This window comes from Lissotriton vulgaris, unplaced genomic scaffold (genome assembly GCF_964263255.1).
Source record: "Lissotriton vulgaris unplaced genomic scaffold, aLisVul1.2 SCAFFOLD_2573, whole genome shotgun sequence".
Taxonomy (NCBI): Eukaryota; Metazoa; Chordata; class Amphibia; order Caudata; family Salamandridae; genus Lissotriton; species Lissotriton vulgaris.
The window spans coordinates 250,680-319,132 of NW_028254733.1; the positions used below are offsets into that span (position 1 = coordinate 250,680).

Sequence of the window (68,453 nt, forward strand, 5' to 3'; positions counted from 1 at the left end):
TGCAAGTGACAGTTTCCCATATTATGATTGGTCAGGAGAGGTGGTGCGGTCATTACCACCTCCTAGAGTTCGGCTTTCTCATCATCAATATTCAGTTTTGTACACCCGCCCCTTGGGTTCACGTTCCCAGGCATAGGAATACACAATACAATACAAGTGTACAGCATATAGCAACAGTGTATGGTAGTTCAAGGTGCAAGACTGCATCTTCGGGACGGGTTCCCAGGCGCATCGGGCTTCGGGAGCCAGCTGGCTGGTTTCAGCTTCTGCGCAGTTAGGAATTTTCCCAGTCACGTGACGGGGTTCTGAGGAGCCTCAGCATGGCGTTGCTCATGTATGCCCCAGCCCACAAAGACGCGGTACATGAAAAGTAAGCGAAAACAAATTAATATCACATCCAGAATGATCACACTGTATACCATGATGAAATTCTAAACATCCCTTATTTTATAATGACTATAGTGTTACTGTTTTAGTGCGAAAAGACAGATAGGCTGAAGCAGCAGCCATAGCAGAGAGCGTGGTGAGAGTCAAGCGGCCATATTAGCAACAATGCGCATGTGCACAGAACTCCCTCCAGAATGCGAGTGCGTCACATCACATGGGTATGACCGACGCATGCGCAGACTGAATTTCAGCGAAGCAGCCATTTTCCTTAGCGCAAGCTTCGTTAATATGGAAAAGACATACAGGCAAGCATCCGGGGACACCCGCGTGTTTGGAAAAACGTGTAATAATCGACAATAATGAATTTTAGTAATGTTATACATTTGGCGAGGTTCTTGCACGGGGCAAGGCATTTCGCGTGCAAATCCTTGCTCCATCACCCCAACGTGAAAAGCCCAGGCTGCGGCTTTGCTAGCTCTCCGGCTGGCACCTGAAGGGAGGTCGGAGCCAGTGTGTGATTGGAAAAGAAGCGAGTGCAAGGCTGGAGGAAGATTTGGCTATCTGTAGCAAGCTTGCCAAGGGTTGTTGGAGTGAAGCGTGCAAGTGAGGTGCAGTGCAGCAGGTTCCAGAGTGGAGGGGGTTGCCAGCACAAGAGACCTGAAGCGGCAGCCTCTCATGCCTACGGCCATACCTGTAGGTATGTTGCCACTCGCTGACACCAAGCTCGGCCCTTGCACAATCACACCTAATCTAACTCGCTAAGAGCACTTTTAAAAAAAAAAAGAAAAAACATATTCTGCTCTCCTCCTCTCCTCTCCGCTTTTTTTTCCTTCTTTTTTTTTTCATGTATTTTATACAAAATCCGGCATGGAGTTTACAATATGCCTGGCCCTTAACTGTAAACTCGAAAACTGAAAGAAAAGGAAGAAAAGCTTTGCCCTAGGACAGAGGGCTCCCAGTGGGGAGCTGCTGCAAGCTGCTGCTGCTGATGATGGGCAGCGCCGGCCCCGGTTCCGGGCCCCCCTCTCTCGGCTGGGAGCGAGCAGGGGGCTGCTGAGGCAGAGAGCCAGGCGGGTGACCTGAAGGGCCCTGGACTACTCGGGCCCTCACCTCACTCGCTCAGTGCAAAGCAAGAAGTGCCTGGAGGCCAGTGCGAAGCAAGGCTAGGCGCTTGTTAAATGAAAAGGCCAGGCTGCTGGTGTGCTGGTGCTGCTGCTGCTGCTAGTGCCGGCCCCTTTCTTTAGAAGGGCGGTCCCAGCTTCAGCAAGCGCGAGAGATGGCCGTGCTTGGCCGTGTGCAGGAACTTTGAAAGGGAGGGCAGGTGTTTAAAGGGACTGGAAGTGTTTAAATGCACTGGAAGGGAGCCTGGTGACGTGACAGGGGCTGGCTCAGCACAAGAGGCCTGCACCGGCAGGCTCTCGTGCCTACGGCCATACCACCCTGAATGCGCCCGATCTCGTCCGATCTCGGAAGCTAAGCAGGGTCGGGCCTGGTTAGTACTTGGATGGGAGACCGCCTGGGAATACCAGGTGCTGTAGGCATTTTGCTTCTCGCTAGAGGCACTTCTGGTTTTTTCTTCTTCTGTTTTTTGGGGGTGGGGGCATTTCTTCTATTCTTTTATTGTATCTTTCTTCAAAAAGAAAACGCCATCAAGTCCACAACACGCAGGGTCCATAACTTTCCATTCGGAAATTGAAAATTCGGCTGAACTTTACACTGGGTCAAAAAAGATGAAACCCTTTGCCCCAAGATAGGACAGGGGACAGGGGACAGGGGACCCACCCCCCAGCGCAGGGTTTTCTTCTGCTGCTGCTGGGCTGCTCCGGGTGCAGGATCGGTTCCTGGTCGCCCTCTTTTGGCCTTCCCCAGTAGCCCGGGAGCAGGGGGAGGGCTGAGGCAGAGAGGCAGGCAGCGAGTGCCGTTCAGTACAACCGAGAAGGGGCGCACACGCATACACACTCACTTACACTCATGCATTCACATGCAGACACTCGTACCCCCCCCCCCCCCCCTTTCGGGAGACTCACTCACAAATACACATACACTCATACATACTAACACGCACGAACCAAACAGTCAATAAACAAGCATTTACAACGCAATAGGGGGCGCAGCATTAAAGTTTGAGTTACTGGCATTGTAAATGACAATGCTTTGCATTAACCTTTTTTTATTTTTATTTGCAATTGGTATATAAACATTGTTTGTGAATGGTTAGCTGATGTGGTGGTGTCCCCGAGTGATGTGGTGGTGTCCCTGAGTGACGTGGTGGTACCCTTGAGTGGTGTCTCTGAGTGATGTGGTGGTGTCCCTGAGTGATGCGGTGGTGTTCCTGAGTGAAATGGTGTTTGAGGGTGAGGGTGTGAGGGTGAGAGGGTTGTGAGGGTGAGGGGTGTGAGGCTGTAAGGGCGAGTGAGGGTGTGTGAGGGTGAGTGAGCGTGTGTGAGGGTGAGGGTGTGTGAGGGTGAGGGTGTGTGAGGGTGAGTGATGGTGGGTGAGGGTGAGTGAGGGTGTGTGAGGGTCAGAGGGTGCTGCTTTGGAGGAGGGCGTGAAAACATATGTCAGTGCCCGTGGTCAAAGCAATTAAGATGTAATCCACCATTCTCCCCCTCTCCTGGACCCCATTCATATTCGAATCCCAGTTTTCCCTTTCCCTAAAAAACGCCAACTACTTTATAAGCCGGCCCACATTCCCCTCCCCAACACCCAGCTCTGCAGGTTGAAAGGGAGGGAGGGAGGGATGGATGGATGGATGGACACACACACACACACACACACACGTTACAACTTTACTTTCTTAATAAATCATTGTCACTAGATCGTATTTATTAATCAAGTATATATTCACTCACTGCTCTATCTCACACGCTGAGGAGCAGTCACACTCGGTCCCCGTGTTCTCTCTTCACGCACTCGCCAATCTCTCTCAAACAGACGCATGTATTTCTCTCCCACGCACATGCATTTCACCCTCGCTCTCTCTCACACTCCAAGCTGATTCCCCTTCTACATCTCCATCACACACGCCTGCCCACTACGGTTGCCCTTCTTTTCGCACATTCGCCACTCTCTCCTTCACACTTTGAGGCAAAACTCACTCACACCCAGCCCTCTTGCTCCCGCCTAGAAACACACACACACTCCGTCACACATACATATAGTATTCTACAAGCAGGGCAAGTAACTTTGGTCACGGCGAGCGTTCACTGACGTCACCTTCATCATGGGGCTGTGGCGCGCGGCGGAGACGTCACCGTGAGCGTGCACGTCGGCAGCTCCGCGACTTACTCACGCGCGCGACGAAATCCCATGCGCGAGTGGCCAGTTCTTGTCTCTCCTTCTCCCATTGACGATGCTGGGCGCTTGGCCAGCTCTTGTCTCCACTCGTTGTCAGCTGAGCCGACGACTATAGTTCTCGCAGCGAGAGCGCGCTTTCACGTGCTTTTCGCAGACGAGACCTAAAAAGCGACACTCAACTGCTGCTGCAGGGCTCGGGGAGCTGCCAGGAGGGTTGGGACTGCTACCTTGGTCAGCCAATGAGGGGAGGCAGCAGTCCCTCACTGGTCACAGAGCAGGATGGGGGACAGAGTCAGCGACAGACACTCGGCCGTTGGCACTTCAGGGCTTAAAAACGAAGCGCCCCGCTACGAGGCTATCACGGACGCTCTCCCTTGTCACGAGGGGGAGGGCCTCCAGGACATTTGCTGAGCTGAGGAGGTCAGGCCCACCGGAGCTGTGCCGTCCTCAGCCCAGCAAACTTCAGCTTAGGCAGCCGGGAGCCTGTGCATTTAGCGCATGTTCAGCTCCTGGCTGCCTGGCCTGAACATAAAGAGTGTTTGTCTAGCTGTCCTTTCTTCAGCCTGACGTGCAATCTTTTTCTCCAAAAAGGGCGGGGCAGGGCCTCACTGCCCTTAAGGAGGGGCGGCTGCTGAAGTCAGGCCGCTTACAAGGAGGACCCTTCACCCAGGCAGCACTCAGTCCCTCCTCTGAGTCTCTCTTCTCTATGCACACTGGGGCGGGCCCTGGACATGGATGTGATGTGCATATCAGGCCTCTGTCCCGGATAAATAGGAAAAGGAAACTTGCAGCCAGAGCTGCACAGAAAAAAAAGTGTCACTCCAATGTTTCTGCGGGCGAGCCAGAGTTGAAGAGCGGTAGCCCGGCAGGCGCTGCCACATAGAGCAGTGGCCTGATAGAGTGCCTTAGAGGCCAGTGCAAAGCAAGGCTAGGCACTTGGGGGCAGTTTTACAAGCCCCTTGCGCCTCTTTTACACCGCCGTTGCGACGCAGTGGCGGCGCAAAGCCAGCGCCACTCTGCGGGGTATTTACAACGTGACGCATCTGGGAGATGCATCACGTTGTAAAGCCCTGCACCACATGTAGGCGTTACGGCGCAAGAACGCCTCCCAAAAGTGGCTGAGTGAAATCGACAAGATTTCAGTCAGCTACTTTTAAGGCCATGCTGCGTCAAAACCCTGCGCCTGCTTGAAGCAGGCGTAAGGTTTGACGCAGCATTTCAAGGATAGGGCACCCCCGAGCCTTGCTGGAGCTGCGTCGCGCCTGCGACGCAACTCCAGCAATGCGCCGCCTTTACGGCAGCAGATGCGTCACGCATCTGTCCATTTTTGCCCCATGGTGCGGCGCATCCATGGTGGCGCAGCCGTGACGCACAATAACTGGCGCATCCCTGCTGCCGATATGCAGGGATGCGCCAGTTATTGTAAATGTGCCCCAACGTGAAAAGCCCAGGCTGCGGCTTTGCTAGCTCTCCGGCTGGCACCTGAAGGGAGGTCGGAGCCAGTGTGTGATTGGAAAAGAAGCGAGTGCAAGGCTGGAGGAAGATTTGGCTATCTGTAGCAAGCTTGCCAAGGGTTGTTGGAGTGAAGCGTGCAAGTGAGGTGCAGTGCAGCAGGTTCCAGAGTGGAGGGGGTTGCCAGCACAAGAGACCTGAAGCGGCAGCCTCTCATGCCTACGGCCATACCTGTAGGTATGTTGCCACTCGCTGACACCAAGCTCGGCCCTTGCACAATCACACCTAATCTAACTCGCTAAGAGCACTTTTAAAAAAAAAAAGAAAAAACATATTCTGCTCTCCTCCTCTCCTCTCCGCTTTTTTTTCCTTCTTTTTTTTTTCATGTATTTTATACAAAATCCGGCATGGAGTTTACAATATGCCTGGCCCTTAACTGTAAACTCGAAAACTGAAAGAAAAGGAAGAAAAGCTTTGCCCTAGGACAGAGGGCTCCCAGTGGGGAGCTGCTGCAAGCTGCTGCTGCTGATGATGGGCAGCGCCGGCCCCGGTTCCGGGCCCCCCTCTCTCGGCTGGGAGCGAGCAGGGGGCTGCTGAGGCAGAGAGCCAGGCGGGTGACCTGAAGGGCCCTGGACTACTCGGGCCCTCACCTCACTCGCTCAGTGCAAAGCAAGAAGTGCCTGGAGGCCAGTGCGAAGCAAGGCTAGGCGCTTGTTAAATGAAAAGGCCAGGCTGCTGGTGTGCTGGTGCTGCTGCTGCTGCTAGTGCCGGCCCCTTTCTTTAGAAGGGCGGTCCCAGCTTCAGCAAGCGCGAGAGATGGCCGTGCTTGGCCGTGTGCAGGAACTTTGAAAGGGAGGGCAGGTGTTTAAAGGGACTGGAAGTGTTTAAATGCACTGGAAGGGAGCCTGGTGACGTGACAGGGGCTGGCTCAGCACAAGAGGCCTGCACCGGCAGGCTCTCGTGCCTACGGCCATACCACCCTGAATGCGCCCGATCTCGTCCGATCTCGGAAGCTAAGCAGGGTCGGGCCTGGTTAGTACTTGGATGGGAGACCGCCTGGGAATACCAGGTGCTGTAGGCATTTTGCTTCTCGCTAGAGGCACTTCTGGTTTTTTCTTCTTCTGTTTTTTGGGGGTGGGGGCATTTCTTCTATTCTTTTATTGTATCTTTCTTCAAAAAGAAAACGCCATCAAGTCCACAACACGCAGGGTCCATAACTTTCCATTCGGAAATTGAAAATTCGGCTGAACTTTACACTGGGTCAAAAAAGATGAAACCCTTTGCCCCAAGATAGGACAGGGGACAGGGGACAGGGGACCCACCCCCCAGCGCAGGGTTTTCTTCTGCTGCTGCTGGGCTGCTCCGGGTGCAGGATCGGTTCCTGGTCGCCCTCTTTTGGCCTTCCCCAGTAGCCCGGGAGCAGGGGGAGGGCTGAGGCAGAGAGGCAGGCAGCGAGTGCCGTTCAGTACAACCGAGAAGGGGCGCACACGCATACACACTCACACTCATGCATTCACATGCAGACACTCGTACCCCCCCCCCCCCTTTCGGGAGACTCACTCACAAATACACATACACTCATACATACTAACACGCACGAACCAAACAGTCAATAAACAAGCATTTACAACGCAATAGGGGGCGCAGCATTAAAGTTTGAGTTACTGGCATTGTAAATGACAATGCTTTGCATTAACCTTTTTTTATTTTTATTTGCAATTGGTATATAAACATTGTTTGTGAATGGTTAGCTGATGTGGTGGTGTCCCCGAGTGATGTGGTGGTGTCCCTGAGTGACGTGGTGGTACCCTTGAGTGGTGTCTCTGAGTGATGTGGTGGTGTCCCTGAGTGATGCGGTGGTGTTCCTGAGTGAAATGGTGTTTGAGGGTGAGGGTGTGAGGGTGAGAGGGTTGTGAGGGTGAGGGGTGTGAGGCTGTAAGGGCGAGTGAGGGTGTGTGAGGGTGAGTGAGCGTGTGTGAGGGTGAGGGTGTGTGAGGGTGAGGGTGTGTGAGGGTGAGTGATGGTGGGTGAGGGTGAGTGAGGGTGTGTGAGGGTCAGAGGGTGCTGCTTTGGAGGAGGGCGTGAAAACATATGTCAGTGCCCGTGGTCAAAGCAATTAAGATGTAATCCACCATTCTCCCCCTCTCCTGGACCCCATTCATATTCGAATCCCAGTTTTCCCTTTCCCTAAAAAACGCCAACTACTTTATAAGCCGGCCCACATTCCCCTCCCCAACACCCAGCTCTGCAGGTTGAAAGGGAGGGAGGGAGGGATGGATGGATGGATGGACACACACACACACACACACACACGTTACAACTTTACTTTCTTAATAAATCATTGTCACTAGATCGTATTTATTAATCAAGTATATATTCACTCACTGCTCTATCTCACACGCTGAGGAGCAGTCACACTCGGTCCCCGTGTTCTCTCTTCACGCACTCGCCAATCTCTCTCAAACAGACGCATGTATTTCTCTCCCACGCACATGCATTTCACCCTCGCTCTCTCTCACACTCCAAGCTGATTCCCCTTCTACATCTCCATCACACACGCCTGCCCACTACGGTTGCCCTTCTTTTCGCACATTCGCCACTCTCTCCTTCACACTTTGAGGCAAAACTCACTCACACCCAGCCCTCTTGCTCCCGCCTAGAAACACACACACACTCCGTCACACATACATATAGTATTCTACAAGCAGGGCAAGTAACTTTGGTCACGGCGAGCGTTCACTGACGTCACCTTCATCATGGGGCTGTGGCGCGCGGCGGAGACGTCACCGTGAGCGTGCACGTCGGCAGCTCCGCGACTTACTCACGCGCGCGACGAAATCCCATGCGCGAGTGGCCAGTTCTTGTCTCTCCTTCTCCCATTGACGATGCTGGGCGCTTGGCCAGCTCTTGTCTCCACTCGTTGTCAGCTGAGCCGACGACTATAGTTCTCGCAGCGAGAGCGCGCTTTCACGTGCTTTTCGCAGACGAGACCTAAAAAGCGACACTCAACTGCTGCTGCAGGGCTCGGGGAGCTGCCAGGAGGGTTGGGACTGCTACCTTGGTCAGCCAATGAGGGGAGGCAGCAGTCCCTCACTGGTCACAGAGCAGGATGGGGGACAGAGTCAGCGACAGACACTCGGCCGTTGGCACTTCAGGGCTTAAAAACGAAGCGCCCCGCTACGAGGCTATCACGGACGCTCTCCCTTGTCACGAGGGGGAGGGCCTCCAGGACATTTGCTGAGCTGAGGAGGTCAGGCCCACCGGAGCTGTGCCGTCCTCAGCCCAGCAAACTTCAGCTTAGGCAGCCGGGAGCCTGTGCATTTAGCGCATGTTCAGCTCCTGGCTGCCTGGCCTGAACATAAAGAGTGTTTGTCTAGCTGTCCTTTCTTCAGCCTGACGTGCAATCTTTTTCTCCAAAAAGGGCGGGGCAGGGCCTCACTGCCCTTAAGGAGGGGCGGCTGCTGAAGTCAGGCCGCTTACAAGGAGGACCCTTCACCCAGGCAGCACTCAGTCCCTCCTCTGAGTCTCTCTTCTCTATGCACACTGGGGCGGGCCCTGGACATGGATGTGATGTGCATATCAGGCCTCTGTCCCGGATAAATAGGAAAAGGAAACTTGCAGCCAGAGCTGCACAGAAAAAAAAGTGTCACTCCAATGTTTCTGCGGGCGAGCCAGAGTTGAAGAGCGGTAGCCCGGCAGGCGCTGCCACATAGAGCAGTGGCCTGATAGAGTGCCTTAGAGGCCAGTGCAAAGCAAGGCTAGGCACTTGGGGGCAGTTTTACAAGCCCCTTGCGCCTCTTTTACACCGCCGTTGCGACGCAGTGGCGGCGCAAAGCCAGCGCCACTCTGCGGGGTATTTACAACGTGACGCATCTGGGAGATGCATCACGTTGTAAAGCCCTGCACCACATGTAGGCGTTACGGCGCAAGAACGCCTCCCAAAAGTGGCTGAGTGAAATCGACAAGATTTCAGTCAGCTACTTTTAAGGCCATGCTGCGTCAAAACCCTGCGCCTGCTTGAAGCAGGCGTAAGGTTTGACGCAGCATTTCAAGGATAGGGCACCCCCGAGCCTTGCTGGAGCTGCGTCGCGCCTGCGACGCAACTCCAGCAATGCGCCGCCTTTACGGCAGCAGATGCGTCACGCATCTGTCCATTTTTGCCCCATGGTGCGGCGCATCCATGGTGGCGCAGCCGTGACGCACAATAACTGGCGCATCCCTGCTGCCGATATGCAGGGATGCGCCAGTTATTGTAAATGTGCCCCAACGTGAAAAGCCCAGGCTGCGGCTTTGCTAGCTCTCCGGCTGGCACCTGAAGGGAGGTCGGAGCCAGTGTGTGATTGGAAAAGAAGCGAGTGCAAGGCTGGAGGAAGATTTGGCTATCTGTAGCAAGCTTGCCAAGGGTTGTTGGAGTGAAGCGTGCAAGTGAGGTGCAGTGCAGCAGGTTCCAGAGTGGAGGGGGTTGCCAGCACAAGAGACCTGAAGCGGCAGCCTCTCATGCCTACGGCCATACCTGTAGGTATGTTGCCACTCGCTGACACCAAGCTCGGCCCTTGCACAATCACACCTAATCTAACTCGCTAAGAGCACTTTTAAAAAAAAAAAGAAAAAACATATTCTGCTCTCCTCCTCTCCTCTCCGCTTTTTTTTCCTTCTTTTTTTTTTCATGTATTTTATACAAAATCCGGCATGGAGTTTACAATATGCCTGGCCCTTAACTGTAAACTCGAAAACTGAAAGAAAAGGAAGAAAAGCTTTGCCCTAGGACAGAGGGCTCCCAGTGGGGAGCTGCTGCAAGCTGCTGCTGCTGATGATGGGCAGCGCCGGCCCCGGTTCCGGGCCCCCCTCTCTCGGCTGGGAGCGAGCAGGGGGCTGCTGAGGCAGAGAGCCAGGCGGGTGACCTGAAGGGCCCTGGACTACTCGGGCCCTCACCTCACTCGCTCAGTGCAAAGCAAGAAGTGCCTGGAGGCCAGTGCGAAGCAAGGCTAGGCGCTTGTTAAATGAAAAGGCCAGGCTGCTGGTGTGCTGGTGCTGCTGCTGCTGCTAGTGCCGGCCCCTTTCTTTAGAAGGGCGGTCCCAGCTTCAGCAAGCGCGAGAGATGGCCGTGCTTGGCCGTGTGCAGGAACTTTGAAAGGGAGGGCAGGTGTTTAAAGGGACTGGAAGTGTTTAAATGCACTGGAAGGGAGCCTGGTGACGTGACAGGGGCTGGCTCAGCACAAGAGGCCTGCACCGGCAGGCTCTCGTGCCTACGGCCATACCACCCTGAATGCGCCCGATCTCGTCCGATCTCGGAAGCTAAGCAGGGTCGGGCCTGGTTAGTACTTGGATGGGAGACCGCCTGGGAATACCAGGTGCTGTAGGCATTTTGCTTCTCGCTAGAGGCACTTCTGGTTTTTTCTTCTTCTGTTTTTTGGGGGTGGGGGCATTTCTTCTATTCTTTTATTGTATCTTTCTTCAAAAAGAAAACGCCATCAAGTCCACAACACGCAGGGTCCATAACTTTCCATTCGGAAATTGAAAATTCGGCTGAACTTTACACTGGGTCAAAAAAGATGAAACCCTTTGCCCCAAGATAGGACAGGGGACAGGGGACAGGGGACCCACCCCCCAGCGCAGGGTTTTCTTCTGCTGCTGCTGGGCTGCTCCGGGTGCAGGATCGGTTCCTGGTCGCCCTCTTTTGGCCTTCCCCAGTAGCCCGGGAGCAGGGGGAGGGCTGAGGCAGAGAGGCAGGCAGCGAGTGCCGTTCAGTACAACCGAGAAGGGGCGCACACGCATACACACTCACTTACACTCATGCATTCACATGCAGACACTCGTACCCCCCCCCCCCCCCCTTTCGGGAGACTCACTCACAAATACACATACACTCATACATACTAACACGCACGAACCAAACAGTCAATAAACAAGCATTTACAACGCAATAGGGGGCGCAGCATTAAAGTTTGAGTTACTGGCATTGTAAATGACAATGCTTTGCATTAACCTTTTTTTATTTTTATTTGCAATTGGTATATAAACATTGTTTGTGAATGGTTAGCTGATGTGGTGGTGTCCCCGAGTGATGTGGTGGTGTCCCTGAGTGACGTGGTGGTACCCTTGAGTGGTGTCTCTGAGTGATGTGGTGGTGTCCCTGAGTGATGCGGTGGTGTTCCTGAGTGAAATGGTGTTTGAGGGTGAGGGTGTGAGGGTGAGAGGGTTGTGAGGGTGAGGGGTGTGAGGCTGTAAGGGCGAGTGAGGGTGTGTGAGGGTGAGTGAGCGTGTGTGAGGGTGAGGGTGTGTGAGGGTGAGGGTGTGTGAGGGTGAGTGATGGTGGGTGAGGGTGAGTGAGGGTGTGTGAGGGTCAGAGGGTGCTGCTTTGGAGGAGGGCGTGAAAACATATGTCAGTGCCCGTGGTCAAAGCAATTAAGATGTAATCCACCATTCTCCCCCTCTCCTGGACCCCATTCATATTCGAATCCCAGTTTTCCCTTTCCCTAAAAAACGCCAACTACTTTATAAGCCGGCCCACATTCCCCTCCCCAACACCCAGCTCTGCAGGTTGAAAGGGAGGGAGGGAGGGATGGATGGATGGATGGACACACACACACACACACACACACGTTACAACTTTACTTTCTTAATAAATCATTGTCACTAGATCGTATTTATTAATCAAGTATATATTCACTCACTGCTCTATCTCACACGCTGAGGAGCAGTCACACTCGGTCCCCGTGTTCTCTCTTCACGCACTCGCCAATCTCTCTCAAACAGACGCATGTATTTCTCTCCCACGCACATGCATTTCACCCTCGCTCTCTCTCACACTCCAAGCTGATTCCCCTTCTACATCTCCATCACACACGCCTGCCCACTACGGTTGCCCTTCTTTTCGCACATTCGCCACTCTCTCCTTCACACTTTGAGGCAAAACTCACTCACACCCAGCCCTCTTGCTCCCGCCTAGAAACACACACACACTCCGTCACACATACATATAGTATTCTACAAGCAGGGCAAGTAACTTTGGTCACGGCGAGCGTTCACTGACGTCACCTTCATCATGGGGCTGTGGCGCGCGGCGGAGACGTCACCGTGAGCGTGCACGTCGGCAGCTCCGCGACTTACTCACGCGCGCGACGAAATCCCATGCGCGAGTGGCCAGTTCTTGTCTCTCCTTCTCCCATTGACGATGCTGGGCGCTTGGCCAGCTCTTGTCTCCACTCGTTGTCAGCTGAGCCGACGACTATAGTTCTCGCAGCGAGAGCGCGCTTTCACGTGCTTTTCGCAGACGAGACCTAAAAAGCGACACTCAACTGCTGCTGCAGGGCTCGGGGAGCTGCCAGGAGGGTTGGGACTGCTACCTTGGTCAGCCAATGAGGGGAGGCAGCAGTCCCTCACTGGTCACAGAGCAGGATGGGGGACAGAGTCAGCGACAGACACTCGGCCGTTGGCACTTCAGGGCTTAAAAACGAAGCGCCCCGCTACGAGGCTATCACGGACGCTCTCCCTTGTCACGAGGGGGAGGGCCTCCAGGACATTTGCTGAGCTGAGGAGGTCAGGCCCACCGGAGCTGTGCCGTCCTCAGCCCAGCAAACTTCAGCTTAGGCAGCCGGGAGCCTGTGCATTTAGCGCATGTTCAGCTCCTGGCTGCCTGGCCTGAACATAAAGAGTGTTTGTCTAGCTGTCCTTTCTTCAGCCTGACGTGCAATCTTTTTCTCCAAAAAGGGCGGGGCAGGGCCTCACTGCCCTTAAGGAGGGGCGGCTGCTGAAGTCAGGCCGCTTACAAGGAGGACCCTTCACCCAGGCAGCACTCAGTCCCTCCTCTGAGTCTCTCTTCTCTATGCACACTGGGGCGGGCCCTGGACATGGATGTGATGTGCATATCAGGCCTCTGTCCCGGATAAATAGGAAAAGGAAACTTGCAGCCAGAGCTGCACAGAAAAAAAAGTGTCACTCCAATGTTTCTGCGGGCGAGCCAGAGTTGAAGAGCGGTAGCCCGGCAGGCGCTGCCACATAGAGCAGTGGCCTGATAGAGTGCCTTAGAGGCCAGTGCAAAGCAAGGCTAGGCACTTGGGGGCAGTTTTACAAGCCCCTTGCGCCTCTTTTACACCGCCGTTGCGACGCAGTGGCGGCGCAAAGCCAGCGCCACTCTGCGGGGTATTTACAACGTGACGCATCTGGGAGATGCATCACGTTGTAAAGCCCTGCACCACATGTAGGCGTTACGGCGCAAGAACGCCTCCCAAAAGTGGCTGAGTGAAATCGACAAGATTTCAGTCAGCTACTTTTAAGGCCATGCTGCGTCAAAACCCTGCGCCTGCTTGAAGCAGGCGTAAGGTTTGACGCAGCATTTCAAGGATAGGGCACCCCCGAGCCTTGCTGGAGCTGCGTCGCGCCTGCGACGCAACTCCAGCAATGCGCCGCCTTTACGGCAGCAGATGCGTCACGCATCTGTCCATTTTTGCCCCATGGTGCGGCGCATCCATGGTGGCGCAGCCGTGACGCACAATAACTGGCGCATCCCTGCTGCCGATATGCAGGGATGCGCCAGTTATTGTAAATGTGCCCCAACGTGAAAAGCCCAGGCTGCGGCTTTGCTAGCTCTCCGGCTGGCACCTGAAGGGAGGTCGGAGCCAGTGTGTGATTGGAAAAGAAGCGAGTGCAAGGCTGGAGGAAGATTTGGCTATCTGTAGCAAGCTTGCCAAGGGTTGTTGGAGTGAAGCGTGCAAGTGAGGTGCAGTGCAGCAGGTTCCAGAGTGGAGGGGGTTGCCAGCACAAGAGACCTGAAGCGGCAGCCTCTCATGCCTACGGCCATACCTGTAGGTATGTTGCCACTCGCTGACACCAAGCTCGGCCCTTGCACAATCACACCTAATCTAACTCGCTAAGAGCACTTTTAAAAAAAAAAAGAAAAAACATATTCTGCTCTCCTCCTCTCCTCTCCGCTTTTTTTTCCTTCTTTTTTTTTTCATGTATTTTATACAAAATCCGGCATGGAGTTTACAATATGCGTGGCCCTTAACTGTAAACTCGAAAACTGAAAGAAAAGGAAGAAAAGCTTTGCCCTAGGACAGAGGGCTCCCAGTGGGGAGCTGCTGCAAGCTGCTGCTGCTGATGATGGGCAGCGCCGGCCCCGGTTCCGGGCCCCCCTCTCTCGGCTGGGAGCGAGCAGGGGGCTGCTGAGGCAGAGAGCCAGGCGGGTGACCTGAAGGGCCCTGGACTACTCGGGCCCTCACCTCACTCGCTCAGTGCAAAGCAAGAAGTGCCTGGAGGCCAGTGCGAAGCAAGGCTAGGCGCTTGTTAAATGAAAAGGCCAGGCTGCTGGTGTGCTGGTGCTGCTGCTGCTGCTAGTGCCGGCCCCTTTCTTTAGAAGGGCGGTCCCAGCTTCAGCAAGCGCGAGAGATGGCCGTGCTTGGCCGTGTGCAGGAACTTTGAAAGGGAGGGCAGGTGTTTAAAGGGACTGGAAGTGTTTAAATGCACTGGAAGGGAGCCTGGTGACGTGACAGGGGCTGGCTCAGCACAAGAGGCCTGCACCGGCAGGCTCTCGTGCCTACGGCCATACCACCCTGAATGCGCCCGATCTCGTCCGATCTCGGAAGCTAAGCAGGGTCGGGCCTGGTTAGTACTTGGATGGGAGACCGCCTGGGAATACCAGGTGCTGTAGGCATTTTGCTTCTCGCTAGAGGCACTTCTGGTTTTTTCTTCTTCTGTTTTTTGGGGGTGGGGGCATTTCTTCTATTCTTTTATTGTATCTTTCTTCAAAAAGAAAACGCCATCAAGTCCACAACACGCAGGGTCCATAACTTTCCATTCGGAAATTGAAAATTCGGCTGAACTTTACACTGGGTCAAAAAAGATGAAACCCTTTGCCCCAAGATAGGACAGGGGACAGGGGACAGGGGACCCACCCCCCAGCGCAGGGTTTTCTTCTGCTGCTGCTGGGCTGCTCCGGGTGCAGGATCGGTTCCTGGTCGCCCTCTTTTGGCCTTCCCCAGTAGCCCGGGAGCAGGGGGAGGGCTGAGGCAGAGAGGCAGGCAGCGAGTGCCGTTCAGTACAACCGAGAAGGGGCGCACACGCATACACACTCACACTCATGCATTCACATGCAGACACTCGTACCCCCCCCCCCCCTTTCGGGAGACTCACTCACAAATACACATACACTCATACATACTAACACGCACGAACCAAACAGTCAATAAACAAGCATTTACAACGCAATAGGGGGCGCAGCATTAAAGTTTGAGTTACTGGCATTGTAAATGACAATGCTTTGCATTAACCTTTTTTTATTTTTATTTGCAATTGGTATATAAACATTGTTTGTGAATGGTTAGCTGATGTGGTGGTGTCCCCGAGTGATGTGGTGGTGTCCCTGAGTGACGTGGTGGTACCCTTGAGTGGTGTCTCTGAGTGATGTGGTGGTGTCCCTGAGTGATGCGGTGGTGTTCCTGAGTGAAATGGTGTTTGAGGGTGAGGGTGTGAGGGTGAGAGGGTTGTGAGGGTGAGGGGTGTGAGGCTGTAAGGGCGAGTGAGGGTGTGTGAGGGTGAGTGAGCGTGTGTGAGGGTGAGGGTGTGTGAGGGTGAGGGTGTGTGAGGGTGAGTGATGGTGGGTGAGGGTGAGTGAGGGTGTGTGAGGGTCAGAGGGTGCTGCTTTGGAGGAGGGCGTGAAAACATATGTCAGTGCCCGTGGTCAAAGCAATTAAGATGTAATCCACCATTCTCCCCCTCTCCTGGACCCCATTCATATTCGAATCCCAGTTTTCCCTTTCCCTAAAAAACGCCAACTACTTTATAAGCCGGCCCACATTCCCCTCCCCAACACCCAGCTCTGCAGGTTGAAAGGGAGGGAGGGAGGGATGGATGGATGGATGGACACACACACACACACACACACACGTTACAACTTTACTTTCTTAATAAATCATTGTCACTAGATCGTATTTATTAATCAAGTATATATTCACTCACTGCTCTATCTCACACGCTGAGGAGCAGTCACACTCGGTCCCCGTGTTCTCTCTTCACGCACTCGCCAATCTCTCTCAAACAGACGCATGTATTTCTCTCCCACGCACATGCATTTCACCCTCGCTCTCTCTCACACTCCAAGCTGATTCCCCTTCTACATCTCCATCACACACGCCTGCCCACTACGGTTGCCCTTCTTTTCGCACATTCGCCACTCTCTCCTTCACACTTTGAGGCAAAACTCACTCACACCCAGCCCTCTTGCTCCCGCCTAGAAACACACACACACTCCGTCACACATACATATAGTATTCTACAAGCAGGGCAAGTAACTTTGGTCACGGCGAGCGTTCACTGACGTCACCTTCATCATGGGGCTGTGGCGCGCGGCGGAGACGTCACCGTGAGCGTGCACGTCGGCAGCTCCGCGACTTACTCACGCGCGCGACGAAATCCCATGCGCGAGTGGCCAGTTCTTGTCTCTCCTTCTCCCATTGACGATGCTGGGCGCTTGGCCAGCTCTTGTCTCCACTCGTTGTCAGCTGAGCCGACGACTATAGTTCTCGCAGCGAGAGCGCGCTTTCACGTGCTTTTCGCAGACGAGACCTAAAAAGCGACACTCAACTGCTGCTGCAGGGCTCGGGGAGCTGCCAGGAGGGTTGGGACTGCTACCTTGGTCAGCCAATGAGGGGAGGCAGCAGTCCCTCACTGGTCACAGAGCAGGATGGGGGACAGAGTCAGCGACAGACACTCGGCCGTTGGCACTTCAGGGCTTAAAAACGAAGCGCCCCGCTACGAGGCTATCACGGACGCTCTCCCTTGTCACGAGGGGGAGGGCCTCCAGGACATTTGCTGAGCTGAGGAGGTCAGGCCCACCGGAGCTGTGCCGTCCTCAGCCCAGCAAACTTCAGCTTAGGCAGCCGGGAGCCTGTGCATTTAGCGCATGTTCAGCTCCTGGCTGCCTGGCCTGAACATAAAGAGTGTTTGTCTAGCTGTCCTTTCTTCAGCCTGACGTGCAATCTTTTTCTCCAAAAAGGGCGGGGCAGGGCCTCACTGCCCTTAAGGAGGGGCGGCTGCTGAAGTCAGGCCGCTTACAAGGAGGACCCTTCACCCAGGCAGCACTCAGTCCCTCCTCTGAGTCTCTCTTCTCTATGCACACTGGGGCGGGCCCTGGACATGGATGTGATGTGCATATCAGGCCTCTGTCCCGGATAAATAGGAAAAGGAAACTTGCAGCCAGAGCTGCACAGAAAAAAAAGTGTCACTCCAATGTTTCTGCGGGCGAGCCAGAGTTGAAGAGCGGTAGCCCGGCAGGCGCTGCCACATAGAGCAGTGGCCTGATAGAGTGCCTTAGAGGCCAGTGCAAAGCAAGGCTAGGCACTTGGGGGCAGTTTTACAAGCCCCTTGCGCCTCTTTTACACCGCCGTTGCGACGCAGTGGCGGCGCAAAGCCAGCGCCACTCTGCGGGGTATTTACAACGTGACGCATCTGGGAGATGCATCACGTTGTAAAGCCCTGCACCACATGTAGGCGTTACGGCGCAAGAACGCCTCCCAAAAGTGGCTGAGTGAAATCGACAAGATTTCAGTCAGCTACTTTTAAGGCCATGCTGCGTCAAAACCCTGCGCCTGCTTGAAGCAGGCGTAAGGTTTGACGCAGCATTTCAAGGATAGGGCACCCCCGAGCCTTGCTGGAGCTGCGTCGCGCCTGCGACGCAACTCCAGCAATGCGCCGCCTTTACGGCAGCAGATGCGTCACGCATCTGTCCATTTTTGCCCCATGGTGCGGCGCATCCATGGTGGCGCAGCCGTGACGCACAATAACTGGCGCATCCCTGCTGCCGATATGCAGGGATGCGCCAGTTATTGTAAATGTGCCCCAACGTGAAAAGCCCAGGCTGCGGCTTTGCTAGCTCTCCGGCTGGCACCTGAAGGGAGGTCGGAGCCAGTGTGTGATTGGAAAAGAAGCGAGTGCAAGGCTGGAGGAAGATTTGGCTATCTGTAGCAAGCTTGCCAAGGGTTGTTGGAGTGAAGCGTGCAAGTGAGGTGCAGTGCAGCAGGTTCCAGAGTGGAGGGGGTTGCCAGCACAAGAGACCTGAAGCGGCAGCCTCTCATGCCTACGGCCATACCTGTAGGTATGTTGCCACTCGCTGACACCAAGCTCGGCCCTTGCACAATCACACCTAATCTAACTCGCTAAGAGCACTTTTAAAAAAAAAAAGAAAAAACATATTCTGCTCTCCTCCTCTCCTCTCCGCTTTTTTTTCCTTCTTTTTTTTTTCATGTATTTTATACAAAATCCGGCATGGAGTTTACAATATGCCTGGCCCTTAACTGTAAACTCGAAAACTGAAAGAAAAGGAAGAAAAGCTTTGCCCTAGGACAGAGGGCTCCCAGTGGGGAGCTGCTGCAAGCTGCTGCTGCTGATGATGGGCAGCGCCGGCCCCGGTTCCGGGCCCCCCTCTCTCGGCTGGGAGCGAGCAGGGGGCTGCTGAGGCAGAGAGCCAGGCGGGTGACCTGAAGGGCCCTGGACTACTCGGGCCCTCACCTCACTCGCTCAGTGCAAAGCAAGAAGTGCCTGGAGGCCAGTGCGAAGCAAGGCTAGGCGCTTGTTAAATGAAAAGGCCAGGCTGCTGGTGTGCTGGTGCTGCTGCTGCTGCTAGTGCCGGCCCCTTTCTTTAGAAGGGCGGTCCCAGCTTCAGCAAGCGCGAGAGATGGCCGTGCTTGGCCGTGTGCAGGAACTTTGAAAGGGAGGGCAGGTGTTTAAAGGGACTGGAAGTGTTTAAATGCACTGGAAGGGAGCCTGGTGACGTGACAGGGGCTGGCTCAGCACAAGAGGCCTGCACCGGCAGGCTCTCGTGCCTACGGCCATACCACCCTGAATGCGCCCGATCTCGTCCGATCTCGGAAGCTAAGCAGGGTCGGGCCTGGTTAGTACTTGGATGGGAGACCGCCTGGGAATACCAGGTGCTGTAGGCATTTTGCTTCTCGCTAGAGGCACTTCTGGTTTTTTCTTCTTCTGTTTTTTGGGGGTGGGGGCATTTCTTCTATTCTTTTATTGTATCTTTCTTCAAAAAGAAAACGCCATCAAGTCCACAACACGCAGGGTCCATAACTTTCCATTCGGAAATTGAAAATTCGGCTGAACTTTACACTGGGTCAAAAAAGATGAAACCCTTTGCCCCAAGATAGGACAGGGGACAGGGGACAGGGGACCCACCCCCCAGCGCAGGGTTTTCTTCTGCTGCTGCTGGGCTGCTCCGGGTGCAGGATCGGTTCCTGGTCGCCCTCTTTTGGCCTTCCCCAGTAGCCCGGGAGCAGGGGGAGGGCTGAGGCAGAGAGGCAGGCAGCGAGTGCCGTTCAGTACAACCGAGAAGGGGCGCACACGCATACACACTCACACTCATGCATTCACATGCAGACACTCGTACCCCCCCCCCCCCTTTCGGGAGACTCACTCACAAATACACATACACTCATACATACTAACACGCACGAACCAAACAGTCAATAAACAAGCATTTACAACGCAATAGGGGGCGCAGCATTAAAGTTTGAGTTACTGGCATTGTAAATGACAATGCTTTGCATTAACCTTTTTTTATTTTTATTTGCAATTGGTATATAAACATTGTTTGTGAATGGTTAGCTGATGTGGTGGTGTCCCCGAGTGATGTGGTGGTGTCCCTGAGTGACGTGGTGGTACCCTTGAGTGGTGTCTCTGAGTGATGTGGTGGTGTCCCTGAGTGATGCGGTGGTGTTCCTGAGTGAAATGGTGTTTGAGGGTGAGGGTGTGAGGGTGAGAGGGTTGTGAGGGTGAGGGGTGTGAGGCTGTAAGGGCGAGTGAGGGTGTGTGAGGGTGAGTGAGCGTGTGTGAGGGTGAGGGTGTGTGAGGGTGAGGGTGTGTGAGGGTGAGTGATGGTGGGTGAGGGTGAGTGAGGGTGTGTGAGGGTCAGAGGGTGCTGCTTTGGAGGAGGGCGTGAAAACATATGTCAGTGCCCGTGGTCAAAGCAATTAAGATGTAATCCACCATTCTCCCCCTCTCCTGGACCCCATTCATATTCGAATCCCAGTTTTCCCTTTCCCTAAAAAACGCCAACTACTTTATAAGCCGGCCCACATTCCCCTCCCCAACACCCAGCTCTGCAGGTTGAAAGGGAGGGAGGGAGGGATGGATGGATGGATGGACACACACACACACACACACACACGTTACAACTTTACTTTCTTAATAAATCATTGTCACTAGATCGTATTTATTAATCAAGTATATATCACTGCTCTATCTCACACGCTGAGGAGCAGTCACACTCGGTCCCCGTGTTCTCTCTTCACGCACTCGCCAATCTCTCTCAAACAGACGCATGTATTTCTCTCCCACGCACATGCATTTCACCCTCGCTCTCTCTCACACTCCAAGCTGATTCCCCTTCTACATCTCCATCACACACGCCTGCCCACTACGGTTGCCCTTCTTTTCGCACATTCGCCACTCTCTCCTTCACACTTTGAGGCAAAACTCACTCACACCCAGCCCTCTTGCTCCCGCCTAGAAACACACACACACTCCGTCACACATACATATAGTATTCTACAAGCAGGGCAAGTAACTTTGGTCACGGCGAGCGTTCACTGACGTCACCTTCATCATGGGGCTGTGGCGCGCGGCGGAGACGTCACCGTGAGCGTGCACGTCGGCAGCTCCGCGACTTACTCACGCGCGCGACGAAATCCCATGCGCGAGTGGCCAGTTCTTGTCTCTCCTTCTCCCATTGACGATGCTGGGCGCTTGGCCAGCTCTTGTCTCCACTCGTTGTCAGCTGAGCCGACGACTATAGTTCTCGCAGCGAGAGCGCGCTTTCACGTGCTTTTCGCAGACGAGACCTAAAAAGCGACACTCAACTGCTGCTGCAGGGCTCGGGGAGCTGCCAGGAGGGTTGGGACTGCTACCTTGGTCAGCCAATGAGGGGAGGCAGCAGTCCCTCACTGGTCACAGAGCAGGATGGGGGACAGAGTCAGCGACAGACACTCGGCCGTTGGCACTTCAGGGCTTAAAAACGAAGCGCCCCGCTACGAGGCTATCACGGACGCTCTCCCTTGTCACGAGGGGGAGGGCCTCCAGGACATTTGCTGAGCTGAGGAGGTCAGGCCCACCGGAGCTGTGCCGTCCTCAGCCCAGCAAACTTCAGCTTAGGCAGCCGGGAGCCTGTGCATTTAGCGCATGTTCAGCTCCTGGCTGCCTGGCCTGAACATAAAGAGTGTTTGTCTAGCTGTCCTTTCTTCAGCCTGACGTGCAATCTTTTTCTCCAAAAAGGGCGGGGCAGGGCCTCACTGCCCTTAAGGAGGGGCGGCTGCTGAAGTCAGGCCGCTTACAAGGAGGACCCTTCACCCAGGCAGCACTCAGTCCCTCCTCTGAGTCTCTCTTCTCTATGCACACTGGGGCGGGCCCTGGACATGGATGTGATGTGCATATCAGGCCTCTGTCCCGGATAAATAGGAAAAGGAAACTTGCAGCCAGAGCTGCACAGAAAAAAAAGTGTCACTCCAATGTTTCTGCGGGCGAGCCAGAGTTGAAGAGCGGTAGCCCGGCAGGCGCTGCCACATAGAGCAGTGGCCTGATAGAGTGCCTTAGAGGCCAGTGCAAAGCAAGGCTAGGCACTTGGGGGCAGTTTTACAAGCCCCTTGCGCCTCTTTTACACCGCCGTTGCGACGCAGTGGCGGCGCAAAGCCAGCGCCACTCTGCGGGGTATTTACAACGTGACGCATCTGGGAGATGCATCACGTTGTAAAGCCCTGCACCACATGTAGGCGTTACGGCGCAAGAACGCCTCCCAAAAGTGGCTGAGTGAAATCGACAAGATTTCAGTCAGCTACTTTTAAGGCCATGCTGCGTCAAAACCCTGCGCCTGCTTGAAGCAGGCGTAAGGTTTGACGCAGCATTTCAAGGATAGGGCACCCCCGAGCCTTGCTGGAGCTGCGTCGCGCCTGCGACGCAACTCCAGCAATGCGCCGCCTTTACGGCAGCAGATGCGTCACGCATCTGTCCATTTTTGCCCCATGGTGCGGCGCATCCATGGTGGCGCAGCCGTGACGCACAATAACTGGCGCATCCCTGCTGCCGATATGCAGGGATGCGCCAGTTATTGTAAATGTGCCCCAACGTGAAAAGCCCAGGCTGCGGCTTTGCTAGCTCTCCGGCTGGCACCTGAAGGGAGGTCGGAGCCAGTGTGTGATTGGAAAAGAAGCGAGTGCAAGGCTGGAGGAAGATTTGGCTATCTGTAGCAAGCTTGCCAAGGGTTGTTGGAGTGAAGCGTGCAAGTGAGGTGCAGTGCAGCAGGTTCCAGAGTGGAGGGGGTTGCCAGCACAAGAGACCTGAAGCGGCAGCCTCTCATGCCTACGGCCATACCTGTAGGTATGTTGCCACTCGCTGACACCAAGCTCGGCCCTTGCACAATCACACCTAATCTAACTCGCTAAGAGCACTTTTAAAAAAAAAAAGAAAAAACATATTCTGCTCTCCTCCTCTCCTCTCCGCTTTTTTTTCCTTCTTTTTTTTTTCATGTATTTTATACAAAACAAAATCCGGCATGGAGTTTACAATATGCCTGGCCCTTAACTGTAAACTCGAAAACTGAAAGAAAAGGAAGAAAAGCTTTGCCCTAGGACAGAGGGCTCCCAGTGGGGAGCTGCTGCAAGCTGCTGCTGCTGATGATGGGCAGCGCCGGCCCCGGTTCCGGGCCCCCCTCTCTCGGCTGGGAGCGAGCAGGGGGCTGCTGAGGCAGAGAGCCAGGCGGGTGACCTGAAGGGCCCTGGACTACTCGGGCCCTCACCTCACTCGCTCAGTGCAAAGCAAGAAGTGCCTGGAGGCCAGTGCGAAGCAAGGCTAGGCGCTTGTTAAATGAAAAGGCCAGGCTGCTGGTGTGCTGGTGCTGCTGCTGCTGCTAGTGCCGGCCCCTTTCTTTAGAAGGGCGGTCCCAGCTTCAGCAAGCGCGAGAGATGGCCGTGCTTGGCCGTGTGCAGGAACTTTGAAAGGGAGGGCAGGTGTTTAAAGGGACTGGAAGTGTTTAAATGCACTGGAAGGGAGCCTGGTGACGTGACAGGGGCTGGCTCAGCACAAGAGGCCTGCACCGGCAGGCTCTCGTGCCTACGGCCATACCACCCTGAATGCGCCCGATCTCGTCCGATCTCGGAAGCTAAGCAGGGTCGGGCCTGGTTAGTACTTGGATGGGAGACCGCCTGGGAATACCAGGTGCTGTAGGCATTTTGCTTCTCGCTAGAGGCACTTCTGGTTTTTTCTTCTTCTGTTTTTTGGGGGTGGGGGCATTTCTTCTATTCTTTTATTGTATCTTTCTTCAAAAAGAAAACGCCATCAAGTCCACAACACGCAGGGTCCATAACTTTCCATTCGGAAATTGAAAATTCGGCTGAACTTTACACTGGGTCAAAAAAGATGAAACCCTTTGCCCCAAGATAGGACAGGGGACAGGGGACAGGGGACCCACCCCCCAGCGCAGGGTTTTCTTCTGCTGCTGCTGGGCTGCTCCGGGTGCAGGATCGGTTCCTGGTCGCCCTCTTTTGGCCTTCCCCAGTAGCCCGGGAGCAGGGGGAGGGCTGAGGCAGAGAGGCAGGCAGCGAGTGCCGTTCAGTACAACCGAGAAGGGGCGCACACGCATACACACTCACACTCATGCATTCACATGCAGACACTCGTACCCCCCCCCCCCCTTTCGGGAGACTCACTCACAAATACACATACACTCATACATACTAACACGCACGAACCAAACAGTCAATAAACAAGCATTTACAACGCAATAGGGGGCGCAGCATTAAAGTTTGAGTTACTGGCATTGTAAATGACAATGCTTTGCATTAACCTTTTTTTATTTTTATTTGCAATTGGTATATAAACATTGTTTGTGAATGGTTAGCTGATGTGGTGGTGTCCCCGAGTGATGTGGTGGTGTCCCTGAGTGACGTGGTGGTACCCTTGAGTGGTGTCTCTGAGTGATGTGGTGGTGTCCCTGAGTGATGCGGTGGTGTTCCTGAGTGAAATGGTGTTTGAGGGTGAGGGTGTGAGGGTGAGAGGGTTGTGAGGGTGAGGGGTGTGAGGCTGTAAGGGCGAGTGAGGGTGTGTGAGGGTGAGTGAGCGTGTGTGAGGGTGAGGGTGTGTGAGGGTGAGGGTGTGTGAGGGTGAGTGATGGTGGGTGAGGGTGAGTGAGGGTGTGTGAGGGTCAGAGGGTGCTGCTTTGGAGGAGGGCGTGAAAACATATGTCAGTGCCCGTGGTCAAAGCAATTAAGATGTAATCCACCATTCTCCCCCTCTCCTGGACCCCATTCATATTCGAATCCCAGTTTTCCCTTTCCCTAAAAAACGCCAACTACTTTATAAGCCGGCCCACATTCCCCTCCCCAACACCCAGCTCTGCAGGTTGAAAGGGAGGGAGGGAGGGATGGATGGATGGATGGACACACACACACACACACACACACGTTACAACTTTACTTTCTTAATAAATCATTGTCACTAGATCGTATTTATTAATCAAGTATATATTCACTCACTGCTCTATCTCACACGCTGAGGAGCAGTCACACTCGGTCCCCGTGTTCTCTCTTCACGCACTCGCCAATCTCTCTCAAACAGACGCATGTATTTCTCTCCCACGCACATGCATTTCACCCTCGCTCTCTCTCACACTCCAAGCTGATTCCCCTTCTACATCTCCATCACACACGCCTGCCCACTACGGTTGCCCTTCTTTTCGCACATTCGCCACTCTCTCCTTCACACTTTGAGGCAAAACTCACTCACACCCAGCCCTCTTGCTCCCGCCTAGAAACACACACACACTCCGTCACACATACATATAGTATTCTACAAGCAGGGCAAGTAACTTTGGTCACGGCGAGCGTTCACTGACGTCACCTTCATCATGGGGCTGTGGCGCGCGGCGGAGACGTCACCGTGAGCGTGCACGTCGGCAGCTCCGCGACTTACTCACGCGCGCGACGAAATCCCATGCGCGAGTGGCCAGTTCTTGTCTCTCCTTCTCCCATTGACGATGCTGGGCGCTTGGCCAGCTCTTGTCTCCACTCGTTGTCAGCTGAGCCGACGACTATAGTTCTCGCAGCGAGAGCGCGCTTTCACGTGCTTTTCGCAGACGAGACCTAAAAAGCGACACTCAACTGCTGCTGCAGGGCTCGGGGAGCTGCCAGGAGGGTTGGGACTGCTACCTTGGTCAGCCAATGAGGGGAGGCAGCAGTCCCTCACTGGTCACAGAGCAGGATGGGGGACAGAGTCAGCGACAGACACTCGGCCGTTGGCACTTCAGGGCTTAAAAACGAAGCGCCCCGCTACGAGGCTATCACGGACGCTCTCCCTTGTCACGAGGGGGAGGGCCTCCAGGACATTTGCTGAGCTGAGGAGGTCAGGCCCACCGGAGCTGTGCCGTCCTCAGCCCAGCAAACTTCAGCTTAGGCAGCCGGGAGCCTGTGCATTTAGCGCATGTTCAGCTCCTGGCTGCCTGGCCTGAACATAAAGAGTGTTTGTCTAGCTGTCCTTTCTTCAGCCTGACGTGCAATCTTTTTCTCCAAAAAGGGCGGGGCAGGGCCTCACTGCCCTTAAGGAGGGGCGGCTGCTGAAGTCAGGCCGCTTACAAGGAGGACCCTTCACCCAGGCAGCACTCAGTCCCTCCTCTGAGTCTCTCTTCTCTATGCACACTGGGGCGGGCCCTGGACATGGATGTGATGTGCATATCAGGCCTCTGTCCCGGATAAATAGGAAAAGGAAACTTGCAGCCAGAGCTGCACAGAAAAAAAAGTGTCACTCCAATGTTTCTGCGGGCGAGCCAGAGTTGAAGAGCGGTAGCCCGGCAGGCGCTGCCACATAGAGCAGTGGCCTGATAGAGTGCCTTAGAGGCCAGTGCAAAGCAAGGCTAGGCACTTGGGGGCAGTTTTACAAGCCCCTTGCGCCTCTTTTACACCGCCGTTGCGACGCAGTGGCGGCGCAAAGCCAGCGCCACTCTGCGGGGTATTTACAACGTGACGCATCTGGGAGATGCATCACGTTGTAAAGCCCTGCACCACATGTAGGCGTTACGGCGCAAGAACGCCTCCCAAAAGTGGCTGAGTGAAATCGACAAGATTTCAGTCAGCTACTTTTAAGGCCATGCTGCGTCAAAACCCTACGCCTGCTTGAAGCAGGCGTAAGGTTTGACGCAGCATTTCAAGGATAGGGCACCCCCGAGCCTTGCTGGAGCTGCGTCGCGCCTGCGACGCAACTCCAGCAATGCGCCGCCTTTACGGCAGCAGATGCGTCACGCATCTGTCCATTTTTGCCCCATGGTGCGGCGCATCCATGGTGGCGCAGCCGTGACGCACAATAACTGGCGCATCCCTGCTGCCGATATGCAGGGATGCGCCAGTTATTGTAAATGTGCCCCAACGTGAAAAGCCCAGGCTGCGGCTTTGCTAGCTCTCCGGCTGGCACCTGAAGGGAGGTCGGAGCCAGTGTGTGATTGGAAAAGAAGCGAGTGCAAGGCTGGAGGAAGATTTGGCTATCTGTAGCAAGCTTGCCAAGGGTTGTTGGAGTGAAGCGTGCAAGTGAGGTGCAGTGCAGCAGGTTCCAGAGTGGAGGGGGTTGCCAGCACAAGAGACCTGAAGCGGCAGCCTCTCATGCCTACGGCCATACCTGTAGGTATGTTGCCACTCGCTGACACCAAGCTCGGCCCTTGCACAATCACACCTAATCTAACTCGCTAAGAGCACTTTTAAAAAAAAAAAGAAAAAACATATTCTGCTCTCCTCCTCTCCTCTCCGCTTTTTTTTCCTTCTTTTTTTTTTCATGTATTTTATACAAAATCCGGCATGGAGTTTACAATATGCCTGGCCCTTAACTGTAAACTCGAAAACTGAAAGAAAAGGAAGAAAAGCTTTGCCCTAGGACAGAGGGCTCCCAGTGGGGAGCTGCTGCAAGCTGCTGCTGCTGATGATGGGCAGCGCCGGCCCCGGTTCCGGGCCCCCCTCTCTCGGCTGGGAGCGAGCAGGGGGCTGCTGAGGCAGAGAGCCAGGCGGGTGACCTGAAGGGCCCTGGACTACTCGGGCCCTCACCTCACTCGCTCAGTGCAAAGCAAGAAGTGCCTGGAGGCCAGTGCGAAGCAAGGCTAGGCGCTTGTTAAATGAAAAGGCCAGGCTGCTGGTGTGCTGGTGCTGCTGCTGCTGCTAGTGCCGGCCCCTTTCTTTAGAAGGGCGGTCCCAGCTTCAGCAAGCGCGAGAGATGGCCGTGCTTGGCCGTGTGCAGGAACTTTGAAAGGGAGGGCAGGTGTTTAAAGGGACTGGAAGTGTTTAAATGCACTGGAAGGGAGCCTGGTGACGTGACAGGGGCTGGCTCAGCACAAGAGGCCTGCACCGGCAGGCTCTCGTGCCTACGGCCATACCACCCTGAATGCGCCCGATCTCGTCCGATCTCGGAAGCTAAGCAGGGTCGGGCCTGGTTAGTACTTGGATGGGAGACCGCCTGGGAATACCAGGTGCTGTAGGCATTTTGCTTCTCGCTAGAGGCACTTCTGGTTTTTTCTTCTTCTGTTTTTTGGGGGTGGGGGCATTTCTTCTATTCTTTTATTGTATCTTTCTTCAAAAAGAAAACGCCATCAAGTCCACAACACGCAGGGTCCATAACTTTCCATTCGGAAATTGAAAATTCGGCTGAACTTTACACTGGGTCAAAAAAGATGAAACCCTTTGCCCCAAGATAGGACAGGGGACAGGGGACAGGGGACCCACCCCCCAGCGCAGGGTTTTCTTCTGCTGCTGCTGGGCTGCTCCGGGTGCAGGATCGGTTCCTGGTCGCCCTCTTTTGGCCTTCCCCAGTAGCCCGGGAGCAGGGGGAGGGCTGAGGCAGAGAGGCAGGCAGCGAGTGCCGTTCAGTACAACCGAGAAGGGGCGCACACGCATACACACTCACTTACACTCATGCATTCACATGCAGACACTCGTACCCCCCCCCCCCCCCCCCTTTCGGGAGACTCACTCACAAATACACATACACTCATACATACTAACACGCACGAACCAAACAGTCAATAAACAAGCATTTACAACGCAATAGGGGGCGCAGCATTAAAGTTTGAGTTACTGGCATTGTAAATGACAATGCTTTGCATTAACCTTTTTTTATTTTTATTTGCAATTGGTATATAAACATTGTTTGTGAATGGTTAGCTGATGTGGTGGTGTCCCCGAGTGATGTGGTGGTGTCCCTGAGTGACGTGGTGGTACCCTTGAGTGGTGTCTCTGAGTGATGTGGTGGTGTCCCTGAGTGATGCGGTGGTGTTCCTGAGTGAAATGGTGTTTGAGGGTGAGGGTGTGAGGGTGAGAGGGTTGTGAGGGTGAGGGGTGTGAGGCTGTAAGGGCGAGTGAGGGTGTGTGAGGGTGAGTGAGCGTGTGTGAGGGTGAGGGTGTGTGAGGGTGAGGGTGTGTGAGGGTGAGTGATGGTGGGTGAGGGTGAGTGAGGGTGTGTGAGGGTCAGAGGGTGCTGCTTTGGAGGAGGGCGTGAAAACATATGTCAGTGCCCGTGGTCAAAGCAATTAAGATGTAATCCACCATTCTCCCCCTCTCCTGGACCCCATTCATATTCGAATCCCAGTTTTCCCTTTCCCTAAAAAACGCCAACTACTTTATAAGCCGGCCCACATTCCCCTCCCCAACACCCAGCTCTGCAGGTTGAAAGGGAGGGAGGGAGGGATGGATGGATGGATGGACACACACACACACACACACACACGTTACAACTTTACTTTCTTAATAAATCATTGTCACTAGATCGTATTTATTAATCAAGTATATATTCACTCACTGCTCTATCTCACACGCTGAGGAGCAGTCACACTCGGTCCCCGTGTTCTCTCTTCACGCACTCGCCAATCTCTCTCAAACAGACGCATGTATTTCTCTCCCACGCACATGCATTTCACCCTCGCTCTCTCTCACACTCCAAGCTGATTCCCCTTCTACATCTCCATCACACACGCCTGCCCACTACGGTTGCCCTTCTTTTCGCACATTCGCCACTCTCTCCTTCACACTTTGAGGCAAAACTCACTCACACCCAGCCCTCTTGCTCCCGCCTAGAAACACACACACACTCCGTCACACATACATATAGTATTCTACAAGCAGGGCAAGTAACTTTGGTCACGGCGAGCGTTCACTGACGTCACCTTCATCATGGGGCTGTGGCGCGCGGCGGAGACGTCACCGTGAGCGTGCACGTCGGCAGCTCCGCGACTTACTCACGCGCGCGACGAAATCCCATGCGCGAGTGGCCAGTTCTTGTCTCTCCTTCTCCCATTGACGATGCTGGGCGCTTGGCCAGCTCTTGTCTCCACTCGTTGTCAGCTGAGCCGACGACTATAGTTCTCGCAGCGAGAGCGCGCTTTCACGTGCTTTTCGCAGACGAGACCTAAAAAGCGACACTCAACTGCTGCTGCAGGGCTCGGGGAGCTGCCAGGAGGGTTGGGACTGCTACCTTGGTCAGCCAATGAGGGGAGGCAGCAGTCCCTCACTGGTCACAGAGCAGGATGGGGGACAGAGTCAGCGACAGACACTCGGCCGTTGGCACTTCAGGGCTTAAAAACGAAGCGCCCCGCTACGAGGCTATCACGGACGCTCTCCCTTGTCACGAGGGGGAGGGCCTCCAGGACATTTGCTGAGCTAAGGAGGTCAGGCCCACCGGAGCTGTGCCGTCCTCAGCCCAGCAAACTTCAGCTTAGGCAGCCGGGAGCCTGTGCATTTAGCGCATGTTCAGCTCCTGGCTGCCTGGCCTGAACATAAAGAGTGTTTGTCTAGCTGTCCTTTCTTCAGCCTGACGTGCAATCTTTTTCTCCAAAAAGGGCGGGGCAGGGCCTCACTGCCCTTAAGGAGGGGCGGCTGCTGAAGTCAGGCCGCTTACAAGGAGGACCCTTCACCCAGGCAGCACTCAGTCCCTCCTCTGAGTCTCTCTTCTCTATGCACACTGGGGCGGGCCCTGGACATGGATGTGATGTGCATATCAGGCCTCTGTCCCGGATAAATAGGAAAAGGAAACTTGCAGCCAGAGCTGCACAGAAAAAAAAGTGTCACTCCAATGTTTCTGCGGGCGAGCCAGAGTTGAAGAGCGGTAGCCCGGCAGGCGCTGCCACATAGAGCAGTGGCCTGATAGAGTGCCTTAGAGGCCAGTGCAAAGCAAGGCTAGGCACTTGGGGGCAGTTTTACAAGCCCCTTGCGCCTCTTTTACACCGCCGTTGCGACGCAGTGGCGGCGCAAAGCCAGCGCCACTCTGCGGGGTATTTACAACGTGACGCATCTGGGAGATGCATCACGTTGTAAAGCCCTGCACCACATGTAGGCGTTACGGCGCAAGAACGCCTCCCAAAAGTGGCTGAGTGAAATCGACAAGATTTCAGTCAGCTACTTTTAAGGCCATGCTGCGTCAAAACCCTGCGCCTGCTTGAAGCAGGCGTAAGGTTTGACGCAGCATTTCAAGGATAGGGCACCCCCGAGCCTTGCTGGAGCTGCGTCGCGCCTGCGACGCAACTCCAGCAATGCGCCGCCTTTACGGCAGCAGATGCGTCACGCATCTGTCCATTTTTGCCCCATGGTGCGGCGCATCCATGGTGGCGCAGCCGTGACGCACAATAACTGGCGCATCCCTGCTGCCGATATGCAGGGATGCGCCAGTTATTGTAAATGTGCCCCAACGTGAAAAGCCCAGGCTGCGGCTTTGCTAGCTCTCCGGCTGGCACCTGAAGGGAGGTCGGAGCCAGTGTGTGATTGGAAAAGAAGCGAGTGCAAGGCTGGAGGAAGATTTGGCTATCTGTAGCAAGCTTGCCAAGGGTTGTTGGAGTGAAGCGTGCAAGTGAGGTGCAGTGCAGCAGGTTCCAGAGTGGAGGGGGTTGCCAGCACAAGAGACCTGAAGCGGCAGCCTCTCATGCCTACGGCCATACCTGTAGGTATGTTGCCACTCGCTGACACCAAGCTCGGCCCTTGCACAATCACACCTAATCTAACTCGCTAAGAGCACTTTTAAAAAAAAAAAGAAAAAACATATTCTGCTCTCCTCCTCTCCTCTCCGCTTTTTTTTCCTTCTTTTTTTTTTCATGTATTTTATACAAAATCCGGCATGGAGTTTACAATATGCCTGGCCCTTAACTGTAAACTCGAAAACTGAAAGAAAAGGAAGAAAAGCTTTGCCCTAGGACAGAGGGCTCCCAGTGGGGAGCTGCTGCAAGCTGCTGCTGCTGATGATGGGCAGCGCCGGCCCCGGTTCCGGGCCCCCCTCTCTCGGCTGGGAGCGAGCAGGGGGCTGCTGAGGCAGAGAGCCAGGCGGGTGACCTGAAGGGCCCTGGACTACTCGGGCCCTCACCTCACTCGCTCAGTGCAAAGCAAGAAGTGCCTGGAGGCCAGTGCGAAGCAAGGCTAGGCGCTTGTTAAATGAAAAGGCCAGGCTGCTGGTGTGCTGGTGCTGCTGCTGCTGCTAGTGCCGGCCCCTTTCTTTAGAAGGGCGGTCCCAGCTTCAGCAAGCGCGAGAGATGGCCGTGCTTGGCCGTGTGCAGGAACTTTGAAAGGGAGGGCAGGTGTTTAAAGGGACTGGAAGTGTTTAAATGCACTGGAAGGGAGCCTGGTGACGTGACAGGGGCTGGCTCAGCACAAGAGGCCTGCACCGGCAGGCTCTCGTGCCTACGGCCATACCACCCTGAATGCGCCCGATCTCGTCCGATCTCGGAAGCTAAGCAGGGTCGGGCCTGGTTAGTACTTGGATGGGAGACCGCCTGGGAATACCAGGTGCTGTAGGCATTTTGCTTCTCGCTAGAGGCACTTCTGGTTTTTTCTTCTTCTGTTTTTTGGGGGTGGGGGCATTTCTTCTATTCTTTTATTGTATCTTTCTTCAAAAAGAAAACGCCATCAAGTCCACAACACGCAGGGTCCATAACTTTCCATTCGGAAATTGAAAATTCGGCTGAACTTTACACTGGGTCAAAAAAGATGAAACCCTTTGCCCCAAGATAGGACAGGGGACAGGGGACAGGGGACCCACCCCCCAGCGCAGGGTTTTCTTCTGCTGCTGCTGGGCTGCTCCGGGTGCAGGATCGGTTCCTGGTCGCCCTCTTTTGGCCTTCCCCAGTAGCCCGGGAGCAGGGGGAGGGCTGAGGCAGAGAGGCAGGCAGCGAGTGCCGTTCAGTACAACCGAGAAGGGGCGCACACGCATACACACTCACTTACACTCATGCATTCACATGCAGACACTCGTACCCCCCCCCCCCCCCCTTTCGGGAGACTCACTCACAAATACACATACACTCATACATACTAACACGCACGAACCAAACAGTCAATAAACAAGCATTTACAACGCAATAGGGGGCGCAGCATTAAAGTTTGAGTTACTGGCATTGTAAATGACAATGCTTTGCATTAACCTTTTTTTATTTTTATTTGCAATTGGTATATAAACATTGTTTGTGAATGGTTAGCTGATGTGGTGGTGTCCCCGAGTGATGTGGTGGTGTCCCTGAGTGACGTGGTGGTACCCTTGAGTGGTGTCTCTGAGTGATGTGGTGGTGTCCCTGAGTGATGCGGTGGTGTTCCTGAGTGAAATGGTGTTTGAGGGTGAGGGTGTGAGGGTGAGAGGGTTGTGAGGGTGAGGGGTGTGAGGCTGTAAGGGCGAGTGAGGGTGTGTGAGGGTGAGTGAGCGTGTGTGAGGGTGAGGGTGTGTGAGGGTGAGGGTGTGTGAGGGTGAGTGATGGTGGGTGAGGGTGAGTGAGGGTGTGTGAGGGTCAGAGGGTGCTGCTTTGGAGGAGGGCGTGAAAACATATGTCAGTGCCCGTGGTCAAAGCAATTAAGATGTAATCCACCATTCTCCCCCTCTCCTGGACCCCATTCATATTCGAATCCCAGTTTTCCCTTTCCCTAAAAAACGCCAACTACTTTATAAGCCGGCCCACATTCCCCTCCCCAACACCCAGCTCTGCAGGTTGAAAGGGAGGGAGGGAGGGATGGATGGATGGATGGACACACACACACACACACACACACGTTACAACTTTACTTTCTTAATAAATCATTGTCACTAGATCGTATTTATTAATCAAGTATATATTCACTCACTGCTCTATCTCACACGCTGAGGAGCAGTCACACTCGGTCCCCGTGTTCTCTCTTCACGCACTCGCCAATCTCTCTCAAACAGACGCATGTATTTCTCTCCCACGCACATGCATTTCACCCTCGCTCTCTCTCACACTCCAAGCTGATTCCCCTTCTACATCTCCATCACACACGCCTGCCCACTACGGTTGCCCTTCTTTTCGCACATTCGCCACTCTCTCCTTCACACTTTGAGGCAAAACTCACTCACACCCAGCCCTCTTGCTCCCGCCTAGAAACACACACACACTCCGTCACACATACATATAGTATTCTACAAGCAGGGCAAGTAACTTTGGTCACGGCGAGCGTTCACTGACGTCACCTTCATCATGGGGCTGTGGCGCGCGGCGGAGACGTCACCGTGAGCGTGCACGTCGGCAGCTCCGCGACTTACTCACGCGCGCGACGAAATCCCATGCGCGAGTGGCCAGTTCTTGTCTCTCCTTCTCCCATTGACGATGCTGGGCGCTTGGCCAGCTCTTGTCTCCACTCGTTGTCAGCTGAGCCGACGACTATAGTTCTCGCAGCGAGAGCGCGCTTTCACGTGCTTTTCGCAGACGAGACCTAAAAAGCGACACTCAACTGCTGCTGCAGGGCTCGGGGAGCTGCCAGGAGGGTTGGGACTGCTACCTTGGTCAGCCAATGAGGGGAGGCAGCAGTCCCTCACTGGTCACAGAGCAGGATGGGGGACAGAGTCAGCGACAGACACTCGGCCGTTGGCACTTCAGGGCTTAAAAACGAAGCGCCCCGCTACGAGGCTATCACGGACGCTCTCCCTTGTCACGAGGGGGAGGGCCTCCAGGACATTTGCTGAGCTGAGGAGGTCAGGCCCACCGGAGCTGTGCCGTCCTCAGCCCAGCAAACTTCAGCTTAGGCAGCCGGGAGCCTGTGCATTTAGCGCATGTTCAGCTCCTGGCTGCCTGGCCTGAACATAAAGAGTGTTTGTCTAGCTGTCCTTTCTTCAGCCTGACGTGCAATCTTTTTCTCCAAAAAGGGCGGGGCAGGGCCTCACTGCCCTTAAGGAGGGGCGGCTGCTGAAGTCAGGCCGCTTACAAGGAGGACCCTTCACCCAGGCAGCACTCAGTCCCTCCTCTGAGTCTCTCTTCTCTATGCACACTGGGGCGGGCCCTGGACATGGATGTGATGTGCATATCAGGCCTCTGTCCCGGATAAATAGGAAAAGGAAACTTGCAGCCAGAGCTGCACAGAAAAAAAAGTGTCACTCCAATGTTTCTGCGGGCGAGCCAGAGTTGAAGAGCGGTAGCCCGGCAGGCGCTGCCACATAGAGCAGTGGCCTGATAGAGTGCCTTAGAGGCCAGTGCAAAGCAAGGCTAGGCACTTGGGGGCAGTTTTACAAGCCCCTTGCGCCTCTTTTACACCGCCGTTGCGACGCAGTGGCGGCGCAAAGCCAGCGCCACTCTGCGGGGTATTTACAACGTGACGCATCTGGGAGATGCATCACGTTGTAAAGCCCTGCACCACATGTAGGCGTTACGGCGCAAGAACGCCTCCCAAAAGTGGCTGAGTGAAATCGACAAGATTTCAGTCAGCTACTTTTAAGGCCATGCTGCGTCAAAACCCTGCGCCTGCTTGAAGCAGGCGTAAGGTTTGACGCAGCATTTCAAGGATAGGGCACCCCCGAGCCTTGCTGGAGCTGCGTCGCGCCTGCGACGCAACTCCAGCAATGCGCCGCCTTTACGGCAGCAGATGCGTCACGCATCTGTCCATTTTTGCCCCATGGTGCGGCGCATCCATGGTGGCGCAGCCGTGACGCACAATAACTGGCGCATCCCTGCTGCCGATATGCAGGGATGCGCCAGTTATTGTAAATGTGCCCCAACGTGAAAAGCCCAGGCTGCGGCTTTGCTAGCTCTCCGGCTGGCACCTGAAGGGAGGTCGGAGCCAGTGTGTGATTGGAAAAGAAGCGAGTGCAAGGCTGGAGGAAGATTTGGCTATCTGTAGCAAGCTTGCCAAGGGTTGTTGGAGTGAAGCGTGCAAGTGAGGTGCAGTGCAGCAGGTTCCAGAGTGGAGGGGGTTGCCAGCACAAGAGACCTGAAGCGGCAGCCTCTCATGCCTACGGCCATACCTGTAGGTATGTTGCCACTCGCTGACACCAAGCTCGGCCCTTGCACAATCACACCTAATCTAACTCGCTAAGAGCACTTTTAAAAAAAAAAAGAAAAAACATATTCTGCTCTCCTCCTCTCCTCTCCGCTTTTTTTTCCTTCTTTTTTTTTTCATGTATTTTATACAAAATCCGGCATGGAGTTTACAATATGCCTGGCCCTTAACTGTAAACTCGAAAACTGAAAGAAAAGGAAGAAAAGCTTTGCCCTAGGACAGAGGGCTCCCAGTGGGGAGCTGCTGCAAGCTGCTGCTGCTGATGATGGGCAGCGCCGGCCCCGGTTCCGGGCCCCCCTCTCTCGGCTGGGAGCGAGCAGGGGGCTGCTGAGGCAGAGAGCCAGGCGGGTGACCTGAAGGGCCCTGGACTACTCGGGCCCTCACCTCACTCGCTCAGTGCAAAGCAAGAAGTGCCTGGAGGCCAGTGCGAAGCAAGGCTAGGCGCTTGTTAAATGAAAAGGCCAGGCTGCTGGTGTGCTGGTGCTGCTGCTGCTGCTAGTGCCGGCCCCTTTCTTTAGAAGGGCGGTCCCAGCTTCAGCAAGCGCGAGAGATGGCCGTGCTTGGCCGTGTGCAGGAACTTTGAAAGGGAGGGCAGGTGTTTAAAGGGACTGGAAGTGTTTAAATGCACTGGAAGGGAGCCTGGTGACGTGACAGGGGCTGGCTCAGCACAAGAGGCCTGCACCGGCAGGCTCTCGTGCCTACGGCCATACCACCCTGAATGCGCCCGATCTCGTCCGATCTCGGAAGCTAAGCAGGGTCGGGCCTGGTTAGTACTTGGATGGGAGACCGCCTGGGAATACCAGGTGCTGTAGGCATTTTGCTTCTCGCTAGAGGCACTTCTGGTTTTTTCTTCTTCTGTTTTTTGGGGGTGGGGGCATTTCTTCTATTCTTTTATTGTATCTTTCTTCAAAAAGAAAACGCCATCAAGTCCACAACACGCAGGGTCCATAACTTTCCATTCGGAAATTGAAAATTCGGCTGAACTTTACACTGGGTCAAAAAAGATGAAACCCTTTGCCCCAAGATAGGACAGGGGACAGGGGACAGGGGACCCACCCCCCAGCGCAGGGTTTTCTTCTGCTGCTGCTGGGCTGCTCCGGGTGCAGGATCGGTTCCTGGTCGCCCTCTTTTGGCCTTCCCCAGTAGCCCGGGAGCAGGGGGAGGGCTGAGGCAGAGAGGCAGGCAGCGAGTGCCGTTCAGTACAACCGAGAAGGGGCGCACACGCATACACACTCACACTCATGCATTCACATGCAGACACTCGTACCCCCCCCCCCCCTTTCGGGAGACTCACTCACAAATACACATACACTCATACATACTAACACGCACGAACCAAACAGTCAATAAACAAGCATTTACAACGCAATAGGGGGCGCAGCATTAAAGTTTGAGTTACTGGCATTGTAAATGACAATGCTTTGCATTAACCTTTTTTTATTTTTATTTGCAATTGGTATATAAACATTGTTTGTGAATGGTTAGCTGATGTGGTGGTGTCCCCGAGTGATGTGGTGGTGTCCCTGAGTGACGTGGTGGTACCCTTGAGTGGTGTCTCTGAGTGATGTGGTGGTGTCCCTGAGTGATGCGGTGGTGTTCCTGAGTGAAATGGTGTTTGAGGGTGAGGGTGTGAGGGTGAGAGGGTTGTGAGGGTGAGGGGTGTGAGGCTGTAAGGGCGAGTGAGGGTGTGTGAGGGTGAGTGAGCGTGTGTGAGGGTGAGGGTGTGTGAGGGTGAGGGTGTGTGAGGGTGAGTGATGGTGGGTGAGGGTGAGTGAGGGTGTGTGAGGGTCAGAGGGTGCTGCTTTGGAGGAGGGCGTGAAAACATATGTCAGTGCCCGTGGTCAAAGCAATTAAGATGTAATCCACCATTCTCCCCCTCTCCTGGACCCCATTCATATTCGAATCCCAGTTTTCCCTTTCCCTAAAAAACGCCAACTACTTTATAAGCCGGCCCACATTCCCCTCCCCAACACCCAGCTCTGCAGGTTGAAAGGGAGGGAGGGAGGGATGGATGGATGGATGGACACACACACACACACACACACACGTTACAACTTTACTTTCTTAATAAATCATTGTCACTAGATCGTATTTATTAATCAAGTATATATTCACTCACTGCTCTATCTCACACGCTGAGGAGCAGTCACACTCGGTCCCCGTGTTCTCTCTTCACGCACTCGCCAATCTCTCTCAAACAGACGCATGTATTTCTCTCCCACGCACATGCATTTCACCCTCGCTCTCTCTCACACTCCAAGCTGATTCCCCTTCTACATCTCCATCACACACGCCTGCCCACTACGGTTGCCCTTCTTTTCGCACATTCGCCACTCTCTCCTTCACACTTTGAGGCAAAACTCACTCACACCCAGCCCTCTTGCTCCCGCCTAGAAACACACACACACTCCGTCACACATACATATAGTATTCTACAAGCAGGGCAAGTAACTTTGGTCACGGCGAGCGTTCACTGACGTCACCTTCATCATGGGGCTGTGGCGCGCGGCGGAGACGTCACCGTGAGCGTGCACGTCGGCAGCTCCGCGACTTACTCACGCGCGCGACGAAATCCCATGCGCGAGTGGCCAGTTCTTGTCTCTCCTTCTCCCATTGACGATGCTGGGCGCTTGGCCAGCTCTTGTCTCCACTCGTTGTCAGCTGAGCCGACGACTATAGTTCTCGCAGCGAGAGCGCGCTTTCACGTGCTTTTCGCAGACGAGACCTAAAAAGCGACACTCAACTGCTGCTGCAGGGCTCGGGGAGCTGCCAGGAGGGTTGGGACTGCTACCTTGGTCAGCCAATGAGGGGAGGCAGCAGTCCCTCACTGGTCACAGAGCAGGATGGGGGACAGAGTCAGCGACAGACACTCGGCCGTTGGCACTTCAGGGCTTAAAAACGAAGCGCCCCGCTACGAGGCTATCACGGACGCTCTCCCTTGTCACGAGGGGGAGGGCCTCCAGGACATTTGCTGAGCTGAGGAGGTCAGGCCCACCGGAGCTGTGCCGTCCTCAGCCCAGCAAACTTCAGCTTAGGCAGCCGGGAGCCTGTGCATTTAGCGCATGTTCAGCTCCTGGCTGCCTGGCCTGAACATAAAGAGTGTTTGTCTAGCTGTCCTTTCTTCAGCCTGACGTGCAATCTTTTTCTCCAAAAAGGGCGGGGCAGGGCCTCACTGCCCTTAAGGAGGGGCGGCTGCTGAAGTCAGGCCGCTTACAAGGAGGACCCTTCACCCAGGCAGCACTCAGTCCCTCCTCTGAGTCTCTCTTCTCTATGCACACTGGGGCGGGCCCTGGACATGGATGTGATGTGCATATCAGGCCTCTGTCCCGGATAAATAGGAAAAGGAAACTTGCAGCCAGAGCTGCACAGAAAAAAAAGTGTCACTCCAATGTTTCTGCGGGCGAGCCAGAGTTGAAGAGCGGTAGCCCGGCAGGCGCTGCCACATAGAGCAGTGGCCTGATAGAGTGCCTTAGAGGCCAGTGCAAAGCAAGGCTAGGCACTTGGGGGCAGTTTTACAAGCCCCTTGCGCCTCTTTTACACCGCCGTTGCGACGCAGTGGCGGCGCAAAGCCAGCGCCACTCTGCGGGGTATTTACAACGTGACGCATCTGGGAGATGCATCACGTTGTAAAGCCCTGCACCACATGTAGGCGTTACGGCGCAAGAACGCCTCCCAAAAGTGGCTGAGTGAAATCGACAAGATTTCAGTCAGCTACTTTTAAGGCCATGCTGCGTCAAAACCCTACGCCTGCTTGAAGCAGGCGTAAGGTTTGACGCAGCATTTCAAGGATAGGGCACCCCCGAGCCTTGCTGGAGCTGCGTCGCGCCTGCGACGCAACTCCAGCAATGCGCCGCCTTTACGGCAGCAGATGCGTCACGCATCTGTCCATTTTTGCCCCATGGTGCGGCGCATCCATGGTGGCGCAGCCGTGACGCACAATAACTGGCGCATCCCTGCTGCCGATATGCAGGGATGCGCCAGTTATTGTAAATGTGCCCCAACGTGAAAAGCCCAGGCTGCGGCTTTGCTAGCTCTCCGGCTGGCACCTGAAGGGAGGTCGGAGCCAGTGTGTGATTGGAAAAGAAGCGAGTGCAAGGCTGGAGGAAGATTTGGCTATCTGTAGCAAGCTTGCCAAGGGTTGTTGGAGTGAAGCGTGCAAGTGAGGTGCAGTGCAGCAGGTTCCAGAGTGGAGGGGGTTGCCAGCACAAGAGACCTGAAGCGGCAGCCTCTCATGCCTACGGCCATACCTGTAGGTATGTTGCCACTCGCTGACACCAAGCTCGGCCCTTGCACAATCACACCTAATCTAACTCGCTAAGAGCACTTTTAAAAAAAAAAAGAAAAAACATATTCTGCTCTCCTCCTCTCCTCTCCGCTTTTTTTTCCTTCTTTTTTTTTTCATGTATTTTATACAAAATCCGGCATGGAGTTTACAATATGCCTGGCCCTTAACTGTAAACTCGAAAACTGAAAGAAAAGGAAGAAAAGCTTTGCCCTAGGACAGAGGGCTCCCAGTGGGGAGCTGCTGCAAGCTGCTGCTGCTGATGATGGGCAGCGCCGGCCCCGGTTCCGGGCCCCCCTCTCTCGGCTGGGAGCGAGCAGGGGGCTGCTGAGGCAGAGAGCCAGGCGGGTGACCTGAAGGGCCCTGGACTACTCGGGCCCTCACCTCACTCGCTCAGTGCAAAGCAAGAAGTGCCTGGAGGCCAGTGCGAAGCAAGGCTAGGCGCTTGTTAAATGAAAAGGCCAGGCTGCTGGTGTGCTGGTGCTGCTGCTGCTGCTAGTGCCGGCCCCTTTCTTTAGAAGGGCGGTCCCAGCTTCAGCAAGCGCGAGAGATGGCCGTGCTTGGCCGTGTGCAGGAACTTTGAAAGGGAGGGCAGGTGTTTAAAGGGACTGGAAGTGTTTAAATGCACTGGAAGGGAGCCTGGTGACGTGACAGGGGCTGGCTCAGCACAAGAGGCCTGCACCGGCAGGCTCTCGTGCCTACGGCCATACCACCCTGAATGCGCCCGATCTCGTCCGATCTCGGAAGCTAAGCAGGGTCGGGCCTGGTTAGTACTTGGATGGGAGACCGCCTGGGAATACCAGGTGCTGTAGGCATTTTGCTTCTCGCTAGAGGCACTTCTGGTTTTTTCTTCTTCTGTTTTTTGGGGGTGGGGGCATTTCTTCTATTCTTTTATTGTATCTTTCTTCAAAAAGAAAACGCCATCAAGTCCACAACACGCAGGGTCCATAACTTTCCATTCGGAAATTGAAAATTCGGCTGAACTTTACACTGGGTCAAAAAAGATGAAACCCTTTGCCCCAAGATAGGACAGGGGACAGGGGACAGGGGACCCACCCCCCAGCGCAGGGTTTTCTTCTGCTGCTGCTGGGCTGCTCCGGGTGCAGGATCGGTTCCTGGTCGCCCTCTTTTGGCCTTCCCCAGTAGCCCGGGAGCAGGGGGAGGGCTGAGGCAGAGAGGCAGGCAGCGAGTGCCGTTCAGTACAACCGAGAAGGGGCGCACACGCATACACACTCACTTACACTCATGCATTCACATGCAGACACTCGTACCCCCCCCCCCCCCCCCCTTTCGGGAGACTCACTCACAAATACACATACACTCATACATACTAACACGCACGAACCAAACAGTCAATAAACAAGCATTTACAACGCAATAGGGGGCGCAGCATTAAAGTTTGAGTTACTGGCATTGTAAATGACAATGCTTTGCATTAACCTTTTTTTATTTTTATTTGCAATTGGTATATAAACATTGTTTGTGAATGGTTAGCTGATGTGGTGGTGTCCCCGAGTGATGTGGTGGTGTCCCTGAGTGACGTGGTGGTACCCTTGAGTGGTGTCTCTGAGTGATGTGGTGGTGTCCCTGAGTGATGCGGTGGTGTTCCTGAGTGAAATGGTGTTTGAGGGTGAGGGTGTGAGGGTGAGAGGGTTGTGAGGGTGAGGGGTGTGAGGCTGTAAGGGCGAGTGAGGGTGTGTGAGGGTGAGTGAGCGTGTGTGAGGGTGAGGGTGTGTGAGGGTGAGGGTGTGTGAGGGTGAGTGATGGTGGGTGAGGGTGAGTGAGGGTGTGTGAGGGTCAGAGGGTGCTGCTTTGGAGGAGGGCGTGAAAACATATGTCAGTGCCCGTGGTCAAAGCAATTAAGATGTAATCCACCATTCTCCCCCTCTCCTGGACCCCATTCATATTCGAATCCCAGTTTTCCCTTTCCCTAAAAAACGCCAACTACTTTATAAGCCGGCCCACATTCCCCTCCCCAACACCCAGCTCTGCAGGTTGAAAGGGAGGGAGGGAGGGATGGATGGATGGATGGACACACACACACACACACACACACGTTACAACTTTACTTTCTTAATAAATCATTGTCACTAGATCGTATTTATTAATCAAGTATATATTCACTCACTGCTCTATCTCACACGCTGAGGAGCAGTCACACTCGGTCCCCGTGTTCTCTCTTCACGCACTCGCCAATCTCTCTCAAACAGACGCATGTATTTCTCTCCCACGCACATGCATTTCACCCTCGCTCTCTCTCACACTCCAAGCTGATTCCCCTTCTACATCTCCATCACACACGCCTGCCCACTACGGTTGCCCTTCTTTTCGCACATTCGCCACTCTCTCCTTCACACTTTGAGGCAAAACTCACTCACACCCAGCCCTCTTGCTCCCGCCTAGAAACACACACACACTCCGTCACACATACATATAGTATTCTACAAGCAGGGCAAGTAACTTTGGTCACGGCGAGCGTTCACTGACGTCACCTTCATCATGGGGCTGTGGCGCGCGGCGGAGACGTCACCGTGAGCGTGCACGTCGGCAGCTCCGCGACTTACTCACGCGCGCGACGAAATCCCATGCGCGAGTGGCCAGTTCTTGTCTCTCCTTCTCCCATTGACGATGCTGGGCGCTTGGCCAGCTCTTGTCTCCACTCGTTGTCAGCTGAGCCGACGACTATAGTTCTCGCAGCGAGAGCGCGCTTTCACGTGCTTTTCGCAGACGAGACCTAAAAAGCGACACTCAACTGCTGCTGCAGGGCTCGGGGAGCTGCCAGGAGGGTTGGGACTGCTACCTTGGTCAGCCAATGAGGGGAGGCAGCAGTCCCTCACTGGTCACAGAGCAGGATGGGGGACAGAGTCAGCGACAGACACTCGGCCGTTGGCACTTCAGGGCTTAAAAACGAAGCGCCCCGCTACGAGGCTATCACGGACGCTCTCCCTTGTCACGAGGGGGAGGGCCTCCAGGACATTTGCTGAGCTAAGGAGGTCAGGCCCACCGGAGCTGTGCCGTCCTCAGCCCAGCAAACTTCAGCTTAGGCAGCCGGGAGCCTGTGCATTTAGCGCATGTTCAGCTCCTGGCTGCCTGGCCTGAACATAAAGAGTGTTTGTCTAGCTGTCCTTTCTTCAGCCTGACGTGCAATCTTTTTCTCCAAAAAGGGCGGGGCAGGGCCTCACTGCCCTTAAGGAGGGGCGGCTGCTGAAGTCAGGCCGCTTACAAGGAGGACCCTTCACCCAGGCAGCACTCAGTCCCTCCTCTGAGTCTCTCTTCTCTATGCACACTGGGGCGGGCCCTGGACATGGATGTGATGTGCATATCAGGCCTCTGTCCCGGATAAATAGGAAAAGGAAACTTGCAGCCAGAGCTGCACAGAAAAAAAAGTGTCACTCCAATGTTTCTGCGGGCGAGCCAGAGTTGAAGAGCGGTAGCCCGGCAGGCGCTGCCACATAGAGCAGTGGCCTGATAGAGTGCCTTAGAGGCCAGTGCAAAGCAAGGCTAGGCACTTGGGGGCAGTTTTACAAGCCCCTTGCGCCTCTTTTACACCGCCGTTGCGACGCAGTGGCGGCGCAAAGCCAGCGCCACTCTGCGGGGTATTTACAACGTGACGCATCTGGGAGATGCATCACGTTGTAAAGCCCTGCACCACATGTAGGCGTTACGGCGCAAGAACGCCTCCCAAAAGTGGCTGAGTGAAATCGACAAGATTTCAGTCAGCTACTTTTAAGGCCATGCTGCGTCAAAACCCTGCGCCTGCTTGAAGCAGGCGTAAGGTTTGACGCAGCATTTCAAGGATAGGGCACCCCCGAGCCTTGCTGGAGCTGCGTCGCGCCTGCGACGCAACTCCAGCAATGCGCCGCCTTTACGGCAGCAGATGCGTCACGCATCTGTCCATTTTTGCCCCATGGTGCGGCGCATCCATGGTGGCGCAGCCGTGACGCACAATAACTGGCGCATCCCTGCTGCCGATATGCAGGGATGCGCCAGTTATTGTAAATGTGCCCCAACGTGAAAAGCCCAGGCTGCGGCTTTGCTAGCTCTCCGGCTGGCACCTGAAGGGAGGTCGGAGCCAGTGTGTGATTGGAAAAGAAGCGAGTGCAAGGCTGGAGGAAGATTTGGCTATCTGTAGCAAGCTTGCCAAGGGTTGTTGGAGTGAAGCGTGCAAGTGAGGTGCAGTGCAGCAGGTTCCAGAGTGGAGGGGGTTGCCAGCACAAGAGACCTGAAGCGGCAGCCTCTCATGCCTACGGCCATACCTGTAGGTATGTTGCCACTCGCTGACACCAAGCTCGGCCCTTGCACAATCACACCTAATCTAACTCGCTAAGAGCACTTTTAAAAAAAAAAAGAAAAAACATATTCTGCTCTCCTCCTCTCCTCTCCGCTTTTTTTTCCTTCTTTTTTTTTTCATGTATTTTATACAAAATCCGGCATGGAGTTTACAATATGCGTGGCCCTTAACTGTAAACTCGAAAACTGAAAGAAAAGGAAGAAAAGCTTTGCCCTAGGACAGAGGGCTCCCAGTGGGGAGCTGCTGCAAGCTGCTGCTGCTGATGATGGGCAGCGCCGGCCCCGGTTCCGGGCCCCCCTCTCTCGGCTGGGAGCGAGCAGGGGGCTGCTGAGGCAGAGAGCCAGGCGGGTGACCTGAAGGGCCCTGGACTACTCGGGCCCTCACCTCACTCGCTCAGTGCAAAGCAAGAAGTGCCTGGAGGCCAGTGCGAAGCAAGGCTAGGCGCTTGTTAAATGAAAAGGCCAGGCTGCTGGTGTGCTGGTGCTGCTGCTGCTGCTAGTGCCGGCCCCTTTCTTTAGAAGGGCGGTCCCAGCTTCAGCAAGCGCGAGAGATGGCCGTGCTTGGCCGTGTGCAGGAACTTTGAAAGGGAGGGCAGGTGTTTAAAGGGACTGGAAGTGTTTAAATGCACTGGAAGGGAGCCTGGTGACGTGACAGGGGCTGGCTCAGCACAAGAGGCCTGCACCGGCAGGCTCTCGTGCCTACGGCCATACCACCCTGAATGCGCCCGATCTCGTCCGATCTCGGAAGCTAAGCAGGGTCGGGCCTGGTTAGTACTTGGATGGGAGACCGCCTGGGAATACCAGGTGCTGTAGGCATTTTGCTTCTCGCTAGAGGCACTTCTGGTTTTTTCTTCTTCTGTTTTTTGGGGGTGGGGGCATTTCTTCTATTCTTTTATTGTATCTTTCTTCAAAAAGAAAACGCCATCAAGTCCACAACACGCAGGGTCCATAACTTTCCATTCGGAAATTGAAAATTCGGCTGAACTTTACACTGGGTCAAAAAAGATGAAACCCTTTGCCCCAAGATAGGACAGGGGACAGGGGACAGGGGACCCACCCCCCAGCGCAGGGTTTTCTTCTGCTGCTGCTGGGCTGCTCCGGGTGCAGGATCGGTTCCTGGTCGCCCTCTTTTGGCCTTCCCCAGTAGCCCGGGAGCAGGGGGAGGGCTGAGGCAGAGAGGCAGGCAGCGAGTGCCGTTCAGTACAACCGAGAAGGGGCGCACACGCATACACACTCACTTACACTCATGCATTCACATGCAGACACTCGTACCCCCCCCCCCCCCCCTTTCGGGAGACTCACTCACAAATACACATACACTCATACATACTAACACGCACGAACCAAACAGTCAATAAACAAGCATTTACAACGCAATAGGGGGCGCAGCATTAAAGTTTGAGTTACTGGCATTGTAAATGACAATGCTTTGCATTAACCTTTTTTTATTTTTATTTGCAATTGGTATATAAACATTGTTTGTGAATGGTTAGCTGATGTGGTGGTGTCCCCGAGTGATGTGGTGGTGTCCCTGAGTGACGTGGTGGTACCCTTGAGTGGTGTCTCTGAGTGATGTGGTGGTGTCCCTGAGTGATGCGGTGGTGTTCCTGAGTGAAATGGTGTTTGAGGGTGAGGGTGTGAGGGTGAGAGGGTTGTGAGGGTGAGGGGTGTGAGGCTGTAAGGGCGAGTGAGGGTGTGTGAGGGTGAGTGAGCGTGTGTGAGGGTGAGGGTGTGTGAGGGTGAGGGTGTGTGAGGGTGAGTGATGGTGGGTGAGGGTGAGTGAGGGTGTGTGAGGGTCAGAGGGTGCTGCTTTGGAGGAGGGCGTGAAAACATATGTCAGTGCCCGTGGTCAAAGCAATTAAGATGTAATCCACCATTCTCCCCCTCTCCTGGACCCCATTCATATTCGAATCCCAGTTTTCCCTTTCCCTAAAAAACGCCAACTACTTTATAAGCCGGCCCACATTCCCCTCCCCAACACCCAGCTCTGCAGGTTGAAAGGGAGGGAGGGAGGGATGGATGGATGGATGGACACACACACACACACACACACACGTTACAACTTTACTTTCTTAATAAATCATTGTCACTAGATCGTATTTATTAATCAAGTATATATTCACTCACTGCTCTATCTCACACGCTGAGGAGCAGTCACACTCGGTCCCCGTGTTCTCTCTTCACGCACTCGCCAATCTCTCTCAAACAGACGCATGTATTTCTCTCCCACGCACATGCATTTCACCCTCGCTCTCTCTCACACTCCAAGCTGATTCCCCTTCTACATCTCCATCACACACGCCTGCCCACTACGGTTGCCCTTCTTTTCGCACATTCGCCACTCTCTCCTTCACACTTTGAGGCAAAACTCACTCACACCCAGCCCTCTTGCTCCCGCCTAGAAACACACACACACTCCGTCACACATACATATAGTATTCTACAAGCAGGGCAAGTAACTTTGGTCACGGCGAGCGTTCACTGACGTCACCTTCATCATGGGGCTGTGGCGCGCGGCGGAGACGTCACCGTGAGCGTGCACGTCGGCAGCTCCGCGACTTACTCACGCGCGCGACGAAATCCCATGCGCGAGTGGCCAGTTCTTGTCTCTCCTTCTCCCATTGACGATGCTGGGCGCTTGGCCAGCTCTTGTCTCCACTCGTTGTCAGCTGAGCCGACGACTATAGTTCTCGCAGCGAGAGCGCGCTTTCACGTGCTTTTCGCAGACGAGACCTAAAAAGCGACACTCAACTGCTGCTGCAGGGCTCGGGGAGCTGCCAGGAGGGTTGGGACTGCTACCTTGGTCAGCCAATGAGGGGAGGCAGCAGTCCCTCACTGGTCACAGAGCAGGATGGGGGACAGAGTCAGCGACAGACACTCGGCCGTTGGCACTTCAGGGCTTAAAAACGAAGCGCCCCGCTACGAGGCTATCACGGACGCTCTCCCTTGTCACGAGGGGGAGGGCCTCCAGGACATTTGCTGAGCTGAGGAGGTCAGGCCCACCGGAGCTGTGCCGTCCTCAGCCCAGCAAACTTCAGCTTAGGCAGCCGGGAGCCTGTGCATTTAGCGCATGTTCAGCTCCTGGCTGCCTGGCCTGAACATAAAGAGTGTTTGTCTAGCTGTCCTTTCTTCAGCCTGACGTGCAATCTTTTTCTCCAAAAAGGGCGGGGCAGGGCCTCACTGCCCTTAAGGAGGGGCGGCTGCTGAAGTCAGGCCGCTTACAAGGAGGACCCTTCACCCAGGCAGCACTCAGTCCCTCCTCTGAGTCTCTCTTCTCTATGCACACTGGGGCGGGCCCTGGACATGGATGTGATGTGCATATCAGGCCTCTGTCCCGGATAAATAGGAAAAGGAAACTTGCAGCCAGAGCTGCACAGAAAAAAAAGTGTCACTCCAATGTTTCTGCGGGCGAGCCAGAGTTGAAGAGCGGTAGCCCGGCAGGCGCTGCCACATAGAGCAGTGGCCTGATAGAGTGCCTTAGAGGCCAGTGCAAAGCAAGGCTAGGCACTTGGGGGCAGTTTTACAAGCCCCTTGCGCCTCTTTTACACCGCCGTTGCGACGCAGTGGCGGCGCAAAGCCAGCGCCACTCTGCGGGGTATTTACAACGTGACGCATCTGGGAGATGCATCACGTTGTAAAGCCCTGCACCACATGTAGGCGTTACGGCGCAAGAACGCCTCCCAAAAGTGGCTGAGTGAAATCGACAAGATTTCAGTCAGCTACTTTTAAGGCCATGCTGCGTCAAAACCCTACGCCTGCTTGAAGCAGGCGTAAGGTTTGACGCAGCATTTCAAGGATAGGGCACCCCCGAGCCTTGCTGGAGCTGCGTCGCGCCTGCGACGCAACTCCAGCAATGCGCCGCCTTTACGGCAGCAGATGCGTCACGCATCTGTCCATTTTTGCCCCATGGTGCGGCGCATCCATGGTGGCGCAGCCGTGACGCACAATAACTGGCGCATCCCTGCTGCCGATATGCAGGGATGCGCCAGTTATTGTAAATGTGCCCCAACGTGAAAAGCCCAGGCTGCGGCTTTGCTAGCTCTCCGGCTGGCACCTGAAGGGAGGTCGGAGCCAGTGTGTGATTGGAAAAGAAGCGAGTGCAAGGCTGGAGGAAGATTTGGCTATCTGTAGCAAGCTTGCCAAGGGTTGTTGGAGTGAAGCGTGCAAGTGAGGTGCAGTGCAGCAGGTTCCAGAGTGGAGGGGGTTGCCAGCACAAGAGACCTGAAGCGGCAGCCTCTCATGCCTACGGCCATACCTGTAGGTATGTTGCCACTCGCTGACACCAAGCTCGGCCCTTGCACAATCACACCTAATCTAACTCGCTAAGAGCACTTTTAAAAAAAAAAAGAAAAAACATATTCTGCTCTCCTCCTCTCCTCTCCGCTTTTTTTTCCTTCTTTTTTTTTTCATGTATTTTATACAAAATCCGGCATGGAGTTTACAATATGCCTGGCCCTTAACTGTAAACTCGAAAACTGAAAGAAAAGGAAGAAAAGCTTTGCCCTAGGACAGAGGGCTCCCAGTGGGGAGCTGCTGCAAGCTGCTGCTGCTGATGATGGGCAGCGCCGGCCCCGGTTCCGGGCCCCCCTCTCTCGGCTGGGAGCGAGCAGGGGGCTGCTGAGGCAGAGAGCCAGGCGGGTGACCTGAAGGGCCCTGGACTACTCGGGCCCTCACCTCACTCGCTCAGTGCAAAGCAAGAAGTGCCTGGAGGCCAGTGCGAAGCAAGGCTAGGCGCTTGTTAAATGAAAAGGCCAGGCTGCTGGTGTGCTGGTGCTGCTGCTGCTGCTAGTGCCGGCCCCTTTCTTTAGAAGGGCGGTCCCAGCTTCAGCAAGCGCGAGAGATGGCCGTGCTTGGCCGTGTGCAGGAACTTTGAAAGGGAGGGCAGGTGTTTAAAGGGACTGGAAGTGTTTAAATGCACTGGAAGGGAGCCTGGTGACGTGACAGGGGCTGGCTCAGCACAAGAGGCCTGCACCGGCAGGCTCTCGTGCCTACGGCCATACCACCCTGAATGCGCCCGATCTCGTCCGATCTCGGAAGCTAAGCAGGGTCGGGCCTGGTTAGTACTTGGATGGGAGACCGCCTGGGAATACCAGGTGCTGTAGGCATTTTGCTTCTCGCTAGAGGCACTTCTGGTTTTTTCTTCTTCTGTTTTTTGGGGGTGGGGGCATTTCTTCTATTCTTTTATTGTATCTTTCTTCAAAAAGAAAACGCCATCAAGTCCACAACACGCAGGGTCCATAACTTTCCATTCGGAAATTGAAAATTCGGCTGAACTTTACACTGGGTCAAAAAAGATGAAACCCTTTGCCCCAAGATAGGACAGGGGACAGGGGACAGGGGACCCACCCCCCAGCGCAGGGTTTTCTTCTGCTGCTGCTGGGCTGCTCCGGGTGCAGGATCGGTTCCTGGTCGCCCTCTTTTGGCCTTCCCCAGTAGCCCGGGAGCAGGGGGAGGGCTGAGGCAGAGAGGCAGGCAGCGAGTGCCGTTCAGTACAACCGAGAAGGGGCGCACACGCATACACACTCACACTCATGCATTCACATGCAGACACTCGTACCCCCCCCCCCCCTTTCGGGAGACTCACTCACAAATACACATACACTCATACATACTAACACGCACGAACCAAACAGTCAATAAACAAGCATTTACAACGCAATAGGGGGCGCAGCATTAAAGTTTGAGTTACTGGCATTGTAAATGACAATGCTTTGCATTAACCTTTTTTTATTTTTATTTGCAATTGGTATATAAACATTGTTTGTGAATGGTTAGCTGATGTGGTGGTGTCCCCGAGTGATGTGGTGGTGTCCCTGAGTGACGTGGTGGTACCCTTGAGTGGTGTCTCTGAGTGATGTGGTGGTGTCCCTGAGTGATGCGGTGGTGTTCCTGAGTGAAATGGTGTTTGAGGGTGAGGGTGTGAGGGTGAGAGGGTTGTGAGGGTGAGGGGTGTGAGGCTGTAAGGGCGAGTGAGGGTGTGTGAGGGTGAGTGAGCGTGTGTGAGGGTGAGGGTGTGTGAGGGTGAGGGTGTGTGAGGGTGAGTGATGGTGGGTGAGGGTGAGTGAGGGTGTGTGAGGGTCAGAGGGTGCTGCTTTGGAGGAGGGCGTGAAAACATATGTCAGTGCCCGTGGTCAAAGCAATTAAGATGTAATCCACCATTCTCCCCCTCTCCTGGACCCCATTCATATTCGAATCCCAGTTTTCCCTTTCCCTAAAAAACGCCAACTACTTTATAAGCCGGCCCACATTCCCCTCCCCAACACCCAGCTCTGCAGGTTGAAAGGGAGGGAGGGAGGGATGGATGGATGGATGGACACACACACACACACACACACACGTTACAACTTTACTTTCTTAATAAATCATTGTCACTAGATCGTATTTATTAATCAAGTATATATTCACTCACTGCTCTATCTCACACGCTGAGGAGCAGTCACACTCGGTCCCCGTGTTCTCTCTTCACGCACTCGCCAATCTCTCTCAAACAGACGCATGTATTTCTCTCCCACGCACATGCATTTCACCCTCGCTCTCTCTCACACTCCAAGCTGATTCCCCTTCTACATCTCCATCACACACGCCTGCCCACTACGGTTGCCCTTCTTTTCGCACATTCGCCACTCTCTCCTTCACACTTTGAGGCAAAACTCACTCACACCCAGCCCTCTTGCTCCCGCCTAGAAACACACACACACTCCGTCACACATACATATAGTATTCTACAAGCAGGGCAAGTAACTTTGGTCACGGCGAGCGTTCACTGACGTCACCTTCATCATGGGGCTGTGGCGCGCGGCGGAGACGTCACCGTGAGCGTGCACGTCGGCAGCTCCGCGACTTACTCACGCGCGCGACGAAATCCCATGCGCGAGTGGCCAGTTCTTGTCTCTCCTTCTCCCATTGACGATGCTGGGCGCTTGGCCAGCTCTTGTCTCCACTCGTTGTCAGCTGAGCCGACGACTATAGTTCTCGCAGCGAGAGCGCGCTTTCACGTGCTTTTCGCAGACGAGACCTAAAAAGCGACACTCAACTGCTGCTGCAGGGCTCGGGGAGCTGCCAGGAGGGTTGGGACTGCTACCTTGGTCAGCCAATGAGGGGAGGCAGCAGTCCCTCACTGGTCACAGAGCAGGATGGGGGACAGAGTCAGCGACAGACACTCGGCCGTTGGCACTTCAGGGCTTAAAAACGAAGCGCCCCGCTACGAGGCTATCACGGACGCTCTCCCTTGTCACGAGGGGGAGGGCCTCCAGGACATTTGCTGAGCTGAGGAGGTCAGGCCCACCGGAGCTGTGCCGTCCTCAGCCCAGCAAACTTCAGCTTAGGCAGCCGGGAGCCTGTGCATTTAGCGCATGTTCAGCTCCTGGCTGCCTGGCCTGAACATAAAGAGTGTTTGTCTAGCTGTCCTTTCTTCAGCCTGACGTGCAATCTTTTTCTCCAAAAAGGGCGGGGCAGGGCCTCACTGCCCTTAAGGAGGGGCGGCTGCTGAAGTCAGGCCGCTTACAAGGAGGACCCTTCACCCAGGCAGCACTCAGTCCCTCCTCTGAGTCTCTCTTCTCTATGCACACTGGGGCGGGCCCTGGACATGGATGTGATGTGCATATCAGGCCTCTGTCCCGGATAAATAGGAAAAGGAAACTTGCAGCCAGAGCTGCACAGAAAAAAAAGTGTCACTCCAATGTTTCTGCGGGCGAGCCAGAGTTGAAGAGCGGTAGCCCGGCAGGCGCTGCCACATAGAGCAGTGGCCTGATAGAGTGCCTTAGAGGCCAGTGCAAAGCAAGGCTAGGCACTTGGGGGCAGTTTTACAAGCCCCTTGCGCCTCTTTTACACCGCCGTTGCGACGCAGTGGCGGCGCAAAGCCAGCGCCACTCTGCGGGGTATTTACAACGTGACGCATCTGGGAGATGCATCACGTTGTAAAGCCCTGCACCACATGTAGGCGTTACGGCGCAAGAACGCCTCCCAAAAGTGGCTGAGTGAAATCGACAAGATTTCAGTCAGCTACTTTTAAGGCCATGCTGCGTCAAAACCCTGCGCCTGCTTGAAGCAGGCGTAAGGTTTGACGCAGCATTTCAAGGATAGGGCACCCCCGAGCCTTGCTGGAGCTGCGTCGCGCCTGCGACGCAACTCCAGCAATGCGCCGCCTTTACGGCAGCAGATGCGTCACGCATCTGTCCATTTTTGCCCCATGGTGCGGCGCATCCATGGTGGCGCAGCCGTGACGCACAATAACTGGCGCATCCCTGCTGCCGATATGCAGGGATGCGCCAGTTATTGTAAATGTGCCCCAACGTGAAAAGCCCAGGCTGCGGCTTTGCTAGCTCTCCGGCTGGCACCTGAAGGGAGGTCGGAGCCAGTGTGTGATTGGAAAAGAAGCGAGTGCAAGGCTGGAGGAAGATTTGGCTATCTGTAGCAAGCTTGCCAAGGGTTGTTGGAGTGAAGCGTGCAAGTGAGGTGCAGTGCAGCAGGTTCCAGAGTGGAGGGGGTTGCCAGCACAAGAGACCTGAAGCGGCAGCCTCTCATGCCTACGGCCATACCTGTAGGTATGTTGCCACTCGCTGACACCAAGCTCGGCCCTTGCACAATCACACCTAATCTAACTCGCTAAGAGCACTTTTAAAAAAAAAAAGAAAAAACATATTCTGCTCTCCTCCTCTCCTCTCCGCTTTTTTTTCCTTCTTTTTTTTTTCATGTATTTTATACAAAATCCGGCATGGAGTTTACAATATGCCTGGCCCTTAACTGTAAACTCGAAAACTGAAAGAAAAGGAAGAAAAGCTTTGCCCTAGGACAGAGGGCTCCCAGTGGGGAGCTGCTGCAAGCTGCTGCTGCTGATGATGGGCAGCGCCGGCCCCGGTTCCGGGCCCCCCTCTCTCGGCTGGGAGCGAGCAGGGGGCTGCTGAGGCAGAGAGCCAGGCGGGTGACCTGAAGGGCCCTGGACTACTCGGGCCCTCACCTCACTCGCTCAGTGCAAAGCAAGAAGTGCCTGGAGGCCAGTGCGAAGCAAGGCTAGGCGCTTGTTAAATGAAAAGGCCAGGCTGCTGGTGTGCTGGTGCTGCTGCTGCTGCTAGTGCCGGCCCCTTTCTTTAGAAGGGCGGTCCCAGCTTCAGCAAGCGCGAGAGATGGCCGTGCTTGGCCGTGTGCAGGAACTTTGAAAGGGAGGGCAGGTGTTTAAAGGGACTGGAAGTGTTTAAATGCACTGGAAGGGAGCCTGGTGACGTGACAGGGGCTGGCTCAGCACAAGAGGCCTGCACCGGCAGGCTCTCGTGCCTACGGCCATACCACCCTGAATGCGCCCGATCTCGTCCGATCTCGGAAGCTAAGCAGGGTCGGGCCTGGTTAGTACTTGGATGGGAGACCGCCTGGGAATACCAGGTGCTGTAGGCATTTTGCTTCTCGCTAGAGGCACTTCTGGTTTTTTCTTCTTCTGTTTTTTGGGGGTGGGGGCATTTCTTCTATTCTTTTATTGTATCTTTCTTCAAAAAGAAAACGCCATCAAGTCCACAACACGCAGGGTCCATAACTTTCCATTCGGAAATTGAAAATTCGGCTGAACTTTACACTGGGTCAAAAAAGATGAAACCCTTTGCCCCAAGATAGGACAGGGGACAGGGGACAGGGGACCCACCCCCCAGCGCAGGGTTTTCTTCTGCTGCTGCTGGGCTGCTCCGGGTGCAGGATCGGTTCCTGGTCGCCCTCTTTTGGCCTTCCCCAGTAGCCCGGGAGCAGGGGGAGGGCTGAGGCAGAGAGGCAGGCAGCGAGTGCCGTTCAGTACAACCGAGAAGGGGCGCACACGCATACACACTCACACTCATGCATTCACATGCAGACACTCGTACCCCCCCCCCCCCTTTCGGGAGACTCACTCACAAATACACATACACTCATACATACTAACACGCACGAACCAAACAGTCAATAAACAAGCATTTACAACGCAATAGGGGGCGCAGCATTAAAGTTTGAGTTACTGGCATTGTAAATGACAATGCTTTGCATTAACCTTTTTTTATTTTTATTTGCAATTGGTATATAAACATTGTTTGTGAATGGTTAGCTGATGTGGTGGTGTCCCCGAGTGATGTGGTGGTGTCCCTGAGTGACGTGGTGGTACCCTTGAGTGGTGTCTCTGAGTGATGTGGTGGTGTCCCTGAGTGATGCGGTGGTGTTCCTGAGTGAAATGGTGTTTGAGGGTGAGGGTGTGAGGGTGAGAGGGTTGTGAGGGTGAGGGGTGTGAGGCTGTAAGGGCGAGTGAGGGTGTGTGAGGGTGAGTGAGCGTGTGTGAGGGTGAGGGTGTGTGAGGGTGAGGGTGTGTGAGGGTGAGTGATGGTGGGTGAGGGTGAGTGAGGGTGTGTGAGGGTCAGAGGGTGCTGCTTTGGAGGAGGGCGTGAAAACATATGTCAGTGCCCGTGGTCAAAGCAATTAAGATGTAATCCACCATTCTCCCCCTCTCCTGGACCCCATTCATATTCGAATCCCAGTTTTCCCTTTCCCTAAAAAACGCCAACTACTTTATAAGCCGGCCCACATTCCCCTCCCCAACACCCAGCTCTGCAGGTTGAAAGGGAGGGAGGGAGGGATGGATGGATGGATGGACACACACACACACACACACACACGTTACAACTTTACTTTCTTAATAAATCATTGTCACTAGATCGTATTTATTAATCAAGTATATATTCACTCACTGCTCTATCTCACACGCTGAGGAGCAGTCACACTCGGTCCCCGTGTTCTCTCTTCACGCACTCGCCAATCTCTCTCAAACAGACGCATGTATTTCTCTCCCACGCACATGCATTTCACCCTCGCTCTCTCTCACACTCCAAGCTGATTCCCCTTCTACATCTCCATCACACACGCCTGCCCACTACGGTTGCCCTTCTTTTCGCACATTCGCCACTCTCTCCTTCACACTTTGAGGCAAAACTCACTCACACCCAGCCCTCTTGCTCCCGCCTAGAAACACACACACACTCCGTCACACATACATATAGTATTCTACAAGCAGGGCAAGTAACTTTGGTCACGGCGAGCGTTCACTGACGTCACCTTCATCATGGGGCTGTGGCGCGCGGCGGAGACGTCACCGTGAGCGTGCACGTCGGCAGCTCCGCGACTTACTCACGCGCGCGACGAAATCCCATGCGCGAGTGGCCAGTTCTTGTCTCTCCTTCTCCCATTGACGATGCTGGGCGCTTGGCCAGCTCTTGTCTCCACTCGTTGTCAGCTGAGCCGACGACTATAGTTCTCGCAGCGAGAGCGCGCTTTCACGTGCTTTTCGCAGACGAGACCTAAAAAGCGACACTCAACTGCTGCTGCAGGGCTCGGGGAGCTGCCAGGAGGGTTGGGACTGCTACCTTGGTCAGCCAATGAGGGGAGGCAGCAGTCCCTCACTGGTCACAGAGCAGGATGGGGGACAGAGTCAGCGACAGACACTCGGCCGTTGGCACTTCAGGGCTTAAAAACGAAGCGCCCCGCTACGAGGCTATCACGGACGCTCTCCCTTGTCACGAGGGGGAGGGCCTCCAGGACATTTGCTGAGCTGAGGAGGTCAGGCCCACCGGAGCTGTGCCGTCCTCAGCCCAGCAAACTTCAGCTTAGGCAGCCGGGAGCCTGTGCATTTAGCGCATGTTCAGCTCCTGGCTGCCTGGCCTGAACATAAAGAGTGTTTGTCTAGCTGTCCTTTCTTCAGCCTGACGTGCAATCTTTTTCTCCAAAAAGGGCGGGGCAGGGCCTCACTGCCCTTAAGGAGGGGCGGCTGCTGAAGTCAGGCCGCTTACAAGGAGGACCCTTCACCCAGGCAGCACTCAGTCCCTCCTCTGAGTCTCTCTTCTCTATGCACACTGGGGCGGGCCCTGGACATGGATGTGATGTGCATATCAGGCCTCTGTCCCGGATAAATAGGAAAAGGAAACTTGCAGCCAGAGCTGCACAGAAAAAAAAGTGTCACTCCAATGTTTCTGCGGGCGAGCCAGAGTTGAAGAGCGGTAGCCCGGCAGGCGCTGCCACATAGAGCAGTGGCCTGATAGAGTGCCTTAGAGGCCAGTGCAAAGCAAGGCTAGGCACTTGGGGGCAGTTTTACAAGCCCCTTGCGCCTCTTTTACACCGCCGTTGCGACGCAGTGGCGGCGCAAAGCCAGCGCCACTCTGCGGGGTATTTACAACGTGACGCATCTGGGAGATGCATCACGTTGTAAAGCCCTGCACCACATGTAGGCGTTACGGCGCAAGAACGCCTCCCAAAAGTGGCTGAGTGAAATCGACAAGATTTCAGTCAGCTACTTTTAAGGCCATGCTGCGTCAAAACCCTGCGCCTGCTTGAAGCAGGCGTAAGGTTTGACGCAGCATTTCAAGGATAGGGCACCCCCGAGCCTTGCTGGAGCTGCGTCGCGCCTGCGACGCAACTCCAGCAATGCGCCGCCTTTACGGCAGCAGATGCGTCACGCATCTGTCCATTTTTGCCCCATGGTGCGGCGCATCCATGGTGGCGCAGCCGTGACGCACAATAACTGGCGCATCCCTGCTGCCGATATGCAGGGATGCGCCAGTTATTGTAAATGTGCCCCAACGTGAAAAGCCCAGGCTGCGGCTTTGCTAGCTCTCCGGCTGGCACCTGAAGGGAGGTCGGAGCCAGTGTGTGATTGGAAAAGAAGCGAGTGCAAGGCTGGAGGAAGATTTGGCTATCTGTAGCAAGCTTGCCAAGGGTTGTTGGAGTGAAGCGTGCAAGTGAGGTGCAGTGCAGCAGGTTCCAGAGTGGAGGGGGTTGCCAGCACAAGAGACCTGAAGCGGCAGCCTCTCATGCCTACGGCCATACCTGTAGGTATGTTGCCACTCGCTGACACCAAGCTCGGCCCTTGCACAATCACACCTAATCTAACTCGCTAAGAGCACTTTTAAAAAAAAAAAGAAAAAACATATTCTGCTCTCCTCCTCTCCTCTCCGCTTTTTTTTCCTTCTTTTTTTTTTCATGTATTTTATACAAAATCCGGCATGGAGTTTACAATATGCCTGGCCCTTAACTGTAAACTCGAAAACTGAAAGAAAAGGAAGAAAAGCTTTGCCCTAGGACAGAGGGCTCCCAGTGGGGAGCTGCTGCAAGCTGCTGCTGCTGATGATGGGCAGCGCCGGCCCCGGTTCCGGGCCCCCCTCTCTCGGCTGGGAGCGAGCAGGGGGCTGCTGAGGCAGAGAGCCAGGCGGGTGACCTGAAGGGCCCTGGACTACTCGGGCCCTCACCTCACTCGCTCAGTGCAAAGCAAGAAGTGCCTGGAGGCCAGTGCGAAGCAAGGCTAGGCGCTTGTTAAATGAAAAGGCCAGGCTGCTGGTGTGCTGGTGCTGCTGCTGCTGCTAGTGCCGGCCCCTTTCTTTAGAAGGGCGGTCCCAGCTTCAGCAAGCGCGAGAGATGGCCGTGCTTGGCCGTGTGCAGGAACTTTGAAAGGGAGGGCAGGTGTTTAAAGGGACTGGAAGTGTTTAAATGCACTGGAAGGGAGCCTGGTGACGTGACAGGGGCTGGCTCAGCACAAGAGGCCTGCACCGGCAGGCTCTCGTGCCTACGGCCATACCACCCTGAATGCGCCCGATCTCGTCCGATCTCGGAAGCTAAGCAGGGTCGGGCCTGGTTAGTACTTGGATGGGAGACCGCCTGGGAATACCAGGTGCTGTAGGCATTTTGCTTCTCGCTAGAGGCACTTCTGGTTTTTTCTTCTTCTGTTTTTTGGGGGTGGGGGCATTTCTTCTATTCTTTTATTGTATCTTTCTTCAAAAAGAAAACGCCATCAAGTCCACAACACGCAGGGTCCATAACTTTCCATTCGGAAATTGAAAATTCGGCTGAACTTTACACTGGGTCAAAAAAGATGAAACCCTTTGCCCCAAGATAGGACAGGGGACAGGGGACAGGGGACCCACCCCCCAGCGCAGGGTTTTCTTCTGCTGCTGCTGGGCTGCTCCGGGTGCAGGATCGGTTCCTGGTCGCCCTCTTTTGGCCTTCCCCAGTAGCCCGGGAGCAGGGGGAGGGCTGAGGCAGAGAGGCAGGCAGCGAGTGCCGTTCAGTACAACCGAGAAGGGGCGCACACGCATACACACTCACACTCATGCATTCACATGCAGACACTCGTACCCCCCCCCCCCCTTTCGGGAGACTCACTCACAAATACACATACACTCATACATACTAACACGCACGAACCAAACAGTCAATAAACAAGCATTTACAACGCAATAGGGGGCGCAGCATTAAAGTTTGAGTTACTGGCATTGTAAATGACAATGCTTTGCATTAACCTTTTTTTATTTTTATTTGCAATTGGTATATAAACATTGTTTGTGAATGGTTAGCTGATGTGGTGGTGTCCCCGAGTGATGTGGTGGTGTCCCTGAGTGACGTGGTGGTACCCTTGAGTGGTGTCTCTGAGTGATGTGGTGGTGTCCCTGAGTGATGCGGTGGTGTTCCTGAGTGAAATGGTGTTTGAGGGTGAGGGTGTGAGGGTGAGAGGGTTGTGAGGGTGAGGGGTGTGAGGCTGTAAGGGCGAGTGAGGGTGTGTGAGGGTGAGTGAGCGTGTGTGAGGGTGAGGGTGTGTGAGGGTGAGGGTGTGTGAGGGTGAGTGATGGTGGGTGAGGGTGAGTGAGGGTGTGTGAGGGTCAGAGGGTGCTGCTTTGGAGGAGGGCGTGAAAACATATGTCAGTGCCCGTGGTCAAAGCAATTAAGATGTAATCCACCATTCTCCCCCTCTCCTGGACCCCATTCATATTCGAATCCCAGTTTTCCCTTTCCCTAAAAAACGCCAACTACTTTATAAGCCGGCCCACATTCCCCTCCCCAACACCCAGCTCTGCAGGTTGAAAGGGAGGGAGGGAGGGATGGATGGATGGATGGACACACACACACACACACACACACGTTACAACTTTACTTTCTTAATAAATCATTGTCACTAGATCGTATTTATTAATCAAGTATATATTCACTCACTGCTCTATCTCACACGCTGAGGAGCAGTCACACTCGGTCCCCGTGTTCTCTCTTCACGCACTCGCCAATCTCTCTCAAACAGACGCATGTATTTCTCTCCCACGCACATGCATTTCACCCTCGCTCTCTCTCACACTCCAAGCTGATTCCCCTTCTACATCTCCATCACACACGCCTGCCCACTACGGTTGCCCTTCTTTTCGCACATTCGCCACTCTCTCCTTCACACTTTGAGGCAAAACTCACTCACACCCAGCCCTCTTGCTCCCGCCTAGAAACACACACACACTCCGTCACACATACATATAGTATTCTACAAGCAGGGCAAGTAACTTTGGTCACGGCGAGCGTTCACTGACGTCACCTTCATCATGGGGCTGTGGCGCGCGGCGGAGACGTCACCGTGAGCGTGCACGTCGGCAGCTCCGCGACTTACTCACGCGCGCGACGAAATCCCATGCGCGAGTGGCCAGTTCTTGTCTCTCCTTCTCCCATTGACGATGCTGGGCGCTTGGCCAGCTCTTGTCTCCACTCGTTGTCAGCTGAGCCGACGACTATAGTTCTCGCAGCGAGAGCGCGCTTTCACGTGCTTTTCGCAGACGAGACCTAAAAAGCGACACTCAACTGCTGCTGCAGGGCTCGGGGAGCTGCCAGGAGGGTTGGGACTGCTACCTTGGTCAGCCAATGAGGGGAGGCAGCAGTCCCTCACTGGTCACAGAGCAGGATGGGGGACAGAGTCAGCGACAGACACTCGGCCGTTGGCACTTCAGGGCTTAAAAACGAAGCGCCCCGCTACGAGGCTATCACGGACGCTCTCCCTTGTCACGAGGGGGAGGGCCTCCAGGACATTTGCTGAGCTGAGGAGGTCAGGCCCACCGGAGCTGTGCCGTCCTCAGCCCAGCAAACTTCAGCTTAGGCAGCCGGGAGCCTGTGCATTTAGCGCATGTTCAGCTCCTGGCTGCCTGGCCTGAACATAAAGAGTGTTTGTCTAGCTGTCCTTTCTTCAGCCTGACGTGCAATCTTTTTCTCCAAAAAGGGCGGGGCAGGGCCTCACTGCCCTTAAGGAGGGGCGGCTGCTGAAGTCAGGCCGCTTACAAGGAGGACCCTTCACCCAGGCAGCACTCAGTCCCTCCTCTGAGTCTCTCTTCTCTATGCACACTGGGGCGGGCCCTGGACATGGATGTGATGTGCATATCAGGCCTCTGTCCCGGATAAATAGGAAAAGGAAACTTGCAGCCAGAGCTGCACAGAAAAAAAAGTGTCACTCCAATGTTTCTGCGGGCGAGCCAGAGTTGAAGAGCGGTAGCCCGGCAGGCGCTGCCACATAGAGCAGTGGCCTGATAGAGTGCCTTAGAGGCCAGTGCAAAGCAAGGCTAGGCACTTGGGGGCAGTTTTACAAGCCCCTTGCGCCTCTTTTACACCGCCGTTGCGACGCAGTGGCGGCGCAAAGCCAGCGCCACTCTGCGGGGTATTTACAACGTGACGCATCTGGGAGATGCATCACGTTGTAAAGCCCTGCACCACATGTAGGCGTTACGGCGCAAGAACGCCTCCCAAAAGTGGCTGAGTGAAATCGACAAGATTTCAGTCAGCTACTTTTAAGGCCATGCTGCGTCAAAACCCTACGCCTGCTTGAAGCAGGCGTAAGGTTTGACGCAGCATTTCAAGGATAGGGCACCCCCGAGCCTTGCTGGAGCTGCGTCGCGCCTGCGACGCAACTCCAGCAATGCGCCGCCTTTACGGCAGCAGATGCGTCACGCATCTGTCCATTTTTGCCCCATGGTGCGGCGCATCCATGGTGGCGCAGCCGTGACGCACAATAACTGGCGCATCCCTGCTGCCGATATGCAGGGATGCGCCAGTTATTGTAAATGTGCCCCAACGTGAAAAGCCCAGGCTGCGGCTTTGCTAGCTCTCCGGCTGGCACCTGAAGGGAGGTCGGAGCCAGTGTGTGATTGGAAAAGAAGCGAGTGCAAGGCTGGAGGAAGATTTGGCTATCTGTAGCAAGCTTGCCAAGGGTTGTTGGAGTGAAGCGTGCAAGTGAGGTGCAGTGCAGCAGGTTCCAGAGTGGAGGGGGTTGCCAGCACAAGAGACCTGAAGCGGCAGCCTCTCATGCCTACGGCCATACCTGTAGGTATGTTGCCACTCGCTGACACCAAGCTCGGCCCTTGCACAATCACACCTAATCTAACTCGCTAAGAGCACTTTTAAAAAAAAAAAGAAAAAACATATTCTGCTCTCCTCCTCTCCTCTCCGCTTTTTTTTCCTTCTTTTTTTTTTCATGTATTTTATACAAAATCCGGCATGGAGTTTACAATATGCCTGGCCCTTAACTGTAAACTCGAAAACTGAAAGAAAAGGAAGAAAAGCTTTGCCCTAGGACAGAGGGCTCCCAGTGGGGAGCTGCTGCAAGCTGCTGCTGCTGATGATGGGCAGCGCCGGCCCCGGTTCCGGGCCCCCCTCTCTCGGCTGGGAGCGAGCAGGGGGCTGCTGAGGCAGAGAGCCAGGCGGGTGACCTGAAGGGCCCTGGACTACTCGGGCCCTCACCTCACTCGCTCAGTGCAAAGCAAGAAGTGCCTGGAGGCCAGTGCGAAGCAAGGCTAGGCGCTTGTTAAATGAAAAGGCCAGGCTGCTGGTGTGCTGGTGCTGCTGCTGCTGCTAGTGCCGGCCCCTTTCTTTAGAAGGGCGGTCCCAGCTTCAGCAAGCGCGAGAGATGGCCGTGCTTGGCCGTGTGCAGGAACTTTGAAAGGGAGGGCAGGTGTTTAAAGGGACTGGAAGTGTTTAAATGCACTGGAAGGGAGCCTGGTGACGTGACAGGGGCTGGCTCAGCACAAGAGGCCTGCACCGGCAGGCTCTCGTGCCTACGGCCATACCACCCTGAATGCGCCCGATCTCGTCCGATCTCGGAAGCTAAGCAGGGTCGGGCCTGGTTAGTACTTGGATGGGAGACCGCCTGGGAATACCAGGTGCTGTAGGCATTTTGCTTCTCGCTAGAGGCACTTCTGGTTTTTTCTTCTTCTGTTTTTTGGGGGTGGGGGCATTTCTTCTATTCTTTTATTGTATCTTTCTTCAAAAAGAAAACGCCATCAAGTCCACAACACGCAGGGTCCATAACTTTCCATTCGGAAATTGAAAATTCGGCTGAACTTTACACTGGGTCAAAAAAGATGAAACCCTTTGCCCCAAGATAGGACAGGGGACAGGGGACAGGGGACCCACCCCCCAGCGCAGGGTTTTCTTCTGCTGCTGCTGGGCTGCTCCGGGTGCAGGATCGGTTCCTGGTCGCCCTCTTTTGGCCTTCCCCAGTAGCCCGGGAGCAGGGGGAGGGCTGAGGCAGAGAGGCAGGCAGCGAGTGCCGTTCAGTACAACCGAGAAGGGGCGCACACGCATACACACTCACTTACACTCATGCATTCACATGCAGACACTCGTACCCCCCCCCCCCCCCCCTTTCGGGAGACTCACTCACAAATACACATACACTCATACATACTAACACGCACGAACCAAACAGTCAATAAACAAGCATTTACAACGCAATAGGGGGCGCAGCATTAAAGTTTGAGTTACTGGCATTGTAAATGACAATGCTTTGCATTAACCTTTTTTTATTTTTATTTGCAATTGGTATATAAACATTGTTTGTGAATGGTTAGCTGATGTGGTGGTGTCCCCGAGTGATGTGGTGGTGTCCCTGAGTGACGTGGTGGTACCCTTGAGTGGTGTCTCTGAGTGATGTGGTGGTGTCCCTGAGTGATGCGGTGGTGTTCCTGAGTGAAATGGTGTTTGAGGGTGAGGGTGTGAGGGTGAGAGGGTTGTGAGGGTGAGGGGTGTGAGGCTGTAAGGGCGAGTGAGGGTGTGTGAGGGTGAGTGAGCGTGTGTGAGGGTGAGGGTGTGTGAGGGTGAGGGTGTGTGAGGGTGAGTGATGGTGGGTGAGGGTGAGTGAGGGTGTGTGAGGGTCAGAGGGTGCTGCTTTGGAGGAGGGCGTGAAAACATATGTCAGTGCCCGTGGTCAAAGCAATTAAGATGTAATCCACCATTCTCCCCCTCTCCTGGACCCCATTCATATTCGAATCCCAGTTTTCCCTTTCCCTAAAAAACGCCAACTACTTTATAAGCCGGCCCACATTCCCCTCCCCAACACCCAGCTCTGCAGGTTGAAAGGGAGGGAGGGAGGGATGGATGGATGGATGGACACACACACACACACACACACACGTTACAACTTTACTTTCTTAATAAATCATTGTCACTAGATCGTATTTATTAATCAAGTATATATTCACTCACTGCTCTATCTCACACGCTGAGGAGCAGTCACACTCGGTCCCCGTGTTCTCTCTTCACGCACTCGCCAATCTCTCTCAAACAGACGCATGTATTTCTCTCCCACGCACATGCATTTCACCCTCGCTCTCTCTCACACTCCAAGCTGATTCCCCTTCTACATCTCCATCACACACGCCTGCCCACTACGGTTGCCCTTCTTTTCGCACATTCGCCACTCTCTCCTTCACACTTTGAGGCAAAACTCACTCACACCCAGCCCTCTTGCTCCCGCCTAGAAACACACACACACTCCGTCACACATACATATAGTATTCTACAAGCAGGGCAAGTAACTTTGGTCACGGCGAGCGTTCACTGACGTCACCTTCATCATGGGGCTGTGGCGCGCGGCGGAGACGTCACCGTGAGCGTGCACGTCGGCAGCTCCGCGACTTACTCACGCGCGCGACGAAATCCCATGCGCGAGTGGCCAGTTCTTGTCTCTCCTTCTCCCATTGACGATGCTGGGCGCTTGGCCAGCTCTTGTCTCCACTCGTTGTCAGCTGAGCCGACGACTATAGTTCTCGCAGCGAGAGCGCGCTTTCACGTGCTTTTCGCAGACGAGACCTAAAAAGCGACACTCAACTGCTGCTGCAGGGCTCGGGGAGCTGCCAGGAGGGTTGGGACTGCTACCTTGGTCAGCCAATGAGGGGAGGCAGCAGTCCCTCACTGGTCACAGAGCAGGATGGGGGACAGAGTCAGCGACAGACACTCGGCCGTTGGCACTTCAGGGCTTAAAAACGAAGCGCCCCGCTACGAGGCTATCACGGACGCTCTCCCTTGTCACGAGGGGGAGGGCCTCCAGGACATTTGCTGAGCTGAGGAGGTCAGGCCCACCGGAGCTGTGCCGTCCTCAGCCCAGCAAACTTCAGCTTAGGCAGCCGGGAGCCTGTGCATTTAGCGCATGTTCAGCTCCTGGCTGCCTGGCCTGAACATAAAGAGTGTTTGTCTAGCTGTCCTTTCTTCAGCCTGACGTGCAATCTTTTTCTCCAAAAAGGGCGGGGCAGGGCCTCACTGCCCTTAAGGAGGGGCGGCTGCTGAAGTCAGGCCGCTTACAAGGAGGACCCTTCACCCAGGCAGCACTCAGTCCCTCCTCTGAGTCTCTCTTCTCTATGCACACTGGGGCGGGCCCTGGACATGGATGTGATGTGCATATCAGGCCTCTGTCCCGGATAAATAGGAAAAGGAAACTTGCAGCCAGAGCTGCACAGAAAAAAAAGTGTCACTCCAATGTTTCTGCGGGCGAGCCAGAGTTGAAGAGCGGTAGCCCGGCAGGCGCTGCCACATAGAGCAGTGGCCTGATAGAGTGCCTTAGAGGCCAGTGCAAAGCAAGGCTAGGCACTTGGGGGCAGTTTTACAAGCCCCTTGCGCCTCTTTTACACCGCCGTTGCGACGCAGTGGCGGCGCAAAGCCAGCGCCACTCTGCGGGGTATTTACAACGTGACGCATCTGGGAGATGCATCACGTTGTAAAGCCCTGCACCACATGTAGGCGTTACGGCGCAAGAACGCCTCCCAAAAGTGGCTGAGTGAAATCGACAAGATTTCAGTCAGCTACTTTTAAGGCCATGCTGCGTCAAAACCCTGCGCCTGCTTGAAGCAGGCGTAAGGTTTGACGCAGCATTTCAAGGATAGGGCACCCCCGAGCCTTGCTGGAGCTGCGTCGCGCCTGCGACGCAACTCCAGCAATGCGCCGCCTTTACGGCAGCAGATGCGTCACGCATCTGTCCATTTTTGCCCCATGGTGCGGCGCATCCATGGTGGCGCAGCCGTGACGCACAATAACTGGCGCATCCCTGCTGCCGATATGCAGGGATGCGCCAGTTATTGTAAATGTGCCCCAACGTGAAAAGCCCAGGCTGCGGCTTTGCTAGCTCTCCGGCTGGCACCTGAAGGGAGGTCGGAGCCAGTGTGTGATTGGAAAAGAAGCGAGTGCAAGGCTGGAGGAAGATTTGGCTATCTGTAGCAAGCTTGCCAAGGGTTGTTGGAGTGAAGCGTGCAAGTGAGGTGCAGTGCAGCAGGTTCCAGAGTGGAGGGGGTTGCCAGCACAAGAGACCTGAAGCGGCAGCCTCTCATGCCTACGGCCATACCTGTAGGTATGTTGCCACTCGCTGACACCAAGCTCGGCCCTTGCACAATCACACCTAATCTAACTCGCTAAGAGCACTTTTAAAAAAAAAAAGAAAAAACATATTCTGCTCTCCTCCTCTCCTCTCCGCTTTTTTTTCCTTCTTTTTTTTTTCATGTATTTTATACAAAATCCGGCATGGAGTTTACAATATGCCTGGCCCTTAACTGTAAACTCGAAAACTGAAAGAAAAGGAAGAAAAGCTTTGCCCTAGGACAGAGGGCTCCCAGTGGGGAGCTGCTGCAAGCTGCTGCTGCTGATGATGGGCAGCGCCGGCCCCGGTTCCGGGCCCCCCTCTCTCGGCTGGGAGCGAGCAGGGGGCTGCTGAGGCAGAGAGCCAGGCGGGTGACCTGAAGGGCCCTGGACTACTCGGGCCCTCACCTCACTCGCTCAGTGCAAAGCAAGAAGTGCCTGGAGGCCAGTGCGAAGCAAGGCTAGGCGCTTGTTAAATGAAAAGGCCAGGCTGCTGGTGTGCTGGTGCTGCTGCTGCTGCTAGTGCCGGCCCCTTTCTTTAGAAGGGCGGTCCCAGCTTCAGCAAGCGCGAGAGATGGCCGTGCTTGGCCGTGTGCAGGAACTTTGAAAGGGAGGGCAGGTGTTTAAAGGGACTGGAAGTGTTTAAATGCACTGGAAGGGAGCCTGGTGACGTGACAGGGGCTGGCTCAGCACAAGAGGCCTGCACCGGCAGGCTCTCGTGCCTACGGCCATACCACCCTGAATGCGCCCGATCTCGTCCGATCTCGGAAGCTAAGCAGGGTCGGGCCTGGTTAGTACTTGGATGGGAGACCGCCTGGGAATACCAGGTGCTGTAGGCATTTTGCTTCTCGCTAGAGGCACTTCTGGTTTTTTCTTCTTCTGTTTTTTGGGGGTGGGGGCATTTCTTCTATTCTTTTATTGTATCTTTCTTCAAAAAGAAAACGCCATCAAGTCCACAACACGCAGGGTCCATAACTTTCCATTCGGAAATTGAAAATTCGGCTGAACTTTACACTGGGTCAAAAAAGATGAAACCCTTTGCCCCAAGATAGGACAGGGGACAGGGGACAGGGGACCCACCCCCCAGCGCAGGGTTTTCTTCTGCTGCTGCTGGGCTGCTCCGGGTGCAGGATCGGTTCCTGGTCGCCCTCTTTTGGCCTTCCCCAGTAGCCCGGGAGCAGGGGGAGGGCTGAGGCAGAGAGGCAGGCAGCGAGTGCCGTTCAGTACAACCGAGAAGGGGCGCACACGCATACACACTCACTTACACTCATGCATTCACATGCAGACACTCGTACCCCCCCCCCCCCCCCTTTCGGGAGACTCACTCACAAATACACATACACTCATACATACTAACACGCACGAACCAAACAGTCAATAAACAAGCATTTACAACGCAATAGGGGGCGCAGCATTAAAGTTTGAGTTACTGGCATTGTAAATGACAATGCTTTGCATTAACCTTTTTTTATTTTTATTTGCAATTGGTATATAAACATTGTTTGTGAATGGTTAGCTGATGTGGTGGTGTCCCCGAGTGATGTGGTGGTGTCCCTGAGTGACGTGGTGGTACCCTTGAGTGGTGTCTCTGAGTGATGTGGTGGTGTCCCTGAGTGATGCGGTGGTGTTCCTGAGTGAAATGGTGTTTGAGGGTGAGGGTGTGAGGGTGAGAGGGTTGTGAGGGTGAGGGGTGTGAGGCTGTAAGGGCGAGTGAGGGTGTGTGAGGGTGAGTGAGCGTGTGTGAGGGTGAGGGTGTGTGAGGGTGAGGGTGTGTGAGGGTGAGTGATGGTGGGTGAGGGTGAGTGAGGGTGTGTGAGGGTCAGAGGGTGCTGCTTTGGAGGAGGGCGTGAAAACATATGTCAGTGCCCGTGGTCAAAGCAATTAAGATGTAATCCACCATTCTCCCCCTCTCCTGGACCCCATTCATATTCGAATCCCAGTTTTCCCTTTCCCTAAAAAACGCCAACTACTTTATAAGCCGGCCCACATTCCCCTCCCCAACACCCAGCTCTGCAGGTTGAAAGGGAGGGAGGGAGGGATGGATGGATGGATGGACACACACACACACACACACACACGTTACAACTTTACTTTCTTAATAAATCATTGTCACTAGATCGTATTTATTAATCAAGTATATATTCACTCACTGCTCTATCTCACACGCTGAGGAGCAGTCACACTCGGTCCCCGTGTTCTCTCTTCACGCACTCGCCAATCTCTCTCAAACAGACGCATGTATTTCTCTCCCACGCACATGCATTTCACCCTCGCTCTCTCTCACACTCCAAGCTGATTCCCCTTCTACATCTCCATCACACACGCCTGCCCACTACGGTTGCCCTTCTTTTCGCACATTCGCCACTCTCTCCTTCACACTTTGAGGCAAAACTCACTCACACCCAGCCCTCTTGCTCCCGCCTAGAAACACACACACACTCCGTCACACATACATATAGTATTCTACAAGCAGGGCAAGTAACTTTGGTCACGGCGAGCGTTCACTGACGTCACCTTCATCATGGGGCTGTGGCGCGCGGCGGAGACGTCACCGTGAGCGTGCACGTCGGCAGCTCCGCGACTTACTCACGCGCGCGACGAAATCCCATGCGCGAGTGGCCAGTTCTTGTCTCTCCTTCTCCCATTGACGATGCTGGGCGCTTGGCCAGCTCTTGTCTCCACTCGTTGTCAGCTGAGCCGACGACTATAGTTCTCGCAGCGAGAGCGCGCTTTCACGTGCTTTTCGCAGACGAGACCTAAAAAGCGACACTCAACTGCTGCTGCAGGGCTCGGGGAGCTGCCAGGAGGGTTGGGACTGCTACCTTGGTCAGCCAATGAGGGGAGGCAGCAGTCCCTCACTGGTCACAGAGCAGGATGGGGGACAGAGTCAGCGACAGACACTCGGCCGTTGGCACTTCAGGGCTTAAAAACGAAGCGCCCCGCTACGAGGCTATCACGGACGCTCTCCCTTGTCACGAGGGGGAGGGCCTCCAGGACATTTGCTGAGCTGAGGAGGTCAGGCCCACCGGAGCTGTGCCGTCCTCAGCCCAGCAAACTTCAGCTTAGGCAGCCGGGAGCCT

At 54.7% G+C, this 68,453-nt stretch overlaps 16 non-coding genes across 16 annotated transcripts; all 16 read left to right on the forward strand.

The window, feature by feature from the left end:
- The first annotated feature begins 1,809 nt into the window (after positions 1–1,809).
- LOC147659428 (5S ribosomal RNA) lies at positions 1,810–1,928 on the forward strand. Its single transcript, XR_015307253.1, has one exon. It is a non-coding gene; the product is annotated as a 5S ribosomal RNA (ribosomal RNA).
- A 4,170-nt stretch (positions 1,929–6,098) lies between these two features.
- Positions 6,099–6,217, forward strand: LOC147659429 (5S ribosomal RNA). Its single transcript, XR_015307263.1, has one exon. It is a non-coding gene; the product is annotated as a 5S ribosomal RNA (ribosomal RNA).
- Positions 6,218–10,380: 4,163 nt separating this feature from the next.
- Positions 10,381–10,499, forward strand: LOC147659430 (5S ribosomal RNA). The gene has a single exon (XR_015307264.1). It is a non-coding gene; the product is annotated as a 5S ribosomal RNA (ribosomal RNA).
- Positions 10,500–14,669: 4,170 nt separating this feature from the next.
- On the forward strand, positions 14,670–14,788 carry LOC147659431 (5S ribosomal RNA). Its single transcript, XR_015307265.1, has one exon. It is a non-coding gene; the product is annotated as a 5S ribosomal RNA (ribosomal RNA).
- A 4,163-nt stretch (positions 14,789–18,951) lies between these two features.
- LOC147659432 (5S ribosomal RNA) lies at positions 18,952–19,070 on the forward strand. The gene has a single exon (XR_015307243.1). It is a non-coding gene; the product is annotated as a 5S ribosomal RNA (ribosomal RNA).
- Positions 19,071–23,233: 4,163 nt separating this feature from the next.
- On the forward strand, positions 23,234–23,352 carry LOC147659433 (5S ribosomal RNA). Its single transcript, XR_015307244.1, has one exon. It is a non-coding gene; the product is annotated as a 5S ribosomal RNA (ribosomal RNA).
- A 4,163-nt stretch (positions 23,353–27,515) lies between these two features.
- On the forward strand, positions 27,516–27,634 carry LOC147659434 (5S ribosomal RNA). Its single transcript, XR_015307245.1, has one exon. It is a non-coding gene; the product is annotated as a 5S ribosomal RNA (ribosomal RNA).
- A 4,172-nt stretch (positions 27,635–31,806) lies between these two features.
- On the forward strand, positions 31,807–31,925 carry LOC147659435 (5S ribosomal RNA). Its single transcript, XR_015307246.1, has one exon. It is a non-coding gene; the product is annotated as a 5S ribosomal RNA (ribosomal RNA).
- Positions 31,926–36,095: 4,170 nt separating this feature from the next.
- LOC147659436 (5S ribosomal RNA) lies at positions 36,096–36,214 on the forward strand. The gene has a single exon (XR_015307247.1). It is a non-coding gene; the product is annotated as a 5S ribosomal RNA (ribosomal RNA).
- A 4,163-nt stretch (positions 36,215–40,377) lies between these two features.
- Positions 40,378–40,496, forward strand: LOC147659437 (5S ribosomal RNA). Its single transcript, XR_015307248.1, has one exon. It is a non-coding gene; the product is annotated as a 5S ribosomal RNA (ribosomal RNA).
- A 4,172-nt stretch (positions 40,497–44,668) lies between these two features.
- On the forward strand, positions 44,669–44,787 carry LOC147659438 (5S ribosomal RNA). The gene has a single exon (XR_015307249.1). It is a non-coding gene; the product is annotated as a 5S ribosomal RNA (ribosomal RNA).
- A 4,170-nt stretch (positions 44,788–48,957) lies between these two features.
- LOC147659439 (5S ribosomal RNA) lies at positions 48,958–49,076 on the forward strand. The gene has a single exon (XR_015307250.1). It is a non-coding gene; the product is annotated as a 5S ribosomal RNA (ribosomal RNA).
- Positions 49,077–53,239: 4,163 nt separating this feature from the next.
- LOC147659440 (5S ribosomal RNA) lies at positions 53,240–53,358 on the forward strand. Its single transcript, XR_015307251.1, has one exon. It is a non-coding gene; the product is annotated as a 5S ribosomal RNA (ribosomal RNA).
- Positions 53,359–57,521: 4,163 nt separating this feature from the next.
- On the forward strand, positions 57,522–57,640 carry LOC147659441 (5S ribosomal RNA). The gene has a single exon (XR_015307252.1). It is a non-coding gene; the product is annotated as a 5S ribosomal RNA (ribosomal RNA).
- A 4,163-nt stretch (positions 57,641–61,803) lies between these two features.
- On the forward strand, positions 61,804–61,922 carry LOC147659442 (5S ribosomal RNA). Its single transcript, XR_015307254.1, has one exon. It is a non-coding gene; the product is annotated as a 5S ribosomal RNA (ribosomal RNA).
- A 4,171-nt stretch (positions 61,923–66,093) lies between these two features.
- LOC147659443 (5S ribosomal RNA) lies at positions 66,094–66,212 on the forward strand. The gene has a single exon (XR_015307255.1). It is a non-coding gene; the product is annotated as a 5S ribosomal RNA (ribosomal RNA).
- The last annotated feature ends 2,241 nt before the right edge of the window (positions 66,213–68,453 follow it).